The sequence below is a fragment of the Mustela nigripes genome, chromosome 3 (genome assembly GCF_022355385.1).
Source record: "Mustela nigripes isolate SB6536 chromosome 3, MUSNIG.SB6536, whole genome shotgun sequence".
Lineage (NCBI taxonomy): Eukaryota > Metazoa > Chordata > Mammalia > Carnivora > Mustelidae > Mustela > Mustela nigripes.
This window is the reverse complement of record NC_081559.1, coordinates 76,818,666-76,890,754: the sequence shown is the minus strand read 5'-3', so window position 1 is coordinate 76,890,754 and position 72,089 is coordinate 76,818,666. Positions and strand designations below refer to the sequence as shown.

General features: G+C 36.4%; 2 pseudogenes; both read right to left on the bottom strand.

Moving 5' to 3' along the window:
- Positions 1-7,538: 7,538 nt before the first annotated feature.
- Positions 7,539-8,140, bottom strand: LOC132013028 (small ribosomal subunit protein uS2-like; annotated as a pseudogene).
- A 19,784-nt stretch (positions 8,141-27,924) lies between these two features.
- On the bottom strand, positions 27,925-62,829 carry LOC132014491 (glyceraldehyde-3-phosphate dehydrogenase-like; annotated as a pseudogene).
- Between the last annotated feature and the right edge of the window lie 9,260 nt (positions 62,830-72,089).

Here is a 72,089-nt window from a genome sequence, read left to right as displayed (position 1 = left end):
TTGCCTCAGGCTCTCTGCTCAGTGAGGGGCCTGCTTCCCCCTCCCCCTCTGCCTGCTTCTCTGCCCATTTGTGATCTCTCTCTTTTGTCAAATAAATAAATTTAAAAAAATTTTTTTAAAGGTATGAAATATGAAAGGATCCTGCTGCCACTCAAAGGGAGAATTACACAGTATGGGTTGTTGGGGTCTCCACAGAGATCATCTGAGCTGGGTAAACTGAATAGGCCACGCACTGAGTATAGGAAATTCCCAAAACTACTCTCTTTTCTGATGTCACCTGCAACTTTGAGAGTCCCCAAGACTATCCTCAGGTTCCATAAGTCACTAGGAGGACTCACAGAACTCAGCAAAACCATTATACTCATAGTGATAGTTCATTACAGCACAGGTTATAGGTGAAAATGAAACAAGGGGAGACGTGCAGAGGGGAGGATCCAGAAGGGTTCTAGGCAGACACTCGCAGATATTCCCTTCCCATGGGAATTTTAGGGACAGCACTAACTTTTCCCAGCAACAATGTGTGACAACACTTACAGAGTATTGTCAAGAAGGAAAGTTTATTTGGTGCCCAGAGTTTTTACTTGGTCACATAAATAGGTTTGATCACCGAAACGGCTGATCTCCGTCTCTAGCTCCTCCAGAGGTCAAACTGACACCCTGTGGCTCAAGGCTCCTCAACCGTAAGTGACAAGCACAAACTCTCTGACATGGTCCATTGTTCCCAAGAAAACACAGAAATACTCTTATTAAGCAAGCATTCCAAAGGCATGACCTGAGAAGTTAGCTGTCAGGACCTGAGGGCAAAGGCTAATTTCTCTTTGGGCAAAGTTAATACTTTATTTTGTTTTAGTATTTTTTAAAGATTTTATATATTTGTTTGAGAGAGAGTGAGAGAGAGTGTGCATATGTGCCTGGGTGTGTGGGCTAAGGGCAGAGGGAAAGGGAGAGGGGCAAGCCAACTCTGCATGCTGGGCAGGGAGCTGGACGTGGGGCTCGATCTCATGACCCTGAGATCATGACCTGAGCTGAAACCACGAGTCAGCTGCTTAACTGACTGAGCCACCCAGGCACTGCATGGGGCAAGGTTAATACTTTACTGCACATCAGAAAAATCTGAAATTCCAGCCATATTTCCTTCAGAAGATGTCATATATCAGATATCACTCAATGGACCATGGGTCAGCTCCTGACTCAAAAGCATTCATTGAGGTCCAGCGGATTTCAGCCTTGGCTGCACATTGGGCTTGCTTAGGGGCACTTAATATTGCTGACTTCAGTCTACATCCCCCGGCCCCAGAGATTCTGATTCACTTTGTCTGGGCCAGAGCCAGGATTGCTATGTTTTTAAAGTTCTCCTGGTAATTCTAATTTATGGGAACCACTATATGAAATAACTGAAAGAATTCTGCCTATAAGATACTCACAAGCATGATGCTTTCTAGCATAACTGGCAGTGGATGTACACAAAGATGCAGCTTCGGGAGAAGAAGCATAAGTAGAGAAGCTGAGTCAAGAGAATGGTTTTCAACTGGAATTGCTGAGGTACCCAGAGAGACAGGCCAGTTCTCATGAGGACTTACTCTACTACTGCTAAGTTCGTTTCTTCTATGTAACTTATCCTTGGAGTGGACACCTATCATCAGAGGTAACTTGTCTTTGTGCTGTGCAATCGGAATGAATTTACTTAATACTCTGGCTGCTGCCTCTCATCTTTTGGGCAGGTTAGTAATCTTTTGAGTCCCAGCTACCTCACCGATAAAAAGGAGATAATAGTAGGTACCCCGTAAGTTGTCCTAGGATTAAATGATGAAAACCTCATCCTAGCCACAGTGCCAAATTGTTTAGTTTAACACATAACTTAATACATAAATGAACTCATTTAATTTTTATAACATCCCTGTGAAACAAGTGACATTATAATTTTCATTTGATGGCTGATAAATTAGAACTTATTAAAGTTAAATAATGTGTCCGTGGCTTTTTCATTAATAATGCTACTGGCTCATACTTTTTTGCATCCCTTACTGCTCTTGGAGCACAAGGGGAATTGATCCTGTCATTTTAGAGCGAACAGAATTGATACCTAGGGATGTCAAATGATTTGAAGTTAATCATTAAAAAGGGAGTAGAACCTCAGTCTATTGGCTTTTCTTCAGGAGGCTTTCATTGGACCTTATGTCTACAGAAACGGAAAAAGAAATTTAAAAATTTCACACAGCTTCAAATTTTTTGTTACAGCCACCTCATTATAGGAAATAGTGAAAATGACATGAATCTGAACTCAATTACAAGTAAATTTTTCAGGAAAATAGAGTATTCTAGTTAATCAAATGTTCTGGTTAACCAAGCCTTTCTATACATACCATATAGGATTTATCTATTTCAAAAACCCCCTCAATATTAAAACTCTACAGGACATACTCTACTTTATGTTTGCTAATTCATGAAACAGGTTATTGCTACGGTCTGGAATCAGAATACCGTCTCCTCAGGTATAACTGCATAGATAAACTAGATTATTTTAAATATTATATATTAAAGTAGTACTTTCATAAAGTTTTCACATAATAATATTGCAAAAATGAAAAATTCAGTTAATCATTCAGGAAATTGGAGAATGAATATTTGTAGTTTCTAGCGTTGTTCCTTTAGATACTTTTACATAAATTATGTACTCTTTCACAAATGAAATTGGTTTTATATTCATTTTACAGATAAAGAAAATACACCTCAGACGAATGAAGTCAGAGGTTCCTAAACTTTTTCAGTTTACAGTATGCTTTGTGTCTTAGTAAGTTTTCATGACATTACTCTGCCAAAAGACACACCTTTATTAAGTTGTTGGTCCAAACTTAGGTTCTAACAGCTTAGTTCCCATTTGAAAATAAAATATACATAAATCAAAACCAAAATTAATATTTTTACTTCATTCTTAAATACCCATAAATACTAGCAGGATGTGTGTGCCTGATGGGCCCTGAACAACTTTCCAAACTGCACAGATTGCCCATTACCACTTTCATTTCCTGTTTTATGTTGACTTTCAAGTGATACTTGCTTTTTATTACACCAATTGCTGAAAACCCAGCTTTGCAAAGATACGACATCATTGAAAGAAACGTAGCATGATCCAATGTTGATAATGTAAGCTAGCTTGAGCTAGTAGTTTGCACTCTGTTGAAAAGATGTCAAGTATCATTATGTCTCCCTTGAAAAGGTAAACTATCCTATGGTGCCCTGGGAATTGTCTCATCACACTAGACTTCAGTAATTTCTGAAGTGTTGAAATTAGAACTTGAACCTATGGCATGTTTATACATTCAAAATATCTCAGTAACTGATAATATTTGATCTTTTATTGACCAAGGCTGTAGTTTAAGGCCAGGGAATAAAATTACATAATTTTCAGAGTCTACAAGCTTTATGGTTCTGGAGTCCACTGCTATTTCAAGCAAAATGGAAAATGAATTGAAATTTAAGTTTGCTGACTGTTGGTACTGATTGAAAAGACTAGACTGATGAAAAGTATAACAAAGGAATACTGTGCCTTGGGATTACTTTCTTTATGTCAAATCTTTCTTTTGGCATACATATTTGAGACACATTTTGGGGGGGAAGGTGTTTCTTCTCTTTGATGTCACTTCAATCTAGTGCTATTTTGAAGCTTATTTTTCCTAGTTTCTGCCCACTTCTCAACTCTCTCCCCCACACCCGCATTGTAAGTGGTGAATAGTTTGGAATTCTGAGTAGCTTAGGTGTTGGGCAATTCTGTGCTATATAGCACCTCAAAATGGCAGTACATGCAATTGGCAGTGGCTGACTCATTTACTTGTGCACTTCAAGGACAGAGGTCAGGAAATTGGAGGTCCAGGGAAAGACAAAGGAAACTGGGCATTATAAGGGTAGAGTCACATTTACTGCTTAAATGTTATATGTGCCCTGGATGGAAGAGTGAGGAAAAGAGGGACAGAAGCAGCAAAGATCATCTCTAAAGGCTCTGATAATCTCACCTTTTTGTTTCTAGTCAAGAGACTTTACTTGGAAATCTTTGCAAAGAGATTTATATCTTCAGATGACAAGTAAGGGGTCAAAAAACCAAAACTCTTGACATTATCTGCACTGAGCTTGCATTTTCTTTCCTTACCTCTTATATCTAAAATACTTTAAAACAAGTTTTATATATTTTATTCTCTTAGTGTTTGTAGTATTAATAGCTTAGACTGTTAAATAAGAGTGTAAGTTTGGCTTCTATCATCTTGTTTTTAAGATACTTCGTTTTACTTTCACTTTTTAATTTCTTTTTCCTCTTTTTTTAAGTAAGAATTTTATGACTTTCTTATAATTTAGTTTTATCTTACAATATTGAATTTTTGAGCTGTTGGTTTTGTCTTAACATTTTTTAACATGAGGACAATTTTTAAAAGTGGTTTGAAGTTCACAGGAAAATTCCTGTACAGAAGACAGGCAGACAGCCCAGGGGCAGAAGGCATGATCTGAGGATCTCCTGGGATGCATTGGAGAGACCTTTTACCTTCTAGAAGCACATCTGAGAGAAGTGGCATTGCCTCTCAGGGGACAAAGGAGTGGATGGGTGCCATTCCCTCCTCTAGCCCTCAGTATGGGCATATAGACACCTGCTGACGGTTCCTAAGCTGGACACTGGCTCGTTACTGTGCTTTACACCATGCGTCCAGTTTGGTGCAACTGCTCTTCTGGGTCAAGCCTGCATCAATCACAGTGCCAAAAGTATCTCTCCCAGAAGACAGGCACAGGTCCCTGTCCCACAAGGTCACTAAAATTTGGAATTTTAAGACTCAGCCAGCCTGACTGGTATAGAGCCCAAAGTGCACTGCTTTGTTCCAGGCAGGCAAGCAACCTGGACACTGTGTGAAGGCAGTGATCTAAAGGATGCCTGGGATGAGGGGAACTGTTCGCTCTTCTGGGAGGGTTTCCCTGACAGCAGCCAGGATAAACTCCCCTCTCTGGGGATGAAGGGGAGGACTGGTCCAATTTCCCTTCCCTGCCCCTCAGCATCAACTAACTTCAGTAAAGAGCAAGTGCCACCACTGGTGGCCTATACTGCTTATACCAAGCCCTGCCACCCTGCACTCTGCTGGTATTGCTTTTCTTGAACAAGTGTGCCTGAGAACCAGAGCCGCAGGCCCTCCTCACAAAAGATCAGTGTAAAGCTCCACTGCACCACATCTACTGACCATAAAGTTCTGCAAAGTTTCAGCTCTAGTGGAAACAGCATCGCGTCTCTTTTAACATGTAGGCCAGAGCACAGGACCCACTGCAGGCAAGGAGAAACTCTGCAGAGGACTGACCTGAGGGATAGAGCAGCCAAAACACAGTAGAGTATATGCAGCATACACCAGAGATATTTCCTGAAGCCCTGAGGGTATATGACATTTACCTCATATAGCTATTACTCTCAGGAGCAGGGAACATAACCCACTTTCCTAACACACAGAAGAAGAGACAGACAAAAAGCCAAGATGGAGGAATTCATTTCAAAAGACAGAACAAGAAAAGGTCATGGCCAGGGATCTAATTGAAACAGATAAAAGTAATATGCCTGACCCACATCATATATCATCAGAAAATGCGAATTAAAATGACACACCATTACACACCTATTAGAATGTCCAGAATCCAGAACACTGACAACAACAAACTCTGCTGACGATGTGGAAAAACAGGAGCTCTCATATATTGCTTTTGAGAAGGCAAAATGGTACAGACACTTTGGAAGACAGTTTGGTGGTTTCTTACAAAATTAAACATACTTTTACCATATGATCCAGCAATCCCACTCTTTGGTACTTATCCAAGGGTGTTGAAAAATTATGTTCACACAAAAACTATACATGGATGTTTATAACAACTTTATTCATAATTGCTAAAACTTGGAAGCAACTAAGATGTCCTGCAGTAAGTGAATTGGTTGAATAACTATGATACGTACAGACACTGGGATTTTGTTCAGTTCTCCAAAAACTGAGCTATAACGCCATGAAAACACATGGAACACAACCTTACATTCACGTTACTAAGTGCAGGAAACCAGTCTGAAAAGTTTGCGTGCTATATGAATGCAACTATATAATAGTCTAGAAAAAGCAAAACTGTGGAGATAATAAAAAGATCAGTGGTTGCCAGGTGTTGAGCGAGTGAAAAGGTAGAGCACGGAGGATTTCTAGGACAGTGAAAATAGTATGATTCTCTAATGTTGGATGCATGTCGTTATACATTTGTCAAATCTACAGAATGTACAGCACTATGAGCAAATCCTAATGTAAATTAGGGGCTCTCGGTGATAATGATATTCAGTGTAGATCAAATGTAACAAACATACCACTCTGGTAGGGGTTGTAGATAAAAGGGAAGGCTATCCATGTGTGGGAGCAAGTGCTATATAGGAAATTTCTGTATCTTCCCCGCAAGTCTGCTGTGAATATAAAACTGCTCTAAAAAAAGTTAAAAAAAACTTGGTTTTTGAAAACCTACAATTTCTCCCATTGATTCTTTTTTCCTTAACATCCCCCTGTGCTCTCCATATTCTTGAGTTGAGCAAATGATTACTACTGTCATTTTAAGTGGTTCTTCATAGGAAATGCTTTTTTTTCTTTTCTCTGAATATAACTGTCTTCTTTGATAATTATAATAATTGACAGCATGTTTAAAATAAAAATCATTCAGTTAGTATTCTGGGAAATTTTCAGGAATTAGCAAATTTCCTCTTGAAATTTCTTGGGTAATATCTCAAATTTGCTATTGCTAGTTTAGTAATGGCTTGAAAAACTGATAACACTGAAATAATGACACTAGTTATCCAAACACCGCTACATGTGAGATACCTATTTTAATGCATTGGCACCAGAGGTTAACCAAAAGTATTCCGAATTTAAAAATTAAGATAAAATTTGCTTATATTTTATGATATTCAAATATGAATTTTACATTTTTATTCTGTAGTATTCTTTTAAGTTCTCCTCCAGAATTTATAGGCACTTTATGTGTAGTTCTGGTCAAGTATTCATTAGGAAAAATGTATAAAATACTTTATTTATGAAAACCGTATTTTTAGGAAAAACATGTAAATTTATTTTAGAAAATAAAATTTATAAAACTATTTATAAAACTGGTTTACCCTTCTTTATCCTTTTTTTTTTTTTTTTTTAGAAACTGTTTATTTTCCATCAACCTTATTTCCATTTTGTTTGCATTTGTGGAAGAGCAGCATAAGACCGCTCAGTGGTTATTCTTACCCATTCAGTGGGCTGAGCAGTGGGAGCTGCAGACCTGTCTTCAGTGACCGGTTGGGCCCTCCACTTCCCGTCCTCAGTACAGAACTGCTGAGTAGGCACAGAGGGCGTCTGCACACCTTCAGACTAGTCTGCAACTTCAGGTGGAGTAGCAGTGAACTCAGGAGTAGAATTGAACTCAGTCGGTTCACCCTGAAATTCCTCCTTGGTCACAGCCTTCTCATTAGAGGCCTGCCCTTTCTTTTCAATCTCTTTAGGATCTCTGTAGAGCTAGAGATCAGGGATGACCTCCCATGGGTGATCACGGGAAATGGTGCCACACGTGGGCAGAAATTCCCTGGCCAGCGTCCACCACATCAGGCCCACTGACTGACCCCCTTCTTGTTGGGAGGGATGGCAATGTCCACATAGTGCAGAGCAGAGTCTGCATTACACAGAGCGATGGTAGGCAGGTTAATATAAGATGCCTCTGTAAGAGCCTGGTGGTCAGCCCTGGGATCAGTAACCACCAAAGTCTCAGCGTTCAGACGGCTGCCTGGATCTGGTTAGTGAAGTTTCCAAGAGTGAAGTGGCTGGCAATCAAGTTGTTGCAGTAGCAGCAGCAAACTTCAGCACAGCTTGCTGGCCCGTATTCTTGGATGATATGACACTGACATTAGCTGGGTTTTCAATGGCAACAATGGTACAAGCTGCCAGCGGAAGCTTCTCCTGGTTCTCTTCAGATTTATGATGTAGATGCCATCACTCTTCCTTTTGTAGATGTACTGTTCAATTTGGAAGTCAAGGTTGGTGCCACCTAAGTGGGTTCCTGCTGCAAGGAATCAGAGGACATCTCCTTCCTTCATTTGCAGGACATACAGGGCTCCAGACATTGTGAAAGTTTTCCTTTAAATTACAATGGAAATGCGAAACAACACCTTATGGACCCTTCCCTGGGTAACATGGAAAGGGAAAACTGGTTTACTTTCAACTCAATGAATATTAGTGTTTTCAAATATTTCGGAATGACATGGGGATGTAGATATCACTCTATAAAATTATAGAGATTTAAATTTCTGCAGTTTTACTTTTTAATTAAAAAAGACTTTACTTATTTATTTGACAGAGAGAGACACAGCAAGAGAGGGAACACAAGCAAGGGGAGTGGGAGAAGGAGAAGCAGGCTTCCTGCTGAGCAGGAAGCCTGATGCACTGCTTGATCCCTGGATCCTGGGATGATAACCTGAGCCAAAGGCAGATGCTTTTTAACAACTGAGCCACCCAGGCGCCCTGAATTTTTAAATTTATTTTTTATTTTTTAAAGAGATTTTATTTATTTACTTGAGAGAGACAGAGAGAGCGATCACATGGGAGCAGGGAGAGGAGCAGAGGGAGAAGTAGACAGCCGCCCTGAGCAAGGAGCCCCCTGTGGGGCTTAATTCCAAGATTTGGAGATCTTGACCTGAGCCAAAGGCAGATGCTTAACCAATTGAGCCACCCAGGTGCCTCTAAATTATTGCAATTTAAAATATTAATGTTCTGTCTCTTTCTTGGTATAGAATTTACATTTTTGGATAATGTTTTCTGTTAATCTGAGTTTTGTCTTTAAAAATGGATTTAGCTGAAGGCTGCATCTTGTTGAACAAAATAAACCTTCAATGACTTGCTTAATACAGAAAAAAATTAAGCTTATATTTTGATACTCTTGCAGTCTGCATTTTACTTGAGTACCTTACCTGTAACTGTTCACAAACTTCAACTCACCCCTCTTATTCTACCTTTATCTAGTTACCAGTGTGGTCATAGCTAATAAATTTTCATGGAATGAATATCATCAGCCAACTCAATCATAAATTCTTAAACAAATACTGACAGGAAAGATAAAAGAACTTCTAGAAGCAAGAAATGAAGCTTCAGCTCTCAGCTTACAGCTATGGATGTGGTTAATCTTAAGTCCCATCCAAGCTGCCTTTCAAATTAATATCAAAGACGAGTAGACAGTATATTTTAGCTTCCCCATCATGTTCTCTGTCAATCTCTCCCTATCTCTTTTTCTTTTTAGTATAACACCATGTCAATATCCTGGATGCTCAATAGGGCTTTTGGGTTATCTTATATTCTTTACCAATTTCTTGATGAAATTGGCTCCAACTTCTAATCCAGTGTTCTTTTTCATAACTTCAGTTTTATGAAATGAGTTACTACTGGCTAGAGTTCTAGATGTTATTTTATCCTCTTTGTCTATTATACTACTTGTCTTCTGCCTCTATTAATTCTTTTCCTATACCATGTTGTCCAAATATTCCATCTCTCAATTACCACCATTGCCCAATTTTATTCTGCTTCCAAATCATCATCAACATGGTCTCTAGAACATTTTTATTGCATATATAGGACAAAAAAGAGTTTCTATCACAGGACAGCATACCATTTAAAATAAGATTGTAGATATTTTTATCTGTTAGATTTTCCTCCATGACAAATCACCTCAAAACTTTAAGGTAACATCATTTTATGATTGCTCCTGAGTCTGTGGGTTGGCCATGTAGTTCTACAACCATCTGTGGGTTGGGTGTTCTAGAATGGCCTTTCCCATCTATTGGGCAGTTGATGTTGGCTCTTGGCTATGGTAACGGGGGATGATTAGACCAGGCATCTTTTATCATCCAGCAGACTAGCCTTGGCTTTTAACATGAGAGCAGCAACAGAATTCTGAAGAGTAACAAGAGATAAGCCTTTAATAAACAAGCACTTTTCAAATTTCTGCTTGTGTCAGGTTTGCCATTGACCAAAGCAACACACATGACCAAGCCCAGAATCAGTGTGGAAGGGGAATACTCAAGTGCAAAGAGACAGGAAGAAGATTATTAAGCCAATTTCTAAACAACCTATGGAATATTGTTTAACTTCTGTATCTTCTTTCAATTAGTCAACTTTCTTCATAGGGCACATGTATCCCATTGAATTGCTGGGCTAACCTCTCTTCCTGTGACCTCTTCTCTTTCCACCCTGTCTCAGTAATGGTCTCTTAGTTATGACTGTAACGCCCAGCCATTAAGAAACCCCTGCTGAAATGCTGATGTTGTAGAACAGAGATAAGCCACTGCCACTGTGTGGTATCTGAATTCTTGACTTTCATAGTCCTAGACCAAAATGAAGTGGTTGTTTTAAGCTGCTAAGTTTTGGTTTTTCTTTTTTTTTATTGTTATGTAGTAATAGTAAGTATAATACACATGTTAAGAGCAGAGTGAATGTTTAACACAATCTGTGCTATGGGAATTTAGAGGAGGAAGCAGTCACCAAAAGTTTGGGTAGGGTGGTACTCCCCTTCCTGGTCCCTCTCCCCCACGTTAAAGACAGAGTTTGACAGGCAATACAGGACATGGACAATGAAAAAGGAAGAGCATGAAAACAAAGTTAGTGGCAAAGATCATTGTTCTTTTTTCTTTAAAATTCTTTTCTTAGAATAATCACAATTAAAAATAAACCAGCTTACAAAGCACTAGAAAAAAGAATGAAAGCTGAATGGAAAAGAAATAAACTAAACTCCCATCTTAATTTCTGGGCTACACTTCTGGGCATTTAAAGATGAAGCTATTGTGGTTGTTTGTGCATAGTACTTAATGGTCTTTAGGGAGACCAATAAACTGAGAAACAGACTGTAATAATTTTGAATCGGTGATCCACCAGGATAACTTAGTTACTTAAATTTCATATTTCTTTAAAATTCTGAAACAAGGGCATTCCAAAATGTTCTCTTAAAAGAACATGAAAGTTTCATGGGAGAGCAAAGCAATTTGGTGAAAAGAGACTTATCTTTATGCCTTAACATTTTTGGAAAACTCTCCAAACTGCTATAACAACCAAAGATAAAAGCAAAAGAGAATATCTGGCCTTTATTTTGTGATAGGATTTTTTGAGAGGCACCACGTGTGGACATTATAGGGAAAGATATTGATGGTTGAGTCTTCTTCCTTGAGGTCCTTACAATGTCAGGAGATGATTATACTGTAAGGGACGTTTGTACATTACTCGAAATAAGCTAAAACCCAGAGTATCTATTTACATATACAGGACTATATTCTTTATTTTAGAAGGGGTTGCTGAAACAGCTTCCGTCCTCTCCTTCCTGTATTTTTTCGTCTCTTCTCTTCCCTTGCACCTCTCTGGACCTTCCCAGGACCCTTCAGTTCTCACACTGTGTCTGGGCTGATCAGTTCCTCTCTTCCCCTGCCATGTCTATCAGCACTGGTTTCTCTGAGTTTCCTTCAAGCTATCCATTGAACCTACTGATGGCTCCTTCACATGCGTCCAAACCTACGTTTCCTTAGTGAGGCATGGTGACCACATAGGTGTAATTTTCTAAGATAGTAGTATACAAACAATTTCATTATCTTCATGTATGCAAATTTTTCACAAATCTCAAGATTCTGATATTCAGTTACATCTCTCAGAACTTATGTAATTCTAAGAGGGACACCAAATCTCCTAGATCATGTATTTAGATTCCTTGTATGAAAAATTCTTATCCTCCATCCCTCATTTGCCTATTCTTCTCCTCCTCCTCCTTGTTGTTGTTATTTAATTAGCTTTCTGGTTATTCTGCAGCTTTCATTGAGGCCTTGGCATTTGCTTTACTTTCTTTGTTTTTGCTCCAAATCTGGCATTTTCTCATCCATCCATCCATCCATCCATCCATCCATCCATCCATCCATCCTGTTTATTATTTATGTGAATAGCTCATAGTATATGATAGCCTCATAGTTACTTGTGGTTCTCAAATTTGATACCTTTATTTCTTTTCAATTTAGTTACCTGGCATGTAGTGAACATTATGCTAAAGAAATAACAAAACTTAAAATTCAAATCAACTGTTAAAAAGTATCACTAGACTTTGGTAACAGATGAAATTATCTATTATTAATAGTTCAAATGTCACTGTCCCTTGCTCTCCCATTACCTTTAGGACCTTACAAGCATTCATCAGGTTAAGATTTCCGCCTTCTGAAGATGGTGGGGTGGTGTCTCATATGTACCGCAGAAAAATATGGTCAGGGTTTTGTCAACCCTGGTTTTTTTCTGTCACTCTGTGAGCTTCTCAATCCCCTTTGCCTGAAGGGCTGTCAGTGCTCTACTGGCAGGTACCTTCAGTGAAAACACCCATGTCCAAGCCAAGTCTTCACTTTCTTTGAACTTCCATAGCTGCCAAATCCAAAGTGGAAAAGAATGCAGCTGACTTGATTAGACTTTTGTCTTAGAGACTTAAGTAACATTCCTTACGTGTTGTCAGTAAGAAGATTAAATGTTTAAGAAGGTGAATGTTTAGCAAGATATGCATTCTTATACATAACTATACAAGAAGTGATTCTATTAAAAAAAAAACCCTTTTTAAAAAGAAATTAATTTTGGAAATCTGTTTGGGGTCCGCTTAATATCTGGTTTAATTATGACTAAAAAAAAGTCATGCCATATAGAAACCAAATCTTAGATTTGTTAAAATGAATTTGAGGAATGCCTTAATAGAACTTTAGTTTGCAACTAGGATTGTTCTTAAAATATATTGAAAGAAGGAAGCCAGCTGCTAACACAAAGGAATACTACTCAGTAGTCACTGTGTAGGAGTTGTTATGAGGGCTAGAAAGGAGACAGTACAGATATTCAACAATTGCTTAAATCTTTACCAAGAAAAACTTTGGGGAAATATGCCATACTTAAACTCTATCTAGAGATGATTCACATTTTAGTTTTAGAGAGTTATAAGCTGACGGTATTCTCTGCATAATTTGGTAACCTAGGAATGAATAAATTATTTGGGTCAGATTTAATGTGCGTAAGTATTGAAAGTAAATGAAAAATTAATTTAAGACCAGGTTGTTTAAGAAATATAAGCTCACTTTGGAAACAAATCATAGCATAACCTTTGAAAAGAGTAACCCCACCTTACTGTTTTCACAGATATTTTTATTTGTAAGCTGAGAAGACTCTATGGTTACACTATACTTATAGATTCAAAGTTGCTTTGATACTTTTTCTTAAAGATTTTATTGATTTATTTATTTAGAGGGCACACACATGCAGAGGATGGAACAGAAGGAGAGAGAGGGAGAGACTGTCAAGCAGACTCTGCATTGAGAATGGCACCTGATACAAAGCTCCACCTTACAATCCTGAAATCATGACCTGAGCCAAAATCAAGAGTTGGATGTTTAACTGACTAAGCCACCCAGGCGTCCCAAGTTTAATTTTTAATAAACATAAAAATGAACAACAGAAGGGACAGGAGAAGGGTAGTTTGGGGTAGAGAAAGCAGTTCTCATGCAGTTTTAAGGTAGTTTCATTTGAAGTTACACGAACACCTGGGAGCATTCAGGGAAATACTCAAATCTGCAGATGCCACTAGATTTTCTGAGTGAAGACTCACCTACCTATTCAGTTCTCAAAAAACTATTGGATACTTAACATGTTGTAAGCATTGTATTAGATAACAGAGATGAAAGGATGAAGGAGATGCAGCCCCTGTCTCAAAGGGCACAATCCAAATGGTGGAGACAAATTAGGTAAATATATAACCCCATCTAATAGACCATCTAAGAGATGTACAAAAATGAATTAGTCAGTCTATATAATTATATATCTTTTTAGTATAAGATGCTGCTTGGCAGAAACTCTAAAGGAGTTTTCAAACCCGATACAGATTCTCTCCCACGAGTCTGACTCATCAGGAGGGATTATTCTGTCCTGTGTTAAGTGGAACCACATCATGCTATCTTGGAGCCCAAATTCCTTGAGTACATAGTTGGTAAAACAGTACAGCAATGGGCATTGTGTTTGATCTCTGCCAACCCCTCCCATTTTCCTGGTCTGGCTATAATGCTCCTCTGTTCACATTCCTGAGATAAGTCTGTCTACCTTCTGATCTTTTACTAATGAAAGGAACTTTAACTATAATAGGATTCAAGTGCACACTTGTCCAGTTTAATCCCTAGGTTTGATCCCAAGTTCCACCAGCAGGTGGTAGGGAAGTCAAACAGAGTTAACCTGTTTATAATTGTTTTGGACAGAGACAGCAAAGCACAGTAATCATTGTGATAATTCTGGGTAAATAACAATTTCTATGTTTATAACACCTGTAGATATTGATCTCACTTACTTTACTTGACTTGTTAAATCTGTGTGTTTTTTGAACCACATTTTTAATTTCCTAGAATTTTAAGCATCAGCATTATTATTATTGTTAAAAAACTGTTTGTCAATGTGTACATGATTTGCTTTATTTAAAGCTTATCAAAACTAAATATGGTCTTTATATCCAAGAAGACTATAACTTAAAGGATTGAAAGCATAATTCATATGTGCTAATATTAATATCCAGGAAGATTTTCTTTCTAGAATAAAAAAATCTGAGAATATTAGTTATCCATTTTCTATTTCATTTCTTATTCTGCAAATGAACTAAAAGGGACAGAGATTTATTGACTATTGTAATCTCCACATCTTTGGAGACATTCAATTGCTTTTGGCTCCATCACCCCTGGATCCCTGAGGTCCTTTAGCAACCTCTGTGACACGGAATCGAATGAACAAACATCAAACACCTATTTTTTTTTTCCTGCTCTTTTTCCAAATAATTTTAAACAAGTCCCTGCATGTACAAGTTTAAAAGTGAAGAAAACAAAGGTTAATTAGAAGTAGAACATCAAGCTAATATTCCTTAACTGGGAAACTTTCTGCATGTGTATGGGCCTGTAACTACATTTTTTATTTTATTTTTTAAAGATTTATTATTATTATTATTTATTTGTCAGAGAGAGAGAGTACACACAAACAGGCAGAGGCAGGGAGAGAAGCAGGCTCCCTGCCAAGCAAGAAGCCCAATGCGGGACTTCATCCCAGGACCCCGGGATCATGACCTGAGCCAAAGGCAGCGGCTTAACCAACTGAGCCACCCAGGCGTCCCATGTAACTACATTTTTTTTAAAAAAGATTTATTTATTTATTTGAGAGAGAGCCAGTGAAAGAGAGCACGAGTGGGGGTATTGTGGGGAGGTAGGGTTGAGGGGAGAGACATTGGGTTCCCTGTTCTGCTTCTCCCTCGCCCTCTGTCTTTGCGCCTACTTGGGCTTGCTCTCTGTCTAATAAATAAATTAAATTAAAAAAATAAAATTTAATGTTAGGAAATAAAGTTAGCTTATCTTTACCTATTTCAATCAATATATTTGATAGAATATTTGGCATTAGGCACGTAGTGTTAACTTGAAATCTGAAAAAATATTTCCTTTCTGAACTCTGATGATGTGTCATCATAAATTATGTTGTTAAAAAATCATTTGATGGAAGATAGAGATGGCTTTTGTATCTTCTCAAATCCCCACATAGGAATAACCTGGCAACTAGAGAGCAAAACAAAAGTGTTCATGGACAATATTCATAATAAAATTAGGTGGCATGATGGTCTCTTGAATTCCAAAAGTACAAGTAGGTGTAAACCACCAAGAGTAACAACACAAAGATACTAAGATACTGTCTTATGTTCAGGAGAAAGCAGAGGGAAACAATGGTGAGTCTGAAGGACCTGAGAACAGGAGATCTTAAAATAACCAACTAATATCCACTTGAAAATATGGTGGGGGCAATCTGAGAACCGCAGCTGATAATGGGAATGGGTTTTATCCATTGTCAGAAGTGCTGGGGGGACACCTGGGTGGCTCAGTCAGTTACCTGTTTGCCTTCAGCTTAGGTCATGATTCTAGGGTCCTGAGATCAAATCCTACATCTGGTCTTTGCTTGGTGGGGAGCCTACTTCTCCCTCTGCCTGCCACTCCCCTCTGTCTCTTTGACAAATAAATAAATAAAATCTTAAAAAAAAAAAAAAAAAGAGAGAGAGAGAGAGAGTGTGCTGGGACCCTCACAGTAAGGCTCAAAAGTGTTCGAGAAGTCTAGGGCCTTTGAACTCTTAAAATTGACTGTCTAGAATTTCCTTTCAGCACAAGATCCCACACCAAGGAGAAACTGTTTAGAGTGGATTAAAAACTGGCATACAGAGAGGAGACCAAAGGGCAATGTTTAGACAAGACTGAGCGAGGAGAAAGAGTCAGGAAATCTCAGCAAGTTGCCTTATTATTTAACAATATACAGACAACATTACATAGAGCTCTAAAATTAAAAGAAAAGCTGAATTATAAAAATTTATGAAAATCAATTTTACATAAACTATCCAGAAACTATTGAGGTTAAGTCCCCAAAAGTTGTTATAGAAATAAAAAAGAATAAAAGGAATATCATTTTTACAGATAATATAAGCCTGCTAAGAAGACATGTCCTTAAAGGAGGTGGAAGTCATAACCTACTAATTAAAAATAAGTTAATATACATTAAGAAAATGATATAAGTTATGAAAAACAATATAAATAAGACTTAGAATTCTAAGAAAGTGATAGAATGTAAGAAAGAATTGGAAATTGAAGAAAAATCATTTTAGAAATGACGATTAAATTGAAGGACTACAAGACTAAATAAACATAACAAATAGTGCTATAAAAGAACTATAAGACAAAAAGAGAAAAATTGTTTAAATCAAAATAAATTTAAAATGAAAAATTTGAGAGAAAGTGAGAGATATTGAAGATAGAAAAAGAAAGTCTAATATAGGAATAATAGCAGTCTGTTAAGAAGAAAAATAAAAGCAAGAGAAGAATAAATAACAGAAAATGAAATTTAAGAAAAGTTTCCTAAAATTACAAAATATATATCTGAAAGTAAATTTTAAAAAGAGCTTAACAGGGCGCCTGGGTGGCTCAGTGGGTGAAGCCGCTGCCTTCGGCTCAGGTCATGATCCCAGGGTCCTGGGATCGAGGCCAGCATCGGACGCTCTGCTCAGCAGGGAGCCTGCTTCCCTCTCTCTCTCTCTCTGCCTGCCTCTCTATCTACTTGTGATCTCTCTCTGTGAAATAAATAAATAAAATCTTTAAAAAAAAAAAAAAGAGCTTAACAGTATGTGAGAATATTGATCCAAATGACTGCCACTAAGACATACTCTAGCGAAATTACTAAAAAAAGAGGAAATCCTATATTTTCTAACTAATTGAGCATTAGAGGCCTAGAAATTATGTATTTTTGTTTGATTGATAAAACTTACATTTGATTAAATAGAAGTATGTAAAAGTGTGAATGTGACAGACTTGTTCCTGAAATTGAATCCAAAAAAGGAATATTTCATTTATCTATTGCACAACAAAACTTAGTGGCTAAAATCATCAACTACATCTATTTTGCTCAAGGATCTGCAATTTGGGCCTTCATTGGGTTGGCTCACTTTTATTCTACTTAGTCTCATGTGATACAGCTCAAAGGCAAAGGAGTTGGAATCACTGAAGATTTACTTATTCAATCATATGTCTGGCAGTTGATGCTGGCTGATTGCTCAAACAAATATAAATTTTTTCATGTGGACTGGACTTCCTTACAACATGGTAGCTGGGTTCCAAGAGTAGCATTCCAAAAGGGAGAGATCCAGGTGGAAGCCCATTGCCATTATGATCTAGTCTTGGGTGTCATTTAGCATCATTTCTACTACATTTCTATTTACAGAGGCACTCACAAAGGGAGTTCACCCAAGTTCAGAGGAGGAACTAACTTTCCATCTTTCGATGGGGGAATATCAAAGTGCTGGATACTTTTGTGTTCCTAACAAATATTGTTGAGCTTTGTTTTAGAATGCAGTAAAGTTACTTGAAAACAGTTTAATTCTGTCAAATCTTACTTTTAAGATATGTTGAGTTCTCAGTCTAAGGCTATTCATTCTCCAATAATGAGGGAAGATCTTTTTGTAACCTCTACCTAATGTCCTGTGAAGCATGAAGTCTTCCATTCTGGCTGGTGGGAGCCAGCGATATTTCTGGTCCTGTGTGAATTCTGGGCAGAGGCACAGCTAATCCTCTTGGTAATTCTTTTCTTGCCCTCACCTAGTTTCCTTACATTAATGGTTGGTTAGTACTCAGTAAATGCTTGACAGGGACCCTCTGCTGTTTTCTGGAGTTGTTTCTCTGCACAACTCTATGGAGTTCTGCCCTTCAAGCTGCCTTGGTTACCTAGGAGTCTGAGTTCTGTCTTCTCAAGTCAGGGAGTCAACTGGGCTTTTCCTGGATCCCCCTCTTATGCTGCAGCCTGGGAACCCTCTCAAAGCAGTAAGCTGGAGCAACAGTGTAGGGAATACCTCATTTGTTCCCCAACTCTTGTCATCCGTACCCTGAGCCCTCATTGCCTAACATTCTGTGCCCTGAAGACCAGTATTTCAGATGTTTTGCCCATTTTTTGGATATTTTAGGCAAAGGGGTAAGTTATATTCCTGTCTCCATCTTGACTGGAAATGGAAGTCCTGCTTGGCTGCCTTTGAGTTATGCCTTAGTTTATCTGTGCCTCCTGCAAAGACTTTTACATCCATAAATATTTAGAGAATGTTCTCAAAGCACAGTAAATACCTGTGTGCCTACTTAATGTTTCCCTGATATTAAACCATTCATGCTTTGAGTGTTTTTCACTGATCTTGTCAAATCACTAAATTGACCCTCTCATTTTTTATTTCTGTCCCAATCTTTAAAGAATGTTATATTATTTTTCTACTGCTTCTGTAATGAATTATCACAAACTTTGCAGCTTGAAACAACCCAAATTTATTCTCTTGCAGTCTGTAGGCCAAAGGTCTGGTCCCAGAGAGGCTTGGCTGTTTCCTTTGCTTCAAGTTGCACAAGGCTGAAATTAAAGTCAGCAGGCCTGTGTTCCCACCTGGAGGCTCTGGGGTTGGAATCTGTTCCCAGGCTTATTTGCATTGTTGGTAGAATTCAGTTCCACGCTGTGGTAGGACTGAGGTCCCTATTTCCTTCTGATTGTCAGCTGAAAGCTGGCCTCATCTGGAGGCCTCCTTCTAGTCCTTGCTCATAGCCCTGCATCTCAGAACAAGTGATGATGCCTTGAATTCTTCTCGTGCTGTGATGATTCTGTTCTGTCTTTTCCTGCCACAATTTTCTGACACGGTCTTTTGCCTTCCTATTCTAATTTTAAGGTTTGGGCCAATTTGGACATTCTAGGAAAATCTCCCTATTTTAAGGTTCATAATCTTAATAATATCTTCAAAGTTCCCTTTGCCATGTAACACAATATATTCATACGTTCTAGGGAGTAAGGTGTGGATATCTTAGAGGATGGACACTATTCTGCTACCACAGAAATAAGTTGTAATTGTTTTTATTATAGGTTCTATTTCTCTGACGTTTTTGAAAGAAGTCACTGCATATTTTTGGATCTTTATTTCCCTTGGGGGCCTTTTTGCTTTCTGAGGACTTGGGTCTTTTCCTTTGCCAGATTCTTAAGCTTCATTCACGCTTTCTAATCAGGCGATAACTAAACATCTTCTCCTTTACACATCCTCTCTTTAAGAGCAACTAGACTGGAGTCCATCTCCTTTTTCCATTTATATACTTTCAGTCTGATCTCCAAAATCTCATCCTTTTCTCCTAGGTCAATCTCTTGCTTGCTTCTTGCCTTTCTTCATTGTTCTTTTATTATTATCCTTCTGTATAAACATATTTTTTTTGTACAGCTAATTCAATCTATTCTTTTTTGAGCAAGTAAGATCTCTAGAGACAGATTGTTCTAGGAACAACGGTTCTTTTAAGTTGCCTACATAGCTGTTGTATTTCCAATAATTTTGCTGATATATATATATATATATACACACACATATATTTTTTCAACTGAAGAAGATGGCATATTTCCTATATAATGTCTCATAGTTATGGATTATAAAGTTAATAAATTAGATCCAATTTAAAACTATTATTGTGTGTGTGTGTGTGTGTGTGTGTGTGTGTGTGTATGTGTGTGTGGTGACTTCTAGTCTGTTGACAACCTCAATGAACAAGAGAATTTAGCCTGGGTAGCTTGGTTGGTTAAGCATCTGCCTTCAGGTCAGGTCATGATCCCACGGTCCTAGGATTGAGCACCATGTCCAGCTCTCTGCTCAGTGGAGAGCCTGCTTCTGCCTCTGCCTGCTGCTCCTCCTGTTTCTGAGCACACACACACACACACTCTCTCTCTCTCTCTCAATCTTTCTCTGACAAATAAATAAGTAAAATATGTTTTTTTTAAAAAAGGATATAGCCTTTCACCTGTGGGTAAAGCTACTATAAGCTGCTGGGACATTACAGTGTCAGAATCCCACTTAACTCTTTCTAAACTCTTAAACTTTAGAGCCACCTAACCTGGTCACACCAGAAACCTCAACATTGAAGTGCTATTTTGGTCTTCCTATGATAGTCCATCCTTGTTCCTATTTCTCAAGGTTTCTTGTGTTTTATTCTATTGATGAATTAGCAAATATTTATTATTGTATTATCTTTCTGAATCCAGAGCTAACTGAGGCATAGACTAGGGAGCAGACAGAAGTGAAGATATCAGCTTCATAACAGGTGAAAACTGGATTGAAGATTGTAGTGTAGATGTACTGTCATAATGAGTTTCTTAACACATCACTCCTGACTTAACCATTCAGGAAGTGATGGATCTAGACAACAGTAACTTAGCACGATGGGTTTCCTATAGGGCTGAGAGCATCCCAGCGTGTTTTCTCTCTATTGAGAATTGGTAGAATTGGTAGAGATTTGGTAGAATTCTTATTGGTCGGAAGGTTTAAAGGAGGAAAACTGAACATGCTAAGTCAAGCAAACTCATTTCTTTCCCCAGATGCATTAATTAGTTACATCATTCCTCTTTTTATGGGGAGAAGGAGTGAGTGATGAGGGAGTTGAGAGACTCAGGAAAATATTAGATGAGAGGAATAAGGTTTCCCCCTCTCCTCACCAATTTATAGGGGTGTGTTTATCATATTCCACCCCCCAACCATATAAGTCAGTGAAAGTTGATATAATATCTTGTGTAGTTAACTATTAGGTTGAATTTGCTCCTGTTTGTCTAAAGATGTCCCACTGGATCTCTTCGCAGGTGAATGCTGTCCTTTGCGTTTATAGACTATTATGTTCTTAGAGACAAGGCCTCTGGGTTCAGAGATGGAGAACAATGTGTGTGAAAGGGGTAATGTGCCTTAACAAATGTTAAGGAACAAATGTTCCTTCTCTGACTCATTTTCTGATTCCCTCTTTCTTTTTCTCATTGGGTCAGGCATAAAATCTCTACTACCCTGCCCAGGGGCATAATTTATCTAAAATACCTCCATTGGGCTGTGATTATTTAATTGGACTCACTTGATTTGGCCTGTTCTATTTTTGCCTGTATTTTGCACAAAGAAAAGTGGGAACTACCTGACTTTTGTCAGCATCATCATCATTTCATAACAAAAACCAAAACTGAAATAATCTAAAACTACAGTACCTCTCAATTTTGACTCATGGAACCTGATGGTTTCAATTTTGACACATGGAACCTGATGGTGTAAAGAAAAGCATCGTATATACAGATATCCCTCACTATTCAGATCTCATTATCCAAACATCTGCTCTATATTCCTGCAAAATTGTACCCATACTTCATTCTTTGAGCTGAAAGCCTGCTATGATGAATATATTTGTGCACCAGCAAAATCATTTTAATTGGACAGGACTCAGGGAGAGAAGATGTAAAACATGCTACATCTATCTAGCTGTTCTCCCAACAAGATCTTAACATGTGTACTTGTGTTGTCCCACGCGTTTGCACTATTGCTAGTAACTTTATTACTTTTTCCCCTGTGAGTTCAGCCTTTACAGTCATTGCTGCTGTAAAGTGCCTGTAAGTACAACTAACGTGGGGTTTAAATTAGATACCAAGTGTTAATTTTATTTGAAGTCAGAGGGATGGTTCGTTAGCATTTGAAATACTCCAATCAGTGGTACACTCAGACAAGCAGTTAGTTAGCATTTGAAAGAATCTAATTAGGAGACCATTTTCCTGAGACACCTGCTTCTAGGACTCTCACTATCTAGATCTTGATCACTACGAGTAGGTGTCCTAATTATAACTTATGCAACATTGAGATGAGTTTTCATTGGTGAAATGAGAATGTTTAAGATATATGGGCTGGTTTAAAATATTGCATAGGTACCTGTGACTTACATCAAGAGAGACAGAATTTCCCAATCCCATCTTGTTTCATTTATTCTCAGAATTTCCCATGAACCAGGCAGCCTAGACTAGTGGTTCTTGATTAGGGGGCAAGTTTGCGATTTGGCAATGTCAACATTTTTGATCTTCTCAACTGGGAAAAGGGGCTGCTACTGACATCTAGTGGGTAGATGCCAGGGATGTTGCTGAAAATTCCACAATGCACAGAAACTTCCCACCCCTTACCTCCTCCCCCTCAACAAAGAATTATTGGCCCAAAATATTAGTAATGTCAACATTAGAAATCATAGCTTACATTCTTCAGAGTGCTGCCCTAGGTCTATCTATTTCTTTCTTTGGGTATCTATTAACTGAGGAGTCTGTCTTTTGCTTCTAGCTAGAAATTTAGTTGACACCTGCTACTAAAATATTGATGCAATTCCCTCCAGTAAACATTTCATGGAAGGTGCTAGTTGGAGTTCCTGTGAGGTCAGAGAACTGGAACTTAACTATTTCTGTGCCTGCTTGGTAATATGTGTTTGATTGTGTTGTAGGATTTAGTCTGAGACTTACTCTCATTGTAATAGAACACCTGATGTGTTAAGAGATCCTCAGAACATAGACCTGCAGTTTTTACCTCCCTCTCAGCATTAATACTAATTATATTTATCAAAATAGCCTAATAATTGTGCATACCTAATTTTGCTTAGGTTAGTTCCCAAAGGACAAGATATCGCTTCAACCTTCTGTGACCTTTACTACCCAGGATCTTGAGGAGCCTTTTTTTTTTTTTTAAAGTTAACATGTAATGTATTATTTGCCCCAGGGATACAGGTCTGTGAATCATCAGGCTTACACACTTCACAACTTTGAGGAGATTTTAACATGCTTAAATATTTGTGCATACACTGAGTAGTTCCTATTGAGCTTCTTTTTTGTACCAGACATTGTTATAGTTCCTATGGATGTAATGGTAAGCAAAATAGACATAGTAATTGCTTTCCTGTGGATTATATTAGAAATATGTCTGAGTTCCAATTGGGAACATAGTGAAATTAGCCTTTTGCTAATAGGCAAGTTATTTCCAAAGCAAAATGGAAGAGTGAGGATCCCATGCTATTGTCAATTTTTCCAACATAAATTCTACTCCCAGAACAAAGTTTTCCCTAAATTTTGGTGAAAACCTTTGGTTATAAAATATCTGAGTGGGAGACAAGCCATGAGAGATTCTGGACTCTGGGAACCAAACTGAGGGTGACAGAAGAGAGGGAGGTGAAGGAATACGGTAACTGGGTAAAGAGTATTAAGGAGGGCACATGTGATTGTGAGCACTGTTTGTCTTATGCAACTAATGAATCATTGAACACTACATCAAAAACTAATGATGTGCTATATGCTGGCTAATTGAACATAATAATAAAAAAATTTAAAAATATCTGAGCTAATGACTCATAAGTTAGAGAATCTATAGGTAAAAGAGCTGGAAATCATTGGTACATGAGATAGAAAATGCAACAAAATATTTAATAAAGTCTCTTGATTCTCCTCTTGCTTCAATTTCACTTCTACAAACCACCATTATAGTGTTTTCAAAGTCCATCACATTAATGCGCACTTCTGTCTCCCCACCTATATTTTGAACTGTTTCAAGGTGGGAATGGCCCACTTCCAGTACTTAGAGGGAGTTATGTTTAAAAGGTGAATGAATAAACTGATATCATCACTTATTCCTACATCCAGAAAAGGTACATATCATTTGTACTTATGATTTCTACAGATTGTCTAACATTCAGAAGAAATGGATGAGTGTTAGTTGTAGAAATTTCAAATGGAGAAAACAAATAGGCAATATAATGGTTGACCTTGAGAAAGACTAGCTGATTGTTGGGCAAGAGGACTTGCAGGTGTCATTTATTATCTTGATAAGTATGTAATCCTAAATCTGGTATAGTTAACTCTGAGAGTGGATGTGCTAGCCACTGCTGCGATGAATTTCCATTAACCAGACTCATGAGACTAGTGTATTGCATACATAGTTAATAGTTATAGCATACAATATTGTTAGTGTAACAATATTCACAAAAGTATTGGCATGATCAGAGTATTGACCATAGGCACATCCATTTGGAATCAGAATCAGAGGAGTGAAAGTTAGATGCAAATTTTTTTTAGTCTGATGTATCCATCTTCCTTAAAGGGAGTCATGGGACTGTAGTACTATAAATGTAATTGGTTAGAATGCTTTCTTCCTTGGATGAAGCTTGGCTGGGCACCCCAGTTTCTGCTCTTCCAATTTTCGTTTTTAAGAATTTCATTTCAGAACACTCCTGCTTTTCCATATTCTCTACCAATTTATGATGGAAACTTTCTTTGTTTAAGGGTTATTATATTCACTCAGATTGAATTTTATCTTTTTTGCCAGGAATCTCTGCATTCATGCATTATTTATTGACTCTAAATCTCAGTGGAGATTGTCACACTGTAGCTTCTATGAATTATGACATAAACCATAATATCCTCCCTTTTTCTCTCCCTTCTTCATGTCTGCCTTCCTTCATCACCTCCTCCCTCCTCCCTTCCTTCTTTTCTTCATTTCCCTCCTCTTTCTCTTATTTTTGTATTTTTCTTCATGTTTCTCTTCTTATTTATTTATTTATTTTAAAGATTTTATTTATTTATTTGACAGAGATCACAAGTGGGCAGAGGCAGGCAGAGAGAATGGAGGAAGCAGGCTCCCTGCCGAGCAGAGAGCTGGATGCGGGGCTCAATCTTAGGACCCTGGGATCAAGACCTGAGCCGAATGCAGAGGCTTAACTTTCTGAGCCACCCAGGTGCCCCCATTTTTCTCTTTTTAAAAATAAAGTCTAATCTTGCTAAATTAAAAAAAATTATAATTGTGACTGAAGATCATTTAAATTTACTATATTAAATTGTAACTTAACTTTCGATGAATACTGTTGAAAATTTAAATAATGTTATGAACAAAGAATTAAGTTCTAATCTTCCTCTGGTAGGTTTTATAATCTTTACTAGATATTTAGATATAACCACTTAGAAAGGATGCAATCCTTTCTAAAACCTAGACAACAGATAATATCATAAAAGGATCCCATGGTTGTTCATTTTTAGGGACTCTGCTGTGATATTTAAATTCATTTCATAAAAGAAAACTAGACAGAAATAAGTGTTTCAGGGAAGGTCAGGTTTCTAGCACTTGAAAGGCTTTCTAAACATTTAGAATGAAAAAAGTAAGAGAAAGAATTTATGGGAAATTAAAACTCCAGGAAGATTTTTTACCTGTGAGAGAAAAATCAATAGACAAGAATTGATTTGAAGTGTGGTACAGTTCAAAGGTAGAGGTCACTGACCCACTTCTCTAGAAGTAAAGGTGGTTCCTTAAAGAACTGGGTGAAATGTTCATCCCTGCTATATTTTTCTCAGAGCTTTCTTTCCCTTGTTTTATGCTGTAGTAAACACAGGATAAGGAAGAAATGAATTCAAACTTACTTACTTGCAAATAGACATATTCTACAAAGCCTTGTGTAAGAATACTAAATAGCAAAGCAACCCTACCATTTTTCATCCTTCAAATTTCAAACTAATTCTACCAAAACCAGATTCTGTTAAAACACAGTCACTGTTTGGTAAAAAATAAAAATAAATAAATAAAATAAATTCTTTCACTATGCTTAGCATTCATTTGACTTTATGTGACTCAGATATTATTCTAAGTCACATCAAGATGTTTTCTCATGCTAAATGTCTTTTTTAGTTGTGTGGTGTATTGAATAAACACCACTTGCCTATTTAATGTTTTTAATTCACACAAAGAACCAAATCTAGTGCTTATGTAATAAATATATTAGACATTCAATTTAAAAAAGTCTTTATGATTTGGAAATTCCCAACTGAATTCTAGACAAATTTAAAGCCTCAAGCCATGGAGAGGGGCAAGTCAGAAGGCTTTGTCTAAACCTGACATGCCATTTATTTGCTTTTTCCTTAGTTTTGTATATAGATGGCAAGTTAACTATGCACTTGCCTTATCTTCTTAAAATTTCTTTTTGAGCATTAATTTAATTAGTACACAGAAAAGTTGATACTCTGATTACAATCACATGCAGTATCTTTAGAATTTAGAGTTATTTGGGGTGCTTGGGTTGTTATTTGGTACAGTCAATTGAGTGTCTTTGCTCAGGTCATGATCTGAGGGTCCTGAATAGAGCCCCATGTCGGGCTCCCTGCAGGGAACCTTCTTCTCCCTCTCCCCCATGCTCATGTTCTCTCTCTTGCTATCTTGCTCTCTCTCAAATAAATAAAATCTATTAAAAAAAAAGGAATTTAGGGGCACCTGAGTGGCTCAGTGGGTTAAGCCTCTGCCTTCGGCTTGGGTCATGATCTCAAGGTCCTGGGATCCAGCCCCGCATCAGGCTCTCTCTGTTCAGTGTGGAGCCTGCTTCCCTCCTCTCTCTGTCTCTGCCTCTCTGCCTACTTGTGATCTCTCTCTCTGTCAGATAAGTGGATGAAATCTTTAAAAAAAAAAAAAGGAATTTAGAGTTATTTTTATAATAGTGAAAAATTTAGGATAGCTTTAGCTTAAATTACAGAGATAATTTCACATTTTTAAAAAGATTTTATTTATTTATTTGACAGAGAGAGATCACAAGTAGGCAGAGAGGCAGGTAGAGAGAGAGGGGGAAGCAGGCTCCCCATTGAGTGGAGAGCCTGAATGTGGAGCACGATCCCAGGCCCCTGAGACCATGACCTGAGCTGAAGGCAGAGGCTTAACCCTCTGGGCCACCCAGGTGCTCCAATTTCACATTTTTTAATAGATAGACTGGGAAGATAGATGGTTTGTTTTGTTCCTGATAAAAGAGTAAAGGACTTGGAGCAGTTTTGGGCTGGTGTACATGTACTCAAGACTGATTTAAATTGGAAGGACATTTATCTGAAGTTACAAAAGTCAGCCAGTCAGAGTCACTGCCCTGAAGAGCAAGAGCATAGCTCACCCCGTCCTTAGGATAAGGTCAAAACTCCTTTAAATGAAATATAAGACCTCATACTACTTGGTCCTTGCTTACAGTTCTCAATACCTCAGTAATGCTGACCTGCTTTCTCAACTACATGCTTTCACATCATTGTTCTCTTCACCTAGAACACTCTGTCCTTTTTAAAATTTTCACTGAACTAATTTCCATGTATCAGCTTAAGTACCTCTTTCTTTGTGAAAAGCTGGACTCCCCCAACCTCCATCCTGGCCAACTTGGTCAGGTGCCTTAGTAATATTTTCTTTTCTTTTCTTTTTTCTTTTCCTCCCTCCATCCCTTTGTCTGTCTGTCTGCCTTCCTTCCTTCCTTCCTTCCTTCCTTTCTTTCTTTCTTTTTGGCTGGGTACAGTATACTTTACTGATGGGACATGACAACGTAGGACTCCCGAAGCCCCTCCCATTTTTCAGGGGGTCTGGGGTGGAAATGGTGGAGGTTAGGAGATTCTGTGTTTTGGGGATAAGTTGGAGCAGGCACTCCCCAGCAGCTGAGGGCTTCTCTCTTCCTCTTGCTCTCACTGGGATTGGTGGTCTAAGGGGCTCTTACTCCTTGGAGGCCATGTGGACCATTAGGCCCACCATCCAGTTGCTGTAGCCAAATTCATTGTCATACAAGGAAATGAGCTTGACAAAGTGGTCACTGAGAGCAATGCCAGACCTGGCATTGAAGGTGGGAGAGTGGGTGTCACTGTTAACATTGCAGGAGACAACTTGGTCCTCAGTATACCCCAGGATGTATTTGAGGGGGTCCTTTTTGTCTGCTTCACCACCTTCTTCATGTCATTGTATTTGGAAGCTTTGTACAGGTCAGATCCTGTGTGTGTGGCAGGTCAGATCCATTACAGACATGTTGCAGGTGGAGACATGGAAGGCCATGCCAGTGAGCTTCCCATTCAGCTCAGGGATGACCTTGCCTACAGCCTTGGCAGTGCCAAGAAGAAGTAGGGATAATGTTCTGGGAAGCTCCTTGACTGTCATGCCACAGCTTCCCACAACTCTGTCCATGTTCTTCTGGGTGGCAGTGATGGCATGGACAGGGGTTCTGAGTCCTTCCATGATGCCAAAGTTGTCATGGATGACCATGGCCAGAGGATCCAAGCAGTTGGTGGTACAGGAGGAATTGCTGACAGTCTTGAGGGAGCTGTCATACTTCTCATGGTTTATATGTATCAGGAACATGGGGGCATCAGCAGAAGGAGCAGAGATGATGACCCTCTTGGCCCCAACCTTCAGATGAGCCCCAGCCTTCTCCATGGTGGTGAAGACTTCAGTGGACTCTATAACATATTCAGCACCAGCATTATCCCCCGTTTGATGTTCATGGGATCTTGCTCCTAGAAGACGGAGATGAACTTTCCATTGTTGACAAGTTTCCTGTTCTCATCCTTGACTATTCTATGGAATTTGCCATGGGTGGAATCATACAGGACCATGTAGCTGAGGTCAATGAAAGGGTCATTGATGGTGACAAGATCTACTTTGCCAGAGTTAAAAGCAGTCCTGGTAACCAGGTGACCAATATGGCCAAACCTATTCACTCTGACCTTCCCATTGTGTCTTGGGGATGCCGCTGTCACAGCACCAGAAGATGCAGCTGTCTGTCGAAAGGGAGGAGCAGAGAAGCAATATTTTGTTCTTTATGCTCCAGTAGCACTTTGTTCCTACCTCTGTGATAATATTTTATTTTATTTTTTAAGGTTTTATTTATTTATTTATTTATTTGACAGACAGAGATCACAGGTAGGCTGACAGTCAGGCAGAGAGAGAGAGGGAAGCAGGCTCCCTGCTGAACAGAGAGCCCAATACAGGGCTCAATCTCAGGACCCTGGGATCATGACTTGACCTGAAGGCAGAGGCTTTAACCCACTGAGCCACCCAGGCGCCCCGTGTGATAATATTTTATATACTAAATTGTAATTGACAGTTTACTTGTTCATACTTATAACTAGACTCAGGATAGGAGAGGGCAAATACTACATCCGTCTTAACAGTTGTAGTTCAATACTTGACACAAAGCATGCATCTGATAGACTTTTATTGAATGGATCAATGCATAAATAAGTAAATGTTAATGTGAACCAGTGGTTTTCAAATAGGGATGATTGACTTTGCCTACCAGTGAATATCTGGCAGTATCTGGAGACATTTTGATTGATAAGATTTGGGATGAGTGGTGTTAGGAGACCTAGTGGGTATAAGCCAGAGATGCTGCTAAAAATTGTATAGTGCAGGAGGGTTGGTGCCCCCATAACCAAGGGTTATGTGATTCAAAATATCAATAGTGTCAAGACTGAGAAACTCTGGTGTAAATAACACTGTATTTATTTGTAACAGGTTATACTTTCCCCTAAATTATCTTTAGGGGAAAGTAGTGGGAAAAAATGAGTAGCAAAATGTAAATAACTGGGATATTTGGAAGCAGTTCAAAGTGAGGTCCAAGGATAGTGGTTCAGAGCCAAGGTCATGGAGAGCAATGGAAGCCAGTCTTCTGGTGTTACTGGTGTGTAGTGTGTGGTGGATGAGCAAAGGAGGTCAAAATGCTCACGTTTAGATGTGCTCCCCAGTGTATGTATAATTCTCTTCTTATTCCCTCCAGTTATTGCTCTTTTGTGTTACCTTAAGTTCTTTCTACTTTCCATAAAATAATTGCCACTCAGTTGTGGAGTTTATAAAATATATATTGTCTTTAAACATTCTAGATTTTTATACTGAGGAGGAAAACTGAAAGTGAATAGATCATAATTTGTGGGAGAAAGATGCACAGAGAACCTGAAGTGATTTCAACAGAGGGCTAAAGAAAACATTGTCTTTCTGCCTGTCTTCTTAGAAACAGGGACACATTATTTCATACAATCTGTATAGCATCTTTCTTTGATCATGTTTTATTTATTGTTAAGCATAGTTAGACCATTGTTTCTATATATATCTGAAATATATTTAAATTTAAATAAAACTGGTCTTCAAAATCATATACAGTATAAAAAATGGAACCAATTAAGAAATAAGAAAATGTTTGGAGTATTAGGTAAGGACAAATGATATTTAACTGGATCTGTAATTTATGGTCTATCATTCTGATTAATAACCAGATGTACTGTATCTATGGAAACAAAGAGAAAAATGATTTCTGCTTCCAACAAGTGTACGAAGATGAGAAATATTGTGCTTCTTTGAATAATCAGCACAGATGTTGCTCTCCTTGTTAACCTTGTGTTATTATCTATTTTACCATGACAAAAGCTAAGTCATGTGGGTGGAAATCAAAAGGTGTAAGATTAAGAAAATGGATGAATGTTGCCTTAAAGAAAGTTATATGTTATCAACTAATATGGAATTCTGAATTGCTTTTTGAATTAGGAAATAAAAATGTTCAAACTTAAATGGTTTCTAAGTGAATTCTACAATTTGACTCATGTATATGACCACTATATCTAAGCTTTATAGGCAAATTTTAATGGAAAATTTCTAAGATTAAGAACATTGAAAAATAAAAATTAACCAGGGGCACCTAGGTGGCTCAGTTGGTTAAGTATCTGACTCTTGATTTTGGCTCAAGTCATGATAGTCATGATCATAGGGTTGTGAGATCAAGTCCTGTGTTGGGCTCTGTGCTTGGTGTAGAGCCTACTTAAGATTCTCTTTCTGTCTCTTTCTCTGCCTCTCCTCCTCCCCCTTTGCTCTCTTGCCCTCTCCCTCTCTCTTAAAAAAAAAAAAAGAATAAAAGTTAACCCAACAGGGAAGAGACTCCTAAACCACATTTCATAAACATAACACACGATTAATTTTTTTAAATTAAATTAAAAAATTTTTTTTACATTTCTTTTCAGTGTAACAGAATTCATTGTTTATGCACCACACCCAGTGCTCCATGCAATATGTGCCCTCCATAAAACCCACCACCAGGCTCCCCAACCTCCCACCCCCCCTCCCTTTCAAAACCCTCAGATTGTTTTTCAGAGTCCATAGTCTCTCACGGTTCATCTCCCCCTCCAATTTCCCTCAACGCCCTTCTCTCCATCTCCCCATGTTATTCGTTATGTTCCACAAATAAGTGAAACCATATGATAATTGACTCTCTCTGCCTGATTTATTTCACTCAGCATAATCTCTTCCAGTCCCATCCATGTTGATACAAAAGTTGGGTATTCATCCTTTCTGATGGAGGCAAAATACTCCAAAGTGTATATGGACCACATCTTCCTTATCCATTCGTCTGTTGAAGGGCATCTTGGTTCTTTCCACTTTTGGTGACTGTGGCCATTGCTGCTATGAGCATTGGGGTACAGATGGCCCTTCTTTTCACTACGTCTGTATCTTTGGGGTAAATACCCCGTAGTGCAATTGCAGGGTCATAGTGAAGCTCTACTTTTAATTTCTTAAGGAATCTCCACACTGTTCTCCAAATTGGCTGTACCAACTTGCATTTTTACCAACAGTGTAAGAGGGCTCCCCTTTCTCCACATCCTCTCCAACACATGTTGTTTCCTGTCTTGCTAATTTTGGCCATTCTAACTGGTGTAAAGTGGTATCTCAATGTGGTTTTAATTTGAATCTCCCTGATGGCTAGTGATGATGAACACTTTTTCATGTGTCTGATAGCCATTTGTATGTCTTCATTGGAGAAGTGTCTGTTCATGACTTCTGCCCATTTTTTGACATGGTTATCTTTTTTGTGTGTGTTGAGTTTAAGAAGTTCTTTATAGATTCTGGATATCAACCTTTGTCTGTACTGTCATTTGCAAATATCTTCTCCCATTCCATGGGTTGCCTCTTTGTTTTGTTGACTATTTCCTTTGCTGTGCAGAAGCTTTTGATCTTGATGAAGTCCCAAAAGTTCATTTTCACTTTTGTTTCCTTTGCCTTTGAAGACATATCTTGAAAGAAGTTGCTGTGGCTCATAGAGAAGAGGTTACTGCCTATGTTCTCGGCTATGAATCTGATGGATTGCTGTCTCACATTGAGGTCTTTTATCCATTTTTTTTTTTTTTTTTTTTTTTTTTTTTTTTTTTTTTTTTTTTTTTTTTTTTTTTTTTTTTTTTTTTTTTTTGAGTTTATCTTTGTGTACGGTGTAAGAGAATGGTTTTGTTTCTTTCTTCTATGTATAGCTGCCCAATTTTCCCAGCACCATTTATTGAAGAGACTGTCTTTTTTCCACTGTATATTTTTGCCTGCTTTGTCGAAGATTATTTGACTAGAGTTGAGGGTCCTCCGTATCCGGGCTCTCTACTCTGTTTCACTACACCATTAATTTTAAATGGGATGTCCTATTGGCCATGTTGATATGAATCTGGTTTTCATCAGGATAACTTATTGCTATGTAGCTTGACGAGATTTCTTGGAAGATATCATTACTTCCCAGGTGATTTTCACCAGATATTAAGGATTAAATGGGTTATATATAAGAGTTAGATCTGAAATGCAATTCCTATCACCGTCATATCCACCTCTTAAGTTAAAAGATTGTTGTATTATCTGTTTAAGTTTAAAAGTTTAGAATCTATTTTCTATAGTTTTTCAAAAAATTAAGTTGAATAGACCTCCCATCTATTTGATTTTGTTTTAAGTATTTTGTATTTTTATAGAACTAACTAAAAGGGCAAAGCCTTTCTCATTTCACCATTCCAAGTAGATTGAATCTGTTCTGTTTGTATAGTTAATGATTGGGCTAAGCTCTCCTCCTTGGCTCAAGAGGGTTTAAGAAACGTGTTCTCCTGGGTGAAAAGAGATGAGAACCAATACTTGGTGCAGCTAGACAGGTGGCTCAACCGGCTCCCTGCTAAAAGGTGGGCTGATACTACAACCACCAACAGGATACTGGCACAAGACTCCCATCCCTCTAGCTGGGCAGGGAAGTGCTGAGGGATGAGTTCACTTTGGAGAAGTCTGACTCCACCCTGGCACACCCTATTGATGTCCTTTTAGATGGTAAGCACTGCATAGCCACCTAACACATCAGTGGCTTAAGAAGGGTAAAAGCTACCGTTTTCCTCTCTAATACACATTTTTTTTCACACACAACTCACAATATCCCAGCTAAGAGAGTATTCTTAATTTCTTTTTAAAGACAAGGAAGCAATTTGCCCAAAGTCAAACAGATCATCAGTGGTGAAGCTACAATTCAAATGAAGTCCTCCAAATCTAACACTGCTGTATTCTCTTTGGCAACTCCTTCTGGCTCCTTGCAAGTTCTCTGAAGTTACCTTTCTAACTAAAAGAGAAAGTAGCAACAATCAACTTTCCATTCTGGATCACTTAACATCTTTGTTTTCTAATCAGGCAATCACATGTTAAAGGATTTAATGGTACTCAAGAATCTCTTACTTGGAATCTTAATCCAATTCTATTGTTAACGTTGAATCCTAAGCTTTAGATAATTTCAATTTTGACTTTTTCTGTAGACAAAAATCATCACCATAATCTGTTATCTTATATACGCATTTTGTGGAACACTTCATGGGTGATTTTTAAATGCCTGCTCTGAAACATTGCATGATGAAGGCAAATACCACCACTGATTGGGAACATAGCAGAGCAGGAATACATTACTAGTTTTTGATGTCATTAATGTCAAATTAAAATTGCAAGTTAAATAGGCAAAGAAGACTTTTCCTCAAGACTATGGTAATAAGGAAGAGAGTTTGAATTCAACTTCAATGAAACAGAAGGCTTGAGAATTTGTAAGAACTGGGATGGGGGCAGAAATCATATACCCACTGTATCTGTTAACTGGCCTAATCCAACGAAAAAGTAAACTTTCTCATATCTTCAAGACAGGAGGAAGTTTTACAACTTGGAGCAAGGCATCCCTTAAAGTTAGTTTCCAATTTTTCCACAGAGACTGGGAGACAGGAATGCTATCTTCCCTGACGAACACATCTGCATTATTACAAGCTATTCCTCTGCCAAGATGGCATCTTCTCATTTCTTTTGTCCATGTATTCAACTCATTCTTGATCATTCCTCAGTGTTCCAGACCCCTGCAAACTTTCCTATTTCTGTAGTACTTTCAATGTTATTTGAAAATTTCACTTTTACTATGTTATTATTTGGTGCTGCATCTGTCCCCTTTGTTAGACATGAGTTCTTTGGAGGCAGGAACTATATATTAATGACCAACTATATCTTACGTGGTAAAAAGAATGTAGCAGGCACTCAGTAGCTTTTCTCTAAATGATATAGACTAATTTTCATGTCATTTTTAAGAGAATATTCACATTTTCATGCCAACTGACATAACTTTGAAGATTCCTGCCTAGTTCTTTGTTTTATATTTTTGATTTTTAAAAAGTCCATCTAACTAGACAATTGGATCCTTGCCACTAGGAAAGCCTGCAGATTAAAATCTTGGGGTGTGAACTTTGGGTTTGAGTGGTAGGAACAATCGGGTAATTTGCTTTATTTACTATTAGGCTAAACAACTTAAAACTATTACATAAAAAACCTATTTGCTTTGATACATCATTCAATATTTCCTCATTGTCATTTCTGGTTTTACCTGGAGCAATTGAAGAGCTTGCTTTAAAATTATAGTTAGAAAATTTTAAGTACTGAGGGTTAGGATGTCAACATACATTTTTGAGTAACACAATTTAATCCATGAGGGATTTGGGGAGATATAGTGAAGCAATAAAATCATATTGCTTATAGTCAGCCATTAATGAAATAAAGTGCTGATGGCATCAGTAGGAATAAAAAGGTTTGCCAGACATTTCCTCATTACTTGCTCTTCTCATGGAATTAATGCCCAAAGTCATCTTCTTTTTATCTGAATTATACATTTATATCAATTTATTATAAAAATTTATATGAAAGTAATTAAAAACTCTTTCCAAATTTTAAAAAATTTCATTTGAATTCCACAGAGTTAACATTACAGTGTTATATTACTTTCAGGTATACAATATAGTGATTCAACAATTCTATGTATTACTCAGGGATTGTCATGAAAAGTGTATTCATAATCCCCTTTATCTTTTCCACCCATCCCCCAACCACCCTCCCTCTGGTAACCACTGGTTTGTTCTTTATAGTTAAGCATCTGTTTTTTTGTTTGCTTCTTTATCTTGGTTCATTTGTTTTGTTTTTTAAATTCCACATGAGTGAAATCACATCATATTTGTCTTTCTCTATTTCACTTAGCTTGATACCCTTTAAATTTATCCATGTTGCTGTAAACAGCAAGATTTTTTTTTTTATGGCTGAGCAATAGTCCAATGAATATATATCATTTCTTTTCATCTATTGATAGAAATCTGGATTCCTCCCATAAGTTGGCTGTTGTAAATAATGTTGCTATAGCTATAAGAGTACATATATCTTTTCGAATTAATGTTTCATATTCTTTGGTAAGTACTTAGTAGTGTGACTACTGGATCATGTGGAAATTCTATTTTTAAATTTTGAGGAACCTCCCTATTTTCCACAGTGTCTGTACCAGTTTGCATTCCCACCAACAGAGCATGAGGATTCCTTTCTCTCCACATCCTCACCAACACTTGTTTCTTGTGTTTTTTACTTTAGCCATTCTGACTGATGTGAGGTGATATCTCATCATGGTTTTGATTTGCATTTCTTTGATGATGAGTGATTTTTTTAATTGCTGATGTAATTGAAATGTTCAAGTCCCCTACTATTAGTGTATTACTATCAGTTACTTCTGTTGTGTTGCTAATAGCTCCTTCATATATTTGGATGCAGGTTAAGTGTCTAAATATTTACAACTGTTATATATTCTTGTTGGATTGTTCTCTCTCTCTCTCTTTTTCTTAAGATTTTATTTATTTATTTGGCAGACAGAGATCACAAGTAGGTAGAGAGGCAGGCAGAGAGAGAGGGGAAAGCAGGCTCCCTGCTGAGCAGAGAGCCCAATGCAGGACTCGATCCCAGGACCCCGGGATCATGACCCGAGCTGAAGGCAGAGGCCTCAACCCACGGAGCCACCCAGGCACCCCTGGATTGTTCTCTTTATGACTATGTAGTATGCTTCTTTGTCTCATTATAGTCTTTGTTTTAAAGTTTATTTCGTCTGATATAAGTATTTCTATTCCAGCTTTATTTTCACTTCTGTTTACATTATAAATGTTTTTCCATCCTTTCACTTTCAGTCTGCATGTGTCATTAGGTTGGAATCTTTTAGAGACAGTATATAGATAGGTCTTGCTTTTTTATTCTTTATGTCATCCCATGTCTTTTGGTTGGAGCATTTAGTCCAATTACATTCAAAGTAATTATTGATAGGTATGTATTTATTCCCATTTTGTTACTTATCTTGTGATTGTTTTTGAGTTCTTCTTTATTCCTTGCTTCTCTTGCTCTCATCCCTCATGGTTTGCTGGCTTTCTTTAGTGATATACTTGGATTCCTTTTGTTTATTTTTTGCATCTCTATTACCTGTTTTCTGATTTGTGGTTACCACTGGTTTATATACAACATCTTGTGCATACAACAGTCTATATTAATTGATGGTTAGGGCTAAAGTTTGCATCCATTACTTATTCCTCTCCCCATATTTTACATCCTTTTGTAAATACCTTGACTGATTTTTGTAGATATACTTAATGTTACTGTTTTTGTGCTTTTTACTTTTTTTACTCCCAATTATGGTCTTTCCTTTCCACTCAGAGTCCCTTTTAACATTTCTTATAGGGCTGGTTTAGTGGTCATGAATTTCTGTAACTTTTGTTTTTTTGGGGACACTCTATTTCACTTTTTATTCTGAATGATAGTTTTACTGGATAGAGTATTCTTGGTTGCAGGTTATTTTTCTTTCAGTACTTTGAATCTATCATGCCAGTGCATTCTGGTTTCTGCTAAAAAATCAGCTAATAGCCTTATGGGGTTTCCCTTGTATGTATTTTCTCTTACTGCTTTTACAATTCTCAATCACTACTTCTTGCCATTTGAATTACTATTTGTCTTGGTATGGACCTCCTTGGGTTGATTTTATTGGGTGCTCTCTGTGCCTTCTAGATCTAGATTTCCATGTACATCCCAAGATTCAGGAGATTTTCAGCTATTTTTTTTTCAATAAATGTTCTGCCCACTTTTCTCTCTCCTCCACTTCTGGGATCCTTATAATGCAAATGTAAGTATGCTTGATGGTGTTGCTGAAGTTCCCTTGTTCCTTTAATCTATTTTCATTTATTGTTTTTTTTTCTCTCTCCTGTTCAGCTTGATTATTTTCCATTATTTTCTCTTCCAGGTTGCTAATCCATTCTTCTGCTTCTTTTAGTCTATAATTTATTTCCTCTGTGTATTACTAACTTCAGTTATTGAGTTATTCAGCTTGATTAATTATTTTATGTCTCTTTGTTAAGGGTCTCAGTGAAGTCTTTCATAGTTCTCTTGCTGTGATTTTGTCCTGTTATTTCAGTTGGGACATATTCCTCTACCTCCTCATTTTGTCTCTCTGTGAATGTTTATATAAGTTAAGAAACTCAGGTATGTCTCCTTCTCTTGAAAGCTCTGGCCTTATGAGGAAGAAGTTCTATAGTGCCCTGCACAGTGCAATGTTACCTGTTCACCAGAGATTGGTGTTTCATGAGTGTGTCCTATATGTGTTGTAAGTGCCCTACTGTTGTGGTTCAGGTGTTTTTGCCTTCAGACCAGTTGTCTGAAATGGCTCTCTTTGTTTCTTGTGGGCAGGGTTTTGTCCCTGTGCTGTTACTGGGCCAGTATGGTACTGCCTTGGGCTTGAGTTGAGTCAGACCAGGCATTTGCCATAGATGCAGTAGCACCAAACTTCAGGTGCTTTCCTGGTGTTGTCCTTTGAGAAGCTTTCATTGGTGGGCAAGACCCACAGTCAGACTAGATGTCTGTCCCAACCCACTGCTGGGTCTGCAATCAGACTGGAATGTGTGATTATCTTCCCTTCTCCCTGGGTCAAGAGTCACTTTGGAGTGATGTTGGCCCCTGTTGACACTGCCAGGCTTGTGGCACTGTTTTGGAAGAGCTTCAGCCAAGGACATATCAAGGGGGCTGTAGGAGTCTGTAGGAAACACACGGCAAGACATATTGTGCCAGCAAGGTTCACAGGAGGGGACCTGCAGCCACCTGAGAAAATCCTAGGTGAGGGCTGCTGGATTGGAGGGAGTAGGTCCCTAGAAGAATGTATGGTTGGAGGCACACAATTAGGAAGCTAAGTAGAGAGTGTAGGTACTGCACTGGTTTCTGCAGGTGTCTGGGTATGTTGGCTGGGAAGCAGAGACAAGAAATAGCACCTGACATCTCTTTTGTTCTTGGAGAAGTCTCCCAAGTAATTCTGTCCCTCCAGCACATGCTCTGAGATTAGTAAATACATCTCCTTCCCATATACCCCAAATATTTTTCAAATTGCTGCTTCTATGCTTTATCTCAGTAGGGCTATTTGTTATGCTGCCTCCTTAAGGGCAGGGACTTGATTTTCTCTCACTCTCCTAGCTGTCCCAGAACTGAGTCTGCTGATTTGTTAAAGTTTTAGGTGTTAATACCCACTGATTACAAAAACTAACCAACTTAGGCCTTTCTGGTTTTTAAAGCCAAATGTTATGGGGATTAATCTTCCCCATGCCTAGGATACCTGGTTTAGGGGGTTGTTTCTTTCTTTTCTTTGTGCCCACCATGTCCTTCCTTTCTGTAGACAGTTGTATGTGTCAGTTTGGCTTTAGACGATGTCTCCGCCCTTCCTACCCTCTCCAGTGTGGCTCTTCTCTACATTTAGCTGTGGAGAGTTTGTTCTGCCTGTTTTGGAGTCATTTTTCCTAGATTGTTTACACTGATGTGGAGATTATCTAGTGGTAACAGTGGGACAAGGTGAGCTTAGGATCTTTCTACTCTGTCATCTTCCCAAGAAGTCTCTCATCTCAACTTTTTTGAATATACCATATGCTTGTATCCAGGTATGAAAGGAAACAGTCATCCTTTTCTTCTCACATTTGCTCTCCTTTCAGACTTAGGCCAGAATGACATTCTAAGTAACTATATACACTGACAGTCCTTACCTGACCTCCATGCTACTACTAACTATGTCACTTAAGGGACAATTAAAAATGTTTGTGATCCTTTGCAGAGGCATTTTCATTAGCTAAGTTACTGACTAATTTTTAGAAGTTTGTCTCCTTACTTCACTAAGATTTTTTTTTTTTTTTTTTCACTAAGCTCTCCTGGAGGGCAGTAACTCAATCCTATAGCAATGTGCCTAACTCATTTACTGAAAATTCATTATGTGTCTGGCACTATTCTAAGGGAATTCTATCTCATTTTACAGATGAGCCAATGAAAAAGCATTTATTAAATCCATAGTAGGATGCTTATTTTAATATACATTAGGTTCCCTGTTTCCCCCTTATATGCCAATCAAGTTAGGATTAAGTGTCCATGATCTCACAAAACAGTTTTCAGGTTATTTAGTTCATTCAAAGTAAACAAACAAATAAATAAAAATATTAAAATTAAAAAATTCCCTTTTTGTGATTAACTTTTAGGAAAAGGAAAGTGAATTAATTCCATTGCCTAGAATTTGATCTTAGCAATTGTACTTTGAGGTCTGAACAGAATTTTATGTTTCATTTTGTTTTTTATTATATACAACATTACAAAGTAGTACTTTGTTGATGCAAAAAATGGTAATAGGAGAGTTAAAGACACTGATCATATTTCCTTCAACTCTTCCTCCAGTCCTAAAATAACCCATGTTAACATGCCACTGTCTACACTTCCTTTCTGAGCTCACAATAAAAATAAATACAAATATATAATGTATAATATATATACAAATATATAATGTATATATTGTATTTGTATATATAATGTAAAATATATAAAAATATATAATGTATATATAAAAATATATACATTTGCATAATTTGCTGTTTTCCCTGAAAAGAAATATCATTTCTTTAATTATATACATAAAGATCTAATTTATTTTTAAAATTGCAGCATAATTTCTATTGTATAAATGCACAGATCAAGTGTTCCTTTATTGATGAGCATTAAGATTGTTTACAACCCCCCTGGTTTCTTTGTTGTAAATAATAAGCTTATGAAAAGTAAGCCTGCTGGTCAAAGTTCATGTATATTTTAAAATAGATCTTGTCAGATTCCAATATGCAAACTACACTCATTTAAACCTGTAAATGTAGACTTTTCTTTTTGAAATCAGACAGTATTGTCTTTTTGATATGTTGGAAGTGTTTAAGTCTCCTATAATCAGAATAAAATCATAAGAAGCTCAGATAAGCTTGACAGATATACAAACTATAAAAGAGGATCCTTAAACTTGCTTTCTCTTTTATTCCAAAGAACGGGCAGGGGTTCAGAAGAAAATCGATCCAGGTTATGCTTTGTTATGAGGGATTCATGACTTAGGTTAGCTTATGACCTTAGGCTCCTTCTAGATGGTTCAGAAAATTAGGCAAAAAAAAAAAAAAAAAGTTTTTTTCTTTTTTATGGTCTCTGTGCAAGATACTTTTATTTTAATTAAATTATTCCTCATTCTTATTTACTGAGAAGGTGAACATCAAACTCTCTAGCAATTCTGTAGATTGTTGAGTGTAATTTTGAGACTATCTTACACAATGGACCTGTTGTCATATTCAGACAATCCCTATCATAACGTTTGACCCCTTCAAGTCTTGTCTTAGTTATTCCACAAAATGACAGTACGCCAGACAAAATGACTATTTATCTTTTACTGATTCTAAGTACTTCCATGTCAAAGATAATACATGAGACATTTGGCTGTCCAAGCTCTACATTTGGGGAAGAGAGTCTCTTAATTTAACCAGACTCTATGTTAACTGACAAATCTGCACATTCAGGATGGGACAGAAAGTTTATTCTAATTAATTCTTAATTTTGTAACAACATAAATAACAGAACTCTTATTGCAGAATGGTGACACACAGAACTGAAGCTGAAACTCAGCTTCACCTTGTAGGAGTTGGTAGACTTGGCCAAGTTATTTGTTTCCCCCAAGATTTAGTTTATTCATGTATAAAATTTGGCTATAATACCAATCTTTCAGAGTGATATGAAAAATAAATCAGGTTGCAAAAAAAGAAAAGATAAACTATATCAAAATTAAAAACTTTAAACTTCATAGTCTATAGTGGGACAAAATAACCCATGGATGGGAGAAAATGTTGCAAATAATATACCTGATAGAAGATTAATAACCAGAATATATACAGAACACTTACAACACAACAATAAGACAGAAAACTCAATTAAAAATGAGAAAAGTACTTGAATAGAGAATTTTTCAAAGATATACAAATTACCAATCGACAGATGAAAAGATACTCAACAGCACTAATCACTACAGAAATTCAAACCCAAACCACAAGACAACTGATGTCGTCTCATACTCATTAGGATGGCTAGTATAAGAAAAAAAATCCATAGAATAAAAGATGTTGGTAAGAATATGGAAAAATTGGAATCCTTGTGTCTGATTGTGGGAATGTAAAATAGTGTATCTGTTATGAAAAAAAAAGTATGATAGTTCCTCAAAAAATGTAAATTAGAACTCTCATTGGATTCAGTAATTACACTGCTGGATATATATCCAAAAGCAGGATCCTGAAGAGATAATTTGTACACTCATACTTATAGTAGCATTATTCGTGGTTGCCGAAAGGCAAAAATAAGTATCCATCAATGGATGAATAGATAAATAAATAAAATTTGGGACACACACACACACACACACATACACACACACACACAGGAATATTATTCAGCTTTAAAAAAGAAGGAAATTTTGACCCATGCTACAATGTGGATGAATCTTAAGGATATTTCACCGAGTGAAATTAGTTGGTTACAAAAAGACAAATACTCTTATCATTCCACTTTATGAGTTATCTAGAGTAGTCAAATTCATACAAAAAGTAGAAAGGTGACTGTCAAGGGCTTGGGGAAAGGGAAAGGAAGAAGTTCTTGTTTAATAGGTATAGAGATTCAGTTTTGTTAAATGAAAAGAATTCTGTAGATGGATGGCGGTAATGGCAGCTTAGGAACATGAATGTACTTAATGCCACTGAACTGTACACATAACAATATTTAAGATAGCAAATTTTATATTATGTACATTTTACCACAATTTAAGAAAAGACTTTGTAAAAAGTATTTTACCACAATTTTTAAAAAATGAATAATGTATGTTCAGAAACTGGTATGGTTTCTAGTTACAGTAGGTGATCAGTAAATAGCTATTACTAACAACAGTGTTTATCTCACTGGGTTTCTACTTTTTTCTGGCTTCTTTTATCTGTAATTTATAAAAGACTTTCAAACATCCAGAAAAGGTGAAATAGCATAATAGGCACCTGTATATCCTTAACCAGGATTCAATGAAGTTAAATGGGAATGTGTTCCACTTACTTAAATAATACTATGCTAAGTCTGTTTTACAAGAAACTTTTTTGAAATACATTTTTAAAAAATTTTATTTATTTATTTGGCAGAGAGGTTGGGGGGAAGGGAACTCAAGCAAGGGGAGTGGGAGAAGAAGAGGGAGAAGCAGGTTTCCTGCTGACACAGAGCCCAATGTGGTTGACCCCAGGACCCTGGGATCATGACCTGAGCCAAAGGCATAGGCTTAACAACTAAGCCACCCAGATGCCCCTAGAAACATCTCATAAGAAGTGTTCTGAAGCAGTTCAGTGTAAGTATTACAGAATTGGTGTGTCTTCCACTAAACGGAATTAACATTGTGCTGAATGCAAATTTTAATTATCTTATTAGAATCATCTCATAAGATGTGTTCTTAAGCACTTCATTATATGTTTTACAGATGTATATATCTTCTCCTCACTCTAATAATACTATGTATGCATATTTGTATATATGTTTTTGTATCTATTTGATTTATATATTATTAGAATTTATATATAAAATATACTTTTATATATTTTATATAATTTTATACATATTTATACACACATATATAATTTTTATATAACTTTATATGCAAAATATATTTTTACTGAACCATTAAAATAACTTGCAGAAATCATCACACTTAACTAAATATTCTAGCATGCATTTCTTAAAAATAAGAACAAACTTCCACATAATTACAATACCATTATAACTAAGAAAATAAATAACTATACCCTAATATCATATATTATTTACTTATATACAAATATCTTTTTTTTTAAAGATTTTATTTACTTATTTGACAGAGAGAGAGAGATCACAAGTAGGCAGAGAAGCAGACAGAGAGAGAGGGGGAAGCAGGCTCCCTGCTGAGCAGAGAGCCCGATGCGGAGCTTGATCCCAGGACCCTGAGATCGTGACCTGAGCCAAAGAGCAGAGGCTTAACCCACTGAGCCACCCAGGTGCCCCGACTTATATACAAATATCTTAAGGGGTCTCCAAAGTATCTTTCATAGATGATTTTCAAACCAGGATATACTTAAGACTGAAGGACTGTGTTTGGTTGTTATGTCTCTAGAGTCTATTCCTAGTTTAGTCACAACTCTCCATGTTTGTTTTTCCCCAAGACATTGGTTTTTTGAAGAGAAAGCACTGCTTTGAGAAATATCATATATTTTGGATTTAAAAGTAAAGAAGACTTCCTTATGACACAATTCAGTTAGTTTTCCTATGTCCTCTATTTCTATAAAGCTGGAAGTTAGGTCTAAAGTCTTGAGGAGATTCAGATGAGATTTTTTAAAAATAACTTTATTGGGATATCTTTGACATATAGAGATTTTATATTTAAGGTGTACAGTTTTATGTTTTGGTATATGTATACACTGTGGAAAGATCATCACAATCAAACTAAACAATATCCATCACCTCTACATAGTTACTATTGTGTGTGTATATGTGTGTGTGTTGAGAAAATTTAAGATCTACCCTCTTAGTAAATTTCAAGTATAGATGAAGCATTTTTGGCAGGAATACCTCACCAGTGTTGACTTTATATTAGTTCCCACAAGGCACATAAGACAGGTTGCCCTTCCAAGAGTTTGCTTAGGAAGCCCTGTGTTGTAAAGGCTGTCATGTAATTGCCAAGCAAACTACGGAATAATGGGTGGGCTGAGCCTGCTCCTGACCACCCTTACCCCAGGAGGCTTTAACATTTTTTGATCTTCGATTAAATCAGTATTTCATTGAGAATTTAAAAATGGCCATGAGTTAGACTTCCTCCAAAAAGGCAAGTTAGATATTTAAAATCTTTTTTTTTTTTTTAATTATCAGTTTTCAGAGTGAAGACTGGATGTAGTTGTCTCCTCCAGTGGTGACATATAAGATTTGTTATTCACTTCTAAAATACCATATGGACTGTATCAATGTTTAGCAATGATTTTATAATGAAGTAAACAATTTCTTAGCAGGTCCTGGGCTAGTATTTTGCTATATTTATCTAAATAATTATCATATGGTTTCACTTATTTGTGGAGCATAACAAAAAGCATAGAGGACATGGGGAGTTAGAGAGAATGGGGTTGGGGTAAATTGGAAGGGGAGGTGAATCATGAGAGACTACGGACTCTGAAAAACAATCTGAGGGGTTTGAAGTGGCGGGGGTGGGTGGGAGGTCGGGGTACCAGGTGGTGAGTATTATAGAGGGCACAGATTGCATGGAGCACTGGGTGTGGTGAAAAAATAATTATACTGTTATGCTGAAAATAAATAAATGAAAAAAAAAATTGGGTTACAGTCATTAGGCTTTAAGGTAACAAACCTTCAACGCTGATGAGAAAGAGGCCGGCTGTTTAAATTAAAAGAGGTTTAAACAACCTTCTTCTCTCACCTTTCTCCCTTACCAGATCCCTCCAGAGCTGCATTACTCAAGTGTTCTCTTTGGCCAAGAGAAGAGGAAAGATTATTGGGTGAATCTCTCTCTCACTCTCTTTAGGGGAAGCTCTTTCTTCCCATTTCTTCCATCTTACCTGTTTGTACAAAAAGGCCTTCTTAAAAGCACCTAAATACGCCCGGGAAGACATCTTGCAGACTTACATTCTTTCAACAATAAAGAGTTACCGAGCAGTTGCTGAAAGTCAGGCACAGTGTCAGTTCCTGAATCCATGGACAGATAAAAATAATTGTCTCTGCCTTTTAGGAGCTTATGGTGCATTCTGTAATTATCTTTCCGATAGAAGTCAGATCATGCCTCAGGTATAAGAGAAATGGTGATCTGTGAATGATCATGAGGTCTTACAAAGATGACAATTAGCTTTTCTTAGGAAGTGAACATAGAAAAAGGTCAATTTTAAAAAGGACATTTTCTGGATAATGAGATAAGGTTGAGCTGTTGCTAGGTTGTGGATTTAGATTCCGCTGGCATAAGGGAACTGATTTTCTTCCCAATAATTTGCTTTTACACTGGAGACCTGCAAATTGCTCAAGCTTTGTTGCTACTCTCAGAAATCAATTTTACTGCTGGAATTTAAAACATTTTCTATGATAATATTATTTTAAAAAATATATATTTAAGATATATATTGCATATATGTATTTTTAAAATATTAGTTTTTAAATGTAAGTTTATTGTATAACTCAGTAGTTAGCACATTCTCTTGCTGTAATGTAATACAGAAGTATCACTGCATATTACCTTTGATCCACTAATAAGCAGTTCTCACATTTTACTAGGATTTTCATTTTAACAATGACATAGAGAGAGATTATCCTTCTTATAACTCATGACATTTTCCTTCACAATTCCACATTCACTTTAGATGAAGAAATTGAAATAAAAATATATGTTTATAAAAAATAAAAAATTAAAAAAAAAAAAGAAATAATAAAAGGCTAAATGAGTCTCCAATATCCCAAAGTTCATAGATGACTATATACCATTTTCTTGAGCTTTTCTTTGTCTCATTATATCATCTCTTCTACAATTTGATTTGTTGTATAATAATAGTGATATTTGCACTTTTGTTTTCCATTCTCTCCCACTTGGTAAGACTTCCGTGGTTTAAATTTTAAAGAAAGACACACAAAATACATGATCCTAAAATTGTGAATTACAAAGTAAAAGTTTCATCCATATTTTTAGCTCTTGCCATTTTCTTTGTAATCAGGAAGAACTGAATGAATTACTTGTGGGCAGCCATTAAATAAAATCCCTGGTCCACTGTCTCAATTTTTATGTAAGTATTTCAACATTACTATTTACTTAAAATGAATAAGTGATCACTTTTATAGCAATTAACACGTGCCAGCTCTCGTTCTAACAATCTTATTAGTACTAGTGTTATAATGTTCTCATCAACTCATTGATGTGAGTATTCTCATTTTATAGATAAATGAAAGCAAAGAGAACTTAAGTAACTTACCCAGTGTTCTACAGTCAGTAAGAGGCTGAGCCTGTGTGCTTTTATCTTTTGCTATTTCCCCACACAGCTTCACATGTCTAATACATGGCTGTCTACACCCTTAAACTCTCCACCATCTGGCCTAACTCAGAAATGAACTTAATAGAGAGTTATGTACTAATGACAGTTTGAAAGATATGCATTGTTCTAATTATTTTATTGCTCTGATTATTATTTTTATTCTTATCATATTCCAAACAATAAGAAAATTAATATTGAATCTTGACTCTCTTTAAAATGACCTTCATTACTGTGTTTGATAACATGGCTCTTACCGATGGGTGCTATAAGAAACAGCCTCATAAACCCATTACTGTATTTAGCATACAAATGCTACTAGAGACATTCTCTACTATATTTCTTAGTCCTGCATTGAAAATCTGCAGTGAATAATTTCTTTTAAAATTTAGCGAAAGGAAATGGACTTGCTTCCACTGAAAAATTATCCCCCTTTCAATGGTAATTTACAATTGTCCATATTTCCCTTTTCATTCACTTTGGTTACCTGGAATAGCATATGTATCTTAGTCAAGGATGTATCGTAGAGTCAAATACTAGCTCAATATTAAAAATTTTAAAACAAATTCTTACAATCTCCTTTTTCCTATTTTGTATTTTGTACATCTCTCCTCTCCTATTTCAGTTCATATTTTCTGTGCTCCAAATTTTATTGGCATTTTATCAATGTTTTATGTAAGCAAGTTCAAATCTCTCATGGAATAAGACAGATATAATCTTCTATCCTCCAAGCCCCAAGGATACAAAGAAATAAAGGGCATGATCTCTGATCTCATGAAGCTCAAAAACAGTTGGGAATGTAGCACATACACAGAAACAGATTAGTAATGAGATTGAATTCACTGTAAGTTCCAAGTAGGTAGTATAGATCTAAAATATAATACTATCTGAGTTTTGAATGAGCTCTGGGGAAGCTGGGAAAAGCAGGAAGAAATAGAAACAACGTCGGCCATTGAAGAAGGCCTAGAACTTCAATAAGAGTAGTATGGGAAGGGAATAAGACTTTTTTAGGAAAGGCAAGTTTCCTGAAACAAGATATAGAAAGGGGGGGCGCCTGGGTGGCTCAGTGGGTTAAAGCCTCTGCCTTTGGCTCAGGTCATGATCTCACGGTCGGAGATGGAGCCCCACATTGGGCTCTCTGCTCAGCGGGGAGCCTGCTTCCCCCCTCTCTCTCTGCCTGCCTCTGTGCCTACTTGTGATCTCTGACTGTCAAATGAATAAATAAAATCTTAAAAAAAAAAGATATAGAAAGGGAAATCTGGTTTATTCAAATGACGATGAACATATAAACATGGCAGAAGATTGTTAGCTGCCTGCTCCAAACTCATTCTTCTACTCCATCTCAATTGATGAACCTTAATTTTATACCAGAGCAACTATATAACCAGATAAAAACTCTTTTCTATCTCCACTTTGAAACCTGTTTCATCTAAGTAATAAGTTGTTGGCAGTGAAATGCAAGCAGATGTGTTGTGTCACTGCATAGGACTTTTGGAAAGTCTCAAAGAGAGGGAGTATGCCTTTCCTACTGCCTGGAAGGTCAAAGGACAGTTGGAGCTCAAGCGAGAATCTTAGACCCTGAGGATTAAGACCACATTCGGGAGTAGAGAGCTGGAAGTAGCCTGGGTCCCTGATGCCTTCCTGCAGCTGCCAGAAAGCCCGAGACTGACCATCCCCAGATTCTTTTATCTGAGACACTAAAGCCTGGTGAGTTTAAAGGGTTATTTTCCAGGTTCCTCTGACTTACAGCTAAAAGCAGTTCCTCCTGAATGAAACTGTCTGGCCCAAGTAGAGAATTCATATAAAGCATAGTGAAAAACCATGGGTCAGAGCTGATGTCCAGCAAACAAATATAGGCTCAATTTTATTATTAAATGAAATAAATTTGATTGTATATGAACTCTCAAGCAAAAGTTTCTAAGCTGTAATATTTAGTTAACTTGTATGAACTAATTTTCCGAGTGAAATTACATTTTATACCAGTGACAAATATGGAAATATATACCTAGTCTGTGTTTACTGTTACTATTAAAACACTTTCTGAAAGTACAGAAGGCACACTTAGAATAATCGCCAAATGTATTCAGTTTGGGGCACCTGGGTGGCTCAGTGAGTTTGGTGGTCTACTGTTGATTTTGGCTCAGGTCATGATTTCAGGGTCCTGGGATTGAGGTCTGTGTCAGGCTCTGAGCTCAGTGGGGAGTCGGCTTGAGGATTCTCTCCTCCCTCTCCTTTACCCCTCCACCTGCTTGTGTGAGTGCTCTCTCTCTCTCTCTCTCTTTCTCTCAAATAAATAAATACATCTTTTTAAAGAAATATATTCAGTATTAGTATCAGCTAAAGAAATCAGTAATATGAGTTCAATAAAAAACATTTTCTTTAAGTTAATAAATATAACTTCAGTTTAGTAACTCACTATTAAATGATAGAGTAAAAATAGTATTAAATCCTGGGACATCTGGGTGGCTCAGTTGGTTAAACATCTGACTTGGGCTCAGGTCATGATACCAGGGTCTTAGGACTGAGCCCTGAGTTGGGCTCCCTGCTCAACAGGGAGTCTACTTCTCCCTCTCCCACTGCCCCTTGACCCTGCTTGTGTTTTTTCTCTCTCAAATAAATAAATAAAATCTTTTAAAAAATAGCATTACATCTTAAATTGAAAATCTAACTAAAAATAATTATATACTGCTGTACTCAAAGTTGTTTACAAAAGATAAGCATTACAAAAATTTGTTATATATAAGGTACTGAAAATTAATAAGAAAAATTAAGTTTTCTTTCAAACCAAGAATGTAAACCACACTTAGATAAATATTATTTTTTTCATTTTCCAACTTTGCAAGCTGAGATTTATAATTAGTGTCTTAAAACATTTTTTTCTGGTCTCTGCATGCTTCAAACTGGTGTAAATTAAAGAATCGTTCTATTTGCTTAAGAATTCTATTAAAACAATTTTTACTGTGAAATGCAGAAGATGAGAAAATACACGCTTTTGAAATCTCCCAATTTGGTGTGTCCCATGTTTAAATGAGTAAAGATTTTATTTTTCACAACTATTTGACCCTCACTTTGAAAGGCAAGTGTGTCACCTTCCAGGTTTCTTATGTAGGCACCACAGAAGTATATGGATAGTACTCCTGCTGTAAAATTCCTTCCCCTTCTGGAAAATTACCGTAGAGCATCAGATCACCAGCTGGCAGAGATAACAGGAGCAAATACGTATTAGGTGCCAAGAAAATGATATTTCTTAATCATCTGATTGGATGATACCAATTGGAAAACCAAATCTTTTGTAGTAACCAAGTAAATTTCTTACTGATTTCCTTATTTATTTATTTATTTATTTAGAGAGGGAGAGAGCAAGTGCGCTTGTGCTAATAAGCAGAGGAGGGCCAAGGGGCGAGGGAGAGAGAAAATCTCAAGCACTGCAAAGCTGGAACTCAGGCACAGTCACACTATCCTGAGATCATGACCTGAGCCAAAATCAAGAGTTACATGCTTACCCAATTGAACCATTCAGGCACCCTCTCATTTCCTAACCCTTGACTTCTCATGGTAATGTTGCAGCAAATTATTATGAAATGGCATCAGTGAGAGTGATTCAGAATCATGTAGCTAAATTTGGTTATGGCAGAAAAGAATGTTTCTGCATTTAAGAGAATAACTAATTACTAATTAATTAATAATGCTAGACTCTTCTGGGGCTTCTAGCACTTCAAATTATTCATTCCAAACTATGATTATGTAAGAAGCAGAATTTATAAGGTTATTACGGATTATCTCTAAATTACAAAGCAAAAATAAATGCTGAGTCAAATCTAGGTACTCACAAAAATAAATACAAAAATTTGATTGCTTGAACTTGTTATGCAAAGGTCAAGTTTATAAAATATATTTACATAGCAGTGTTGCTATTTAGAAAAGATGAAAAGCAAAGTCTTAACTGGTAGATGATCTCAGATTGTTAGAAAGGAAAGATCTGGCACATGTACTACAAATCACTAATATCAGTTTCCCAGATTCATAAACGTTTCTGTTCAGATATAAACTTCAGAACTAAAACTGAAGCAAACTTGAACATAAAAGCATAAAGTTGAACAAAAAGACTATGGACTCTGAAAAACAGTCTGAGGGGTTTGAAGTGGTGGGGGGGTGGGAGGTTGGGGTACCAGGTGGTGGGTATTAGAGAGGGCACAAATTGCATGGAGCACTGGGTGTGGTGAAAAAATAATGAATACTGTTATGCTGAAAATAAATAAATTTAATTAAAAAAAATCAAAATGGCTGCACGAATGCTTGAGGGAAGCTTGATTTTAAAGTAACTTTTTTCTCTCTTCTGCAAACTTCCCCTCATCCCTTCTTAACCTTTTGTTTCAGGAACCTGGGACACCCTAAGGAAATGAGGATAGAGGTTGGCAGCACATACTCAATTCCTGACAAAACTGGCTAGATCCTGTATTTCCCTGTAACTTCCTTCCCACCCCCAGCCCCTTCCTTATGAGCTTACAATTTTTGAAGACCATAGCGATCCTGGATATTATATGTAAACAATGAATCATGGAACATTACATCAAAAACTAATGATGCATCATATGGTGACTAACATAACATAATAAAAAAAAATACCTATTTTCAGGATAAAGCCTTAACACTTATTCAGTTCCATACTAGAACTCATGTTTTATCCAGTTCCATACTAGAAATCATATCTTGAGGAACTGGAAAGAAATATTTAAAATTTAAGGCCCACAATTAACCTCTTCTTTCTTATATCGTAGCATTTACACATAGCATATGACATATATATAGTACATAGCATATATTATGATACAAAATAATATACACTTAGAAGTAAAATGAAATCTTTTCTGTTCTTTCTCCCTCCCTTATTTCTTATCTTGCTTCCTTTTCTTTCTTTTTAGTCTTAAGGTGCTTAGAAATATGATGACTAGGAAGTTTCCCATTTTACATGAAATGTAACTTCAAAAATTATATTATTAGTAGGTGTAGGAACAAAGCTGTGGCAGACATATCACTGTGGGAAGTGGATTGATTTAAAACAGGAAAAATTTAACAAAAAGTTCTGACCAAGATTTGTCATGGTTCAATAAAGGGAAAATAGAAGAGTAGAATATGAAGGAAAGCTTGGAGCTGGGAGACAAAGAACGACTTGTCTGAAAACGTTAAACTTAGCAGACACTATAAAATATTTTTCCAAAGTGCTCACATTCACCTTACATTCTCCCCAGCAGTGTCTGAGAATTCTAGTTGCTTCATATCTTTGCCAACATTTTCCATTATCAGTAGTTGTAATTTTAACTAAGCTGGTTGTTTTATGGTTTTGAAAACCGTAATAAGATTACATCTCTTCCTTCTTTTATTTTTTGATAATTTTTTATATTTTATAAACATATATTTTTATCCCCAGGGGTACAGGTCTATGAATCACCAGGTTTACACACTTCACAGCACTCACCAAAGCACATACCCTCCCCAATGTCCATAATCCCACCCCCTTCTCCCAAACCCCCCCCCCCCAGCAACCCTCAGTTTGTTTTGTGAGATTAAGAGTCACTTATGGCTTGTCTCCCTCCCAATCCCACATCTCTTCCTTCTTAAAGATCCCCCCAAAGACTTCTAGTATCATCTGAAGTAAAATCCAAACTTCTTATCATGGCCGACAGACCTCTGCATGGTCTAGCTCAGCCTATCTCTGATTTCATTTTATATCACAATCTTCCCTATTCTCTAGGTTCTAACTCTGTAGTCATTGTTTCTGTCTTTTGAAAATTACACACTTTCTCACTTTAGAAATTTTTTACTAGTTTTTTTTATCTCAGATCTTTACTTATTCACTTAATTGAGATTTTAATTCTAACAATGTTTTTGTAAAACGGTGATAATTTAGGTAGAAATAAGGAGACCAGACATAATTTGAAAGCTCACCTTGACTGGGGCTAAGTACCAAAGTTTGGGAACAGTGAGACTTTTAAAATCACTATTTTGTTTTCCCTCTGGATTTAGGCTTAGGCTTTGCTGTCAGCAAAAATCACTAAGAATGTGTTGCCCAAGCAAGGAGGAGAGAAAACTCTCTTCGATAGCCTTTCAGAGTCACTGGGGTCAAAGAAGTGTTGATATTGACTCAAGTCCAATTTCTGATCTGCAGAAATTTCTTTTCCAAATCAGACTTAGGAGGAAGAGTGCCTTTTTCTTTGTGGAAGATGCCCAGTTTGAGCACTAACAGTTTAAATACTGTACATTGTGATTTACTGAGAAATGAAAAGCACATTTATCATTTTTGGGAATCCTTTCTCTTAAACATAGTTTTTATAAATCATTCTTGTCATGCACTATCAAGAAAAAATTGGCTGTTTTACTATTTATTTTGTAGTATTATAACATTCTAATTGATTATACATTTGTTGACAGGAAAAGATGAACATATCTGGTACTTTTTATTTCTTATAACAATTATGGTTTTGCATGGATTCAAGACATTTATGACTGCAATATTGTTTCTCATGTTAGAAGTATAATAATTAATGATGATTACAAAAGCTTTAATGTTTGTTATTTTGTATTCTTATGAATTAGTAAAGAGTTAAATAGAAAAATAGGGTGGCAGTCCAGATAAACATCAAATAGCATATTAGGTAGAAAAATTTGAAAAGATCAATATATTCTTTTTGAGGCAACAAATATTAATAAAATCTAAATCATAAAACAATAATATATATTAGATTATATCATAATTATAATATTTTTAGATTCATTTGGTGAACTTGTTTTATGAAAAAAAAAGTTGTTAAACTGTTCCATGTTTCTTTGAACATTCTTCACATCTGGAGAGAATAGGTTAATAGAAAGATGCCCACATTGTCCTTTTGAAATTTACAAGGAAGAAAAATCCTACAAAATTGTATAAACACCTATGATAAATGATTTTCAACTCAAACATAAAAAAGAACATAAAAATATAATGAAGAGTGCTACAGAAAAATAAGGTATCCAAGGCACATTTTATACTCACTAATCAAACTTCAAAACAACAGATTTTTTAACACCAATTCTAAAAAGAAAAGCTCCTAATGTTTTGTGGCTATGGCAGTTTAGAGCTTCAATAGAAATCTTGGTGAAGTCATTTCTACAGACTGCTAGGCATTTTCAGTACTTGATAATGAGGACTTTTTAAGATTAGTTTAAGCTATGGATATTAGTATAAAATTCTCAGTAGGAAAGGTGCCACCAGAAAACTGTTTCCAGAATTATATTCTTCAATGCATTGAAGAGTTTAGCCCTTTATTAAGTGAACCAGTTAAAGTAAGAATTTATGTCTAGTGACTGCAGAATAATCTAGAGATGACAGTGCTATGAAATTATTCTCAGACAATACTACAAAACTTAGAAAGATAATGACTAGAATTTTTAATAATCTGAAGTAATCAATGTTTTTGATAAAATTTTGTTTATTATTATACACCAGATGTTCTTTCCATGATGGTGATATGTGGCTTTGAGTGAATACTAATTCTAATGCTCAACTCAGTGAAAATGCATATTTACTGTACCACCAGTATCTATTTATTCATTAGTATATGCATGTACTATTAATCCCAGAAGTTTAAATACAAGGCCAAGTATATTAAGTACCTAGTAAATTAAGTATATTACAAAATGAACAGAGAAATGGAGATTGAAAAAGGCTGAGGTAAAGATGGTATAAATAATATTTTTAAATGTCAGCTTGCTAATTATCATCATTTCCTGAAATCATTAGATAATACTTTAAGAAATAAAATTAGGGCAATGCATTCATCATAAATGAGAGTTAATGTAAATCCATTTTATAAATAGTCTTTATAATCTTAAATTTTTCAAAGACCTAATTAGATTGCCATTGTCTTTCTAGCTGTGATACTGAAGAGCACTTTCTGATGGGAGAAGTGTCAGCTTCCTCTATTTCTTGCTGTTTGCTTGTGCTTATATTATTATTACATCGTCTTTAATCTTTATTACAGGAAGGCTTTTAAGCTACTTGCGCATTTTCTGAGGATAAATTTAATTAACACTCTGTATAATAATCTACAAATCAATTTAACTACTTGCAAGTTAACTGAGAAGAGTCACAATACCCTGGCTGCTTGAGGCTCTTTTTTCTCTTAACATTGAACAGCCAAATTACCTTTCAGACCTCAGCCCAGAACACTGCCATGTTTTCTTTTGGCTGAGATCTTTGGTGGGAAATTTAATATGGTTTAAATAGATATTTCTTCTCAAGGTTCTTCTTAGCTTCATATTTGTAGCTATAATCTCAACTAATTTTAATGCAGTGAGTTCTGATTTCTTTTATTTAACAGGAATAACAACTTTACAGTTGGAAAGGATTTTAGAGCTCATGTATATCAATCCTCTTATTTTTATTGTTACTTTCCTTCCAATAAGTTAACTTCCCCCCTCTTCAACTTATTAATGCTTCTGTCTTCCATTTGTAGATGGCTTTATTTTTAAGTCAAAACAATGCTATAGTCAAAGAATACTAACTTAAAAAGATTCCTGGTAACTAATAATGGCATACCAAACATTTTCTGAGAATATATTTTGGCAAAGATTTTCTCAGTGCAAAATATATGCATTCTCAAAACAGGTTCTTAAATGATGAAGAAAGGGTTAAATGACTTTTAAGACAATTTTTTTCCCCCACAACACTATAACATAGAAGACATGATTTTAAAGAACTGGATAATTGTCATGAAAAAAGTTCATTCACATATATCAGAATTTACTAATTATGTCAAGTACCATCCCCTAAAATAAATTAGAAATAATTTATTTTATTGTAGTTCTTGAAATTTTGATTCTATTATCTTACTTTGATTTTCAAACACTCCAAACATCTTGACAAAAGCATTCATCAGCAATATATTTGAATGATGTAAGGAACTCAGGTAGCATGAAGATTTGTTTTCTGTGAATTTAAGAGAAGCTTCACAGAAAACTTCCTTCAGGAAGGTTCTGTTGATTGTCTGGGGTACCTTACGTCAACTGAAAGCTCTGAAGTCAGGGAAATGATTACTGTGAGTGGTACTGAAATTAAATTTGCCATATGAGTCACTGCCCAGTTGTGATGTCAGGTAACAGATTATTCTTGTCCACATCTCTTCACTTTACATGAGTGTTATGAACCAGATAGCATTGACAAGGCTTTAAAGATTTAATACTTCAAGTGTTTCTCTTTTTATACTATTGAAAAGATATCTTGAAATCTTAACAGGGTATTATGAGATTATGCATGTATTTTACAAGGAGTGTCTTTCAAACTTTGTGATGAATTATGGCTAATGGAATACTGACTTTATTTCACCAAATTATATTCTGAAAAAAACAGATGTTTCATGGGCCTCAAAGGAGCACAAAGAAGAAAATTCTAATGTAGCTATCCAACATTAAAAGATGATGCCTTGGAAAGTAATAATAATAATGGCATAATAGAAATAATTATAGTATCAAAAATTTTTGAGAGCTTATTATCTGTTGGGTATTGTGCAGAGTGAAGCCCATGTATTGTTCCCCTGGTATACCTCTGAGTTGAGTTAGGTAGTAATATTACCCCTATCGTACCGAGGAAGATTCTGAAACTCTGCGGATAGTTAACTTGACACAGTTCACATGAGTGGAAGTGATGGAATAGGAATTCATATCTAGGTCCATTGATTCTAGAGCCCACGCTCTTAACCACCTTACTAGATACATGATCGATGGAGACGTTCAAACCTAGTTCAGAAGATGATTTGGCAAGAATATGCAAGAAAGGCTTCCAAAATCAGCTGGATGGTTGAACCAAGTGAATTAAAACTTTCAAACCCCGAGAATCTGTGATTCTATGTTTATATCAGTAAGAGATGTATTTTTATGCACCTTTAGACTTCAGAAGGAGAATCGTGACTAGAGTTTCATCAAAGATGGATTTAAAATCAGTTTTAATTTAAAACACTAAAAAGGAATATGAAATAGTTTAGAAAATTTGGTTCCAAAACAAATGTTCTCTTCATATTGTGGGTTAAATTTAGTCAAAGAAAATGGTGCAGCCTCTTTGAGAGATGCCTTGCTTCAGGCCCTTGTATCTCATCTAAATATCGAAATCCCTCCTCCACTGATCTGCCTGCCTGAGACTTGTTTCAATCTGCCGTCTATCCCTGTTCTTGCCAGTCATCACACAAAGCCCCAGATTTCCTGGCAACTGCATCTTCAATGAAATCCCAATATCCTTGACTGCTGGAATGGTCCCTTTATCTTCCTGCTCTTATGGAAACTGGCCTCCCGCATGAGGTCATTCCTTCCCTGCAGCCTTCTCAGGTCGTGGCTGCTTTTTATTCCATAGCTTTTTTACAGCTAGACGTAAAGATGCAGGCAGATATTCTCTTGTCCCTCACTGCTGCTTTTGGATAATTCATTTTCTATCCTCTCCTCAACCCCGAATTCCTTGCCAAATTTCCCACTACTTCTCGTTATTGCTATTATCAACTAAATCAGGGACATCCTCAACCCCCATTTCTCTATGATTGTAGCTCCTGGCTCACCATCACTTTCTCTAACATTGTGCTAGTATTTGTAAAGATGAAGCCTTTCAATAATCGGCCTCCAATTATTCTCTTCCACAATGATCTATCTTCCACTCTACCTCAGTCTCCCACAGCCGTTGGCAAAGACACTTCTTCCTCTTACTTTGCTCTGCAATTTCTTTCCCTTGCCCCACCATCTCCAGCTACAACTGTTACTTATCAATTATAATAGACTGTATAATTTATAATATTATATTTGTTTTATTTTTATTTTTTTAAGATTTTATTTATTTATTTGACATACAGAGATCACAAGTAGGCAGAGAGGCAGACAGAGAGAGGGGGTAGCAGCTTCCCTGCCCAGTGAAAAGCCCGATGTGGGGCTTGATCCCAGGACCCTGGGATCATGACCTGAGCTGAAGGCAAAGGCCTTAACCCACTGAGCCACCCAGGTGCCTCTTATGTCTGTTTTTAAATTGTTTGTTTCCCCCAGGTAGAATATACATTCCTCAAGGTCAGAGATCTTTTTTCCTATTTGTTTATTTGTTATAGAAGGTATCAGTTAGTTACTTTTCAAAACTGTTTCATTCTTCTGGGAGCACAGAGATGTCCTATATTTCCCAGCTACCCTTGCTGTTTGGTGTATCCTTGTGACTTCTTTCTGCCAGTGGAATGTGCATGAAGTGAAGTGCACCATTTTGAGGCCTGGCCTCCATGACCTCTCTCTTCCCCCTTCTGCTGTATGGTCACCGAGGATACAACAATTGGCTTATGCTCTTTGTAGGATAATGGAGCCACAAGACAGAAACAACCTGGGTTCCTGAATCAACTCCTGAGAGCTGCTTACCAAACATACTCATTAATCTCTTACCTGACACAGAAGTAGAATTCTGTTGTGTTACGCCTTTAAAATTGCTTAGCAAGATCTTAAATCATATAAAGATGTATCTTAAGCCCTTGAATTGTGGCTGGAACATGATACCTGCTCATTAACAGATATATTTTTCCTTTTTTTCTTCAATATGATATAACTAAAGACTTCAAAATCACTAGCACCTGCTTAACCAGTATTTCAGACTAGTAATAGATTAAGGCTAACAGAAAATATGTCCTGGTTTGAATTTCCCTGAATTCTTATGATCTATGCCAAAAAAAGTAGTTGCTCAGAGCATGTTTTCTCTGGAGAACAGGGTCCTACTGTAGCTATAAAAACAGAATAGAAAGGCCAAAGAAATACTCTGTGAATTGATCTATTCCAGATTTAAAATTGTAAATTAGTTTGTTATTTATTTCCTGATGTTTAAAACCTTTGTTTACAACTCAGGAGATGTGGGACAAACTGAACTGGATATTTATCATTCCCACATTTCTTTATTTATAGAAAGAGTTCTATAGTAGGCTGGACAAGTAAAGTCCTTATTTTAATATTTTTAATATTTTAATACTTATCACTATTTTGGATATTTGAGGTCACAAATATACTTTTTTCTTGAAATCTTTCAACATTTACCAAACATTTATCAAAAATGTTTATATTTCGGGGCAGCTGAGTGGCTCAGGGGGGTAAGCATCTGTCTTCAGCTCAGGTCATGCATATAGGGGCCTGGGATCAAGCCCCCCATCAAAGCAAACAGTCTGCTTCCTCTTCCTTTGACATTTCCCCCACTTGAGCTTTCTGACTTTCTATCAAATAAATAAACAAAATCTTTAAAAAAAATGTTTGCTTCTTTTCATAGATGGATTAAGAAAGTCTGATGACTTTGAATGATTATGAATGTATGTACAAATGAAAAATTCCCCTGGAAAAGCTAAGTAAAATATAAAGATAATACCTAAATTCAGAACAATTAGGCCTTCTGCTTGATTTCATGTGTATATCAATTTTCCTTAACCAAATGTTACTATTTGCACAAATGAAATTATGTAACACAGACAGCTCAAACTACTTAATGATTCTGTATATAGGTAGCATGAACACACATACAAACATGACAAGAAACACTCACTATCTCACTGAAAGAACCCTAATAACTTGGTAAAGGAAGGGAAATACTATATGCTAGGAATACTATTGTTTCTTCTCTTTTCTGTATTGTATGTCTGTTTAAATTGGAACAGAATTCTTCAGTTTTGCCCTGAGTGATTTGCTGCAATAATAAAATCTAGACTAAAAAAGGTATTTGTTTTTCAATTTACGTAGACAATTTGATCACATTTAGAGACATTTGCCAGAGATCTGCAAATTATATTTTGATTTCCTAATTCACTCTTTTATTCTGCCACATACTATACATTTTATGTATATAATACATGTTGTGATTATATTACCATTATAACATGGTATTGTAATTATATTACTATTAATTCCTGATTTATGTGTAACCCATGACTTTTCAATATCCTTTTCAATGTTTCAAAGTTAACTTTGTGTCTTTTTGGATTTTTAGTAATATTTGTAATTCTGAAGAGGCAAAAACTGAACTAACAGAGACATAGTTCTGGCTTACAAATTAAAGTACAAGATTATCCTTTGAAAAGCTTCAATAAGAATTGATTGTGTCTGGTGTTTGTTATATTTTTTTAAAGACTTTTTTTGAAAAGGCTATTCAAATATACTTCTAACACTTATTGAAATACTTTTTCCATAAGAATAGCTTTTTCAAAGTATTCTGAAACCTTGATGATTTAAAGATTCAATGCTTCTATAATCCAAAGCATACTATATCTGAGAACTTCAAAGTAGTTTATAAATATTAATTTCTTTTGTAATGTACTCTAGAATACAGGTATCTTCACCCATATTATAAGCTGTAAAATTGAGTTAAAATCTTAAACACATCTCTTCTTCCTGTTAGCCCTGTAAATTGTGATTTTAGGATATGTTTAGTTGGATATCCACATGGAACATTCTTCCAGGAGTGGTCTGCAAACACTTAGAGAATGTGTACTGGTCAGTTTTTCCATCATAGAGTTGCTGTTTGACCTTCGTGTGACCTGACGGAACCCAGAACCACAAATGAAATCTGGTCCCAAGGGGGGAAAATATATTAGTGTTGCATGATCAAGGGAAATACCGAAAAGGTCTAACCTACCCCAGATGGATGTTTAGTCACTGGGAGAAAGAACATCATCCACATAAGAAGGTGGAAATTCTTAATTTCAGGGAAATAATCTAGCACCCTTATTAAAAAATATTCCCTAAAAGTTCAAGAAGCAGCAGCATCTGCCTCCTTGGTCTGTATGTGTGTTTGAATAAACTTCCAAGTGTATCTTTGACCTCAGCAGTTTATTGAGAGCAGTTGGCAGGCACAGATTTGGGCCCACATTCCCCTAATCTGCCTTCCAAATTTCCTTTGCATTTTGCTTAGTTGTATCCTGTGTTTCCACTTGGTATTTCAGCATTTGTCACTGATCCTATTTTAAAAATCAAGCTTGCCGTTGTTTTGGCTCAGGTAGTTTAAAAACAAAAGTTAAAAAGCAAAGAACTATTCAGGAGGTCTTGGGAAAGAAGGCAATGCCAGCTGTTTCCTGTTAATAAGAGTTGAATTTGGAATATAGGCTTCTCCAGCTCTGGTCTTGACCTCTGTCCACTACTCCTCTCCTGGTGTTTGAGCAAATATACATCAACTGACTTAAGATGAGAATAAAAGCAAATTCTCTTTCCAAATTTCAGGGAAGTTCTTTGGGAAAAACACAAAGGAAAGAAAGATGTTTATTTTACTTCAACTTGTGATAGTAACAAAATGGTACAGCAGCTTGGTCCTCGGAGAAACCATGGCAATTGTTTTAAAGCACACCATTCCCATTTCTACATTCCTCTACTAGTTCCTACTTCCCTGACTCTCAGTGCTGCAATAAACACTGTCATTTAACTTTCTTGAAGATCCCTCTTCTTCAAATCTTACTTGTCCTATGTACTAACCTCTCAGAGAACTAGAACTAGTCATGTGAAGGTGTTGAAGAATAACTAACGAGTGTATTCGCTTTTAAATTTAATTGTCATTTAAATGCCTTTATCCCAATTACAGAAATTTCTGGTTTTGTGACAGGACATTTCTGAAGGTTTTTTGGGTCTGACTGGGCCTTCTGGTAGCTGCCAAAGCACATTACATAGGCAAGAGTTTAATCTATTTACATGCTAATCAATGTAGGCTTTTATCCCCCTCTCCTCCCCACCAATGTTTCTCTCTGTAATTTCCCATGTAATCTGACTAGGATGTCAAATGTCAGTATGGTATGGATTATGCATTTTAATTAGCATTTACTGGGTACTGTTGGTTAAATAGGCCTGATGGATAAAAAACAGTTTACGTGAAAAAATTCTGATGTTCTTAATTAGTTCTTGTCTGGAGTCCTTTCAGTAAGCAGATGTCCTATGCTTATCATTAAAGGCAGGAAGGCATAAGATCTAGGGTTAAATCATATCAACTTCAGTCGGTTTCCTGCAGCTTTACTTTTCTCCTCTTTTTTTAGAGGAGAGACTAATTTGCTTTTGTTGTTGTTGTCACAACAACAAAATAAATAGAGAACCAACAATAAACATCTTTCCTTCCTTTGTGTTTTTCCCAAAGAACTTCCCTGAAATTTGGAAAGAGAATTTGCTTTCATTCTCATCTTGTCAGTTGATGTATATTTGCTCAAACACCAGGAGAGGAGTAGTGGACAGAGATCAAGACCAGAGCTGAAGAAGCCTATATTCCAAATTCAACTCTTACTACATGTGAGTTCATCTACAGAAGAAGCCCCAGATACTGTTAGTTGAAGTCAGTTATCTGGTAAGGATAGAATCATAAAAATCATTTGAAAGTAACTGTATTGGTGAAATTTCATCTTGTAGGTAAAAGCATGAAATGGATAAAATATTCAATACTTCTACTACTCCTTCAGTAGCAGTTCTTTGAAATTACCCATCTTTCCTGCTCAGTAGTGGGCTTCCTTAATAACATTATCAATTACATTACATAGTATTTCCTCATTCATAGTTAAGAAAACTTTTCATTTTGGTCATGGACACTCCTTTCTTCTCCACACTTGTTCCTGTGGTATTGGTTTGGCAAGGAGGGAAAGGAAAAAGATTTTTCCTGCTCCTTCTCTATACTCCAGCTGTATCAGGGGTTTTGCTTTCCAGGTGCTCAACACTTCGAGATAAGAGAGGACTATTAGTTCTTGCTTTAGCAGCAAGGGGTGACAGTTTGGACACTGCTTTCTTGTTGGAAGGATGGAGCCAAAGGACCAGTTCAAATGCTTTTCCTCAGCCACAGGAAGGACGAGGGGAGGAATGGCTGTTTTCTACCAACTGGGTAGTGCTCCAGAATATCACTCCCTATTTGCTTCCAGTTCTCTTATATTTCTCTATAGTTAAAGTCACCAAACCAATTTAACCTCTGGTACTCACTAATTACTTTATGTAATGACACGAACAATGGTCATAAACAGGTCTTGGAACAAAAAGAGAACCAACTCCTGGTAAGAACATATACCAGAGTGTAGGGAGAGAAGTAGAGACTCCTGGAAGGAGGACTGCCAGCTGTGAGCTGTCGCTGTGACATGGACGTTAGTATGTTTTACAAAGGAATAGAGAGTTCTTATGAATCTGACAAGTCTATTATTGGAGGTGAGTTACAGAGTTTTCACGGTAAACTATGATATTTGAGCTATAAAACAATTTTATGAACCTAAGGTTGAAAGACCTGACCCAAACTTTCCAGCTAATTAGTCATACTTAGGACATGCAATCCTGTCCGATTTCATTTGTAGGGATCTTCCGACTATACTATTTGTATCCAAATATTGTATTTCAGTCACGAAAATAGAAACTATACTACATGTTTCAAGGGGAATGGATATATTAGAGAGAACTAGTTACATTAGTCATGGACGAGTCCCCACAGCGTACAGGAAAGAGTGAAACCACTCAGAAGATACCAGCTGCAGGAAGCTGCTGCCACTCCCGGGGCTCAGTGTGTTACTGGAGCCATGAGGTAAGGGCTGATCCCAGAGCAGGGACTGCTCGGCAGACATTGTGGCTGCAGAGGGTGGGGTTTTCTGGTAACAGGAAGAAATATCTGTTCTCTCACTTCAATCTGTGCCTCTGTTTTTCCCCCATGAACTTATATATATCTTACAATTCGAAATTTGTACCCTTTGATACGTTCTTCTACCCGTGCCTTTCCTCTCTTTCTAATTCTTGCTTTTGAGGAATAGATATGGAGTCATCCTAATAGTACTATTTAAGGAATTATGTAGCTATGGACTAGGAAAAAACATAGCATGCCTAATAACTTAGCTCACAAGGAGCATATTTGAAGAGTAAAAAGAAGCATCTCCTAGTAAGATGGGTACTTAATTATAAAAATAATAAACATTACATTATCCACAATAGCCAAGACATGGAAACAATTTAATTCTCAATGGATGAATGGATAATGTGTGCCTGTGTGTGTGTGTATAAATATATAAATATATATTCACAATGTGTGTGTATGAATGGATAATGTGGTGTATAAGCCTACATATACATACATAAGCACATACATATATATGGTATATATAAATATACATGTATTTATACACACACACATACAATGGAGTGTTATGCAACTGTAAAAGGAAGAAAATCCCTCCATTTGTGGCAACATGGATGGACCCTGAAGTTACTATACTAAGTGAAGTAAGTCAGACAGAGAAAGACAAATATGATATGGTATCACTTATATGTGGAATCTAAAAGAGCCGAAGAGACTAGAGCAGTGGTTGACAGGGGTTGAGGAGTGAGGGAAATAATGAGATGTTTGCTGAAGGTTATGAACTTCCAGCTGTAAAATATATATGAGTTCTGGTGGAAAAACCAATATGACACAAATAGCAAATGATAAAATTAAACATAGCCATTATATCACTTATTCCTATCTTCATCATACCTTTCACTGTAGTGACACCTCTTTATCCTTTCCCATGACAGTAAAAGAAGAGAGACAAGAAGAGCCATAAAGAGGAGAAGAGGGGGTGGGGATCATCAGAGATACAAAATGTGGAAAGAATCAGAAGAATCAATAACGGCAATTATAAATCAAAATGTTGAGACAATTGCTATGTATTCAGGATTTTAATGGACATTCTCCCCATTTAAGTAAAGGGAAGGAGGAGGGATTAGGAAGGTAAATAGGAAAGATTATATCAAATTCTCTTCCTACTGCATTATTTTCCCTTAGGCTGATTTTGATTTCTGGCCACCAGAACAGGTACCACAGATGTTTAATCCTCTGAGTTGGCTGTATGTCCCTAATCTCATGTTTTTATTATTATTATTAACTTTTTCCTTATGACTTAAGTGGATCTAGACACGAGGGTTTAAATGTAGACAGCAGAAGGAAGCATAAACAAAAAAGAGAATCATCTGTTTTGTTATAGACGAGAATATACCTAAAACTTGCCCCTAAACAGGGGAGAGAAACCAGACAACTGTGTAGCTGTGTTTTGCTTCAATTCTCTTTCTCTCTCTCACACTTTTTTTTTTTTTTTTTTTTTTTTCCTACCAGTACCTGTCAGGGCTAGGTGCTGCTCTGAGTAATTTACTGTGATTTAATTTTGTCAATGTCTATTCATCCCCTAGCCCTGGTCTCTAATTGTGGTCAGATAATTGTTTGTCACCTTTTACCCCATTTGGAAAAGTTTATACATTGAAAGCAGTGACTGATTTTTAATAAAGTTAGGGTTCTTTTTATTTTCTGCTTTTCATGGTTAAAAGACATTCATTGAGAATCACAGAAAGTACCATGTAAGTAATTTATATCAAAGGCACCCAATGTCATGACAGAATCCAGGATGTGCTGGGAGACTGGCAGGTTGGGAAGGAAAGACAGAGAGGAAGAGTTGGCAGGACCCATGTGTATCATCCTCTCAGTTTAGAAGCACATATGGTGCTTCATAATGCTCTGCTCAATTGCTATATAGTTTTAGTCTATATCCTATTAAAAATAAACTCTATTAAGAAGAGCGTTTTGGAAAAGTCATGAATCTCATATTATAATTCACAGAATTTTTCAGGAGTGTTTTGAGTTTAATATAGCTGACCCTGAAAGATAAATCGAGACATCTACTTTTTTAATGAAAAAATTAACTTACTTCTAAAAGGTGTTTCTACTCTTTAAAAATTACTAATGAAAAGTTACAAATTACATGTGTTTGATTGAAGTAAAATTTCTTTTTAATATTGGGAACAATAGAAAACAAAACGAAATATAACAAATATCCCCCACCCTGGTCCAACCCTCTTGGGTTGGTATCATCTGTAATGTGGTCATGCCCTCTTCCGCTTGCAGCTTGATGTATAAAGGTGTAAGTTCTAATTCTAAATCTTGAGGAGAAAGCACAGGCCCTGACCTTCAGAATCTTGTAATCTGACTTCTATGGTGAGATATATCTACAAGAGCAAGTTATAGTGATTCACTAAAATGTTTAGTGATACATCAGGGACTAATCTTACAGTTAGTGTGACATTGGGAATGAATCATAAAAATTCTATTTAGATTTCAGGATGATTTTTGGAAAAGGTAGACAAATTAAAGGGCTCTAGACTTCATTTTCTATAATCTCATCAATATATTAATACCTGAGCTATGTACACTCTCAACATTTTATATATAGTTTTGCTACAAAACATGATTGAAATGGCCTGCAAAATTTACACCATCAGTATAAGGGGGCCACCCTGTCTCCTGATGTCTATCCTCCCTAATACCCACTGCTTCTTGCATCTTAACTTAAGAGAAAGAGAGCGGCTGCCTTGAACAGACTCACTCAGAGCACACTCACAGAAACAGACTCCTACGAAGGGCAAAGGGAAAAAGAGATATGGAAGCAATGCATATCAGTGATAATTCTCTCAAATGTACTCACCCTCTGATTTCTTTTATCATTGTAAGTTCTGGCTTCTGGATCTGGAGACACATGCTTATTTTCATTAACATGATTTCCCCTAAAAGATAAATATATGACTTTGGCAGAGAATTCAAAACAAATGTGAAAATTGAGAAACATCCAAGTTATTATCTTGACAATTGGCTTTTATACATTAGTTAGACATCCTCAAGAACCAACGACTTATCATCCATTGACGTAAATCCATGGTGTGGAAAGTCTAAAGATAATGCCATGAAACCAAGAGGTTTCTATTCCCAAAATAGGTATTAGTATTATATCGCCTAGTAGAATGATGTAACATGCTACATAGAATAAAATTAAGATTCACAAAAATTTTAAATACTAAAAATTCAAATAACAAAATAGTTAATCAAGACATTTAGAATTTATGTGTAATTTAGTTCATTCTGTTTGAGCAAAATGACAGAATAAAACTCTGACAAATCAAATATTCTAGTTAATAGATAGTAACAATGTACACATTATCTTAGCAGTCTTTTGATGATGTCATCACCATAAGCAAACAAGTTACAAAATTAGAAAAAACTGGAATATAATAAATAAACTACCTTTAGTTCTTCTTTTCTAACTCCAGAGTTGTGTCAATGTTATTATTTGGAACATAAATTAGTTTCATTCAGCAACTAACTAGCATGGCCCTCGGTAACATGCTAATATGATTGTGGCTGACAAAGTAAATGGCTAACATTTCATAATACACATAACATTTATATTGACCTTACAAAAAAGTTTAATTCATACAGAATGTTGGATATTTTCATACATTTCCAATGCTTTTTTTCCCCCTTAACCCCAAATTTACTTGGTAAATCTACTTGGTTCAGAAGATTTGGTATTTTCTTTAGTGTTACACACAAAGATATATCTGTCAAATAAAAGACCAAAAGGTACCTATTTTTTGGTTAAATAGAGCATAGTTTTTTTTTTTTTTTTTAAATCACAGAATAGATGTTAACATATTTTGAAATATTTAAGGTTGGGTTTTTACTTAAACTACATATTTTTCCTGAAATTACAGTGGTTTAGATGTTATAAGATGATAAACCAATTTTTTTCTTTTTTATAAAGATATAATGTAGTATTAGCCCCAGAGGTACAGGTCTGTGAATCGCCAGGTTTACACACTTCACAGCATATCACATATCACATATCACCATATCACATATCCTCCCCAATGTCCATAACCCCACCACCCTCTCCCTAACCCCCTTCCCCACGGTCACCCACAGTTTGTTTTGTGACAGTAAGAGTCTTGGGCGCCTGGGTGGCTCAGTGGGTTAAGCCGCTGCCTTCGGCTCAGGTCATGATCTCAGGGTCCTGGGATTGAGTCCCGCATCGGGCTCTCTGCTCAGCAGGGAGCCTGCTTCCTTCTCTCTCTCTCTGCCTGCCTCTCAGTGTACTTGTAATTTCTCTCTGTCAAATAAATAAATAAAATCTTTAAAAAAAAAGAGTCTCTTATGGTTTGTCTCCCTCCTGATCCCATCTTGTTTCATTTATTCTTTTCCTATGCCCCAAACCCCCAAGTTGCATCTCCACTTCCTCATATCAGGGAGAATGATAAGCTAATTTTAAAAAGCACGCTCAATTCAAAAATAATTGACTAAAAGCAATGTAATTTTATAATTACATAAAATTAAACTAAGTTATTTTTAGCAAATGTTTCTAAATTCCTAACATAAAACTCTCAAATTGATTTTAATTTTTTTGGTGTCTGGTCTTGTAATTGATAGATTTATTAGTTGGAAAAGGAATTTTAATATCTAGACATAGCCTTAAGCCAGTCATTTCCTGCTCTAGTCACATAAAGATTCATTTCCAATTGCGATGTGGGATTCTAAAACTCAATTAATATTTCCTTTTCTAACATATGCAGGTAATTAAATCAGAAGCAGATTTGCCTATCAATATTCATGATGAAGTAAAAAAAAAAAACACTGCAATTTTCTTCTGTGTTCATTGCATTAATACTACATTAGCAGTTAAATTAATTAAATAGGTACAAATGTAGATCTGACAGTGAGCCTGGAACAGTTTTAAAAAGAATTTATATGTGTAATAGTTTTTCATAAACATTCACAGGAACAGTGTAGGTTGGAAGGGCCGCTTTTCTTATACTTTTTCAACAGTGTAATGATCACCCCCATTTATCAAATGTGTCTTTCAGCCAAGGACCCTGGTGACTAAGTTTCATGCATTATCTCTCTGGAACTTCATGACAACCCAGTGAAGTAAGTTCTATGATTAGTGATACTTTATGGCTGAGGAATCTAGAAATATTAAGTAGCTTCCCCAAGGTGACTGAGTTGTTAAGTGGTGAGGCTGGGCATAGATCCAGGCTTATCTTTACCTCTTTTGTCTTCTTATGTTCAGAAGAAGACACTGAAATAGAGAAAGCTCATGTTTAAATCACTAGCAAGGAGTAGAGCCAGAAACTGAACCAGTTACTGTGAATACAAGCCTAGCACTCCTTCTACTGTACCACCATGCTCTCCCAATTTCGTGTCGTCTTTATAAAACCAGTTTGTCCATTGAAATCTTGGGACGCTGGCAATGATTTCAGGAGGTCTAGATTAGAGGCTGTTATATACATTTTTGAACTGTATTTATCCTCTTAGATATAAATATATCTTATTTCTGTGACTTCTACCATCATAGTCAATTGGCCTTCTTTCTGTGCTGCTTCCTTTTTCTTTTTATCAATTAGATGATTGCTATAATTTTATCAGGGGTTTTGGGTAATGGTAATAAGGAAAACAACTGAATTTTCTTGCATGGACTAAGCATAAATATATAATTAGGTAATGAATATTCAGTATTTTATGAAGCTTATGGGAGGAAAGAGGTCCTATGCATATATATTAATATAATATTCCAAGTATGTAGTCATGTATTTTTTGTTGATGTGAATTGAGATATATATGCACATTCATTGTATGTATTGAAATTATTAAATGGTAAAGAATCCTATACTTGGACAAAATCTGTGCACATGTAAAAATATGTAAAACTGCAAAATGACATTCCATTATTTTTGAATATGAAGAATATGATCTTTTTAATTTTAAAAATATACCTATTAAATTTTAAAAATAGAGAATGTAGTTAACTGAAAGACTCTTTTTAAAAAAATTATGCATTAGTGTGGCCAACTTGATAATTTGGCAAGGTTTTGAAGTAAGAGAAATTAGTCCTTTGTAAAATAAACTTCCTTTTCTGAATCCTTCATCTCCTTCTTCATGTACCAAAGCCCTCATGCTCTCTTCTCTTTGGCTTTATGTGATTTATGTCTTTGTGGAACTTTAGGTCAAGGTCTTACTTCTCCAAGAGTTATTTGCATGTTAATATTCTAAAGTAATGCCACAATAAAAGCTTTCTTCTCAACATAACTTTAAGGATCATCTAGAATGTGGGGTGACATATTTGGAGGAAAGGACATGACTTATTGAACACAGTCAAGGGACCTTCCACTCCACATCTACATAAAATTGATGATGAAACCAAGAGATCATTTGACAGATGTTTTCACATGTGTTTATTAAAAATGCATCTTATTGTCACTAAATGTCCATTGTATTGAAACTATAGTTAGGTTATTCATGTTATACTATGATAAACTTGACACTTTAGGTCAGTGTATTCAATAATGTGTGTATAATGTGTTCGATAATGGAGAAACATAATGTTTTTATTTTTCCTAGCTAATAAATAATGAATTAAATATTCTCATAGATAGCCTTATGTTAAGTGGAAAAATTGTTTTTATTTTATTGCTTTGAAAGCTAGCAGAATTATGCCAAAAAATGCTTCTTTTGGGGTAGAACCTCTCAGAACTTTGTCATGAAACTCTTGGAGCGCTCCCCTAAACTCACTGTTCTGGGGACTCAAAATAAAACCAACACAAGCCTATTGTTTAGTCTAACAGTTTGCAGGGGGAGAGAGAAAAATCTTGAAAACTCCCAAATAACTGTGATGGTTCTGGAGCTTCTTCTGCTTGTGTTCTGTTATGAGATGTATTTTATACATTTTAAATTTGATCCAGATAACTCAGTAATTCACCATGAGTAAAACAGACTGCTTTTGTGGGACCTACCTCTGTTCAGTGATCTTGCCAATGAGATCCTATAAAAAGGGTGAGGATACTCTGGCCTTTTCTAATACTGTAGATGATTTCAACATTACCTTAAGTATAGGATTAGAGTAGAGATGACTGGAGATATGAATGTTGGGTCTAGCCATGACTCACTATTATTGTAGGCTTAAATCTTAGCTTATATAATGTTGATGTTTGATTTTACTGAATTACTTTTTACTAGTTAAAAGTAGTTTTATAAAATTCAATCCCAAATAAACTTGATTCATCCAGCTTTAACAAACTTTGTAGAGCAGAGCAGAGAACTATTAGGCCTAAAATACTCTTGGAGGATATTTAGATTATAAAATTTCTATTCACACTTTTTGAAATTTATCTCTTATTTGGATCATTATTAGAGTAATTTTGAATTAAAAGCAAAACACTTTGGGGTGTCTGGGTGATTCAGTTTATTGAATGTCCGACTTGATTTCGGCTCAGATCATGATCTCAAGGTTATGTGATCTGCCTAGGTCATGCTCTGCACTCAGTTGGGAGTCTGCTTGAGACTCTCTCTCCCTCCGCCCCCAATGGCTCATGTGCTCTCTATCTAAAATAAATAAATAAATATTTTTAAAAAGCTAAAAAATAAAAGCAAAACGTCTCAAAGGACCAAAATATCTGAAGATATTTTCATTTTATTGCATGAAGTAAGTGAGAATAGTGATGTTGTTTAGTTAAAAAGGTGAAAAATACTGGGAAAGGAAAAAATTAATGATTAACTGATTAATCATTAATGATTCATGATTCATGAAATTAATGATTCATGAAAAACAAACTGAATGCCAGTATCTTTTCACACATTGTATCTCTTATTCTTCACAATATCTATAGGGAGGGGGTATAGCTCAGTGGTAGAGCATTTGACTGCACAATATCTATAGGAGATGTGGTTATTCACACATTTATTTAACAAATTTGGTGGACCACTTATTTTATTCCAAGCACTATTCTAGGTGCTGTGGATATATCAGTAAGCAGGAGAGACATGGTCCCTGTTTTCATGGGGTTTACATTTGGGAAGGAGCAACATACCATATACAGATAAGTACAGGGTGATATGATTAGAAGTGTCACTTTAATTAGACTGGTGTTTTCGGTTGGATGGACAGACCAAGGATCCTGGCAGCAGCACACATTGAAGATATGAAGAGAAGGTGCTGGAGGAGGGAATAGGAATCTCAAATGTCCTAAGACAGGAAAGAACTTTGTATGTTTAAGGAATAAATAAAAGCATATTGTGGCTGGAACAAAATCAGTGACAGAGTATGTCAGGGGAACAGTATTCCAGAGGGCACTTTTAATATATAAATCAGAGCCCATTATTCTTGTTCAAAATCCTCCAAGAGCTTCTCGTTACACACAGAATAAAATCCCCAAACTTGTCAGGGGGTTTCCGAGTATCTGCACAGATATGACTCCTGCCATCTATAATAATCTATAGCAATCCTCTGGTTTACTTCCCACCAGTAACACATCTCCTTGGTTATTGGCCAGTATGCTAAGCAGCTCCAACCTCCGGATGCTTTTGTTTGCTGTTTCCAGTGCTTGGAACTCTCTTTCTATAGATATGTGCATTGCTTCTCCATTTTTTAAAAATTCATTTTATTTTCATTCTCTGTGCAAATGTTACAATTTTAGAGAAGCCTTCTTGGAATATCGATGTCAAATCTGATCTCCTCCTGTCCTTTTCTTTTCCTTTAACCTGTGTTCTTCTAGTTGCTATGGCTGCATTAA